Raw genomic sequence first — 72,089 nt, 5'->3', positions numbered from 1 at the left:
TACTTTAGGTTACTCTTTTTGGAAGAAAGGTAACTTACCATGAAGCAGTAGAAGCTGGAGGGACGAGCAATTTCCAGGGGGCAGTTTGCTCCCTTCTACGTTAATATCGCTGATTTCCACTATCAGTTTGCGAGTTTGCACCATTGACCTCTGTGTGAATTGGCACTTTCCTCTTGCACAGATTTTGTATACTACAAGTTGCCATGCAGCAGTTCCACTTAACATCATTAGTAAGAAGAATATATTAAGAAGGAGGGTCACATTACTTTATATAAACCACTCAAGGATTTCTTTTTTTCAACCACAATGAAGAATAATTTGAAGTTTATGAGCAAGAATTCTCCAAAAATTAACAGTTCTAACCCTTCATAAGCAATAGAAGGCACAGCAATCAGGGTTGGCAGCTTGCATGCTATATTTCAGCTGGGCAAAATTAGAAATGCCTCATATGTGGGAGTTTAGGAATTGAATTTGCCTTCAATTGGGATTGAATGCAACAATTCTGTGTACAAACACTTCTGTCCTAAGATGTTTTGAAGTCCCTCACTACCACAGATGTTTATTTCCATCTTTATAAGCTACAATGAGCTATTTTTTTGTTCAAGGCTTGTATTAATATCTTCTTACAAGATTAATTGTTCTAAAGTTTGGGGTTTTTTCTTTGCACTTCCATCTTCCATTTGGATTGGGTAAACACCTAAACTAAAAGTATCTTGCATCTCCACATATTTCCTGCTGAAAACACGGTATGCCTCTCCTAGGTACTGATGCTTATCTGACATTAACAGCAAATGGTTGCTGACACTAGTCACTGGAAGTTAGCAAAAAATGCAGGGGATCAGCTTTCACACACAAAGTCAAAGTGGTGTTTTAGAAGCATCCATACATGCATATTTCATACTTACCAAACAGAAATTGATAATACTGGTTAATAATATACAGATTTTCAGGCTTTAAATAAGCCATTACTGAAAATGGTAGGTAAAAAAAAAATTTAAACTTAATAGCAAGCAGCATTGCATTTTGAAAGAAATTAAAAGAGCTAAAACACAGTTTAGCAGTTTCAACTGTGAAACAAGTTCTTACTAGAACTGCCTGCCTCCTGTTTATGATTTCCATATTCCAAAAGTTTTTCTGCAATGAAGCCACAAAACCACGAGGCATTCATCGTATTGACTTCTCTGGAGTTCATAGATCCACCAAGTAGCGAAATCAGGAAATACGTTGTTCCCCTTTTGACATCATTAGCCTGCTTGTGTTCCCCTCAGCCTTATAAGGAAGAAGTATTTGGTCACAGCAGAATGCTTTTGCAAGTCACATTCCTTTGTCACTGCGGTCAGAGTAACATACTCTTCTGGGAACTTCTCATTCAGGACAAATTATAATACAGATGAATATACTCTGTGGAGGCACCTTCCTCAACAGTCTATCAACTGTATATCTTTGTATGGCTCCTCCTCTTACCTATGGTGCTTCACCTGGATACTCCTATGTCATGCCAAGTTTTGTCTACAACTTTCAAAGGCATGTCGCCTTTTTGTGAAAGAAGGGAAAGAGAAACTATCTCTAGGAAATTTGTTTCAAAAGGTAATCACATTCACTAAAAAAATACATCCTTAATTCTCATTTTAATTTCTTTGACCAGTTTTGAGACACTGCTGCTGTGTCTTTCTCTATCTAGAGCGATGATCTCTGTTCCTCCCCAACTTTAACCTAATTTGGGCACATCTCAGTTCCTTTTGAAATGAACCAAATGAATGATGGAGCATTTCAAATGTCTTTCTGTAAAATGTTTTCCAGTTCTAAATTTGTTTGAACATATTCTGTTTTTTTTTATTCTTCACTTCTATGCTGACCTAATATAGAATCTGATGCCAATCTTCCCAGTTTTATAGAACAACAGAATCTCACACCCCTTCCTACTGCTGCTTTTGTTGCCTGTTTATAAAAATAAAGAACTGTAGTAGCCATTAGCATCTCACTGAGTTTCAGCTTTTTCTCACTACAAGGCCATAATCCCTTTTCCTGTTTGCACCCAACAGAATTTGAGTGCTATATTGATCTTCCTACTATTTGAATCTAGCCCTTATAAAAAATAAATGACCCATTCACAGGCTCACATGGGAAAAAGCCTCACTGAAGGTTAAAAGAAAGTTTGCCACTCATGTACTGAGCTCGTTAACTATCAATTATGAAATGCAAGAATCTTGCATTTTGTCATTGCTCTGTGTAGAAGGCCAGCTTTATTTTTAGAAGGTAAATATCTAAACCAGTGCTATGAAATAAATTACTAAAACTCATAGTTTTGCATTACAGTAACATCATGTTCTAAGGCTCACCTTGTAAGTTTTATTTCACTTACTCTCTTCTAAAGATCTCCACAAAGCTTCAAATATCCTGATACCCTGATCAACTAAAAGACAAACTACAAGAATGGTGTTTAAAAAACAAACCCAAAACACTACACGGTCTCCTATTCCCTTTCTTATATTTTTTAGCAATAGGAAGAGAATTAATATCTTCTAATCAGTTCCGTATTCTGTTGCCTTGAGCAGTACAGGTGCCCAAAATGCAGATGAAGCCTAGAGTTCATACATGCTTTCAGAGGTCATGTGTTTTGGGGTTGTTCCTTTTTTCTTCTTTCTAGTAATATACAAGGCTCCTGGCTATAAATTGTTCCTTCTAGCAACCACATGCCACAATTTTGCTGGCTATTTTTATTCATTAGTACCAGCTGCTTCGCAGTGCCTGAAGGTAACAGGAAAAATATGTATATGCATTTTAACCATATGGTAAAAACTGATGAAGGCCTTTTATGTAGGATATTCCATATACCCAGGGTAAAAATCAACTCTTATGCAAAGACCAGGCTAAAAGGCCTGTTCTCCACTTGAACCTTCAAGGACCCACATCATGTTTTTGAGCTGAATTCAAATGCATACATTCGCACTGCTCCCATGAAGTCTGCAGAGCAACACCTATTACCATCAGTATGCATCTTCCAATAATTAAGCAAGCTTTTATTAGCCTTCCTTAGTAAAGGGACGGATCCTCCAATTGCTCTTAAAGCTAGAAGAGCATAGACTCCCTTCTAACAACCATTAGTCATGCTACGCTTTGGTCTGAAAAGTGTTCTCTTTCCATCACTGCTAAACAAATAAGTTTTTCTCTAGTTTTCTCTGGTTCCCAAGTTTAACGTAGACAAAAATAAAAATAGGGATGAAATAGCTGCAAAAAATAATGTATTCAAATGATGTTTTCTAATCATCTAAATTAATAAATAAAATCAAGGATGTTAGTGTTAGCATATAATCAAGTGTAGAAGGCTTTACAAAGTTATACCTGCCTGGAAAATTAATTCTCACTGAACTTCTCAGCATTATAGAGTAGAATTAATCTCATAAAATAACACCAAACCAAATTTTACCATGTGATTAAATGAAAGTTAATAGTTGACTTTTTCCTTACTATACTCTCCATGAATATCAAGCTAATTCAGACGATATTTCTAGTCTATTTATTACATAAGGAAAACAAAATAATCAAAGCTTTGCTTGAATCTAAAATGGCCTTTATGAAATCTGGAACAGTAATAAAATCTAATAGCAGTGAAAGACTTTACATTTGGCATAACAGGATACTGTTCTCAGTGATAATAACTATTCTTTCTTTGCCATTGTACATGCATCACTAAGTTAAAAAAAAAAAGTATTGCAAAACAACATTGAGTGTGCTTCTCTGAGCAGGGAGGACTCCACCTTGAATTCTAAAAAGCTTCCCTTGTATCTTATATGTGACTATGTTCTCTAATAAGGGAACAAAGAGGAGATCTAGGAGGTTTGTCTAAGCAACAAAGAACTTAAGTGCTGAAAGTGTCTAAAATAATATCCTGTATACCCCTTAACCTCCAAGGAACATTCCAGCATCGAAAAAGACACTGTTTGCTCTTCTTCACTGGTTTTCAGTATGCAAAGCTTGGTTGTATAACATAAATCTTTTTCCCAACTGCCAGCAAAGAAAGAACAACAGGATCTGAAATACCATGTATTATTTCTGCCAGAGGCTATGCATCTGTCCTGTGCAGAAAATAACCAAACTAACCAGCCACCTAACTGATTAAGCAATATGGTATCCAGCTCATTCTTCCGTATCTGTATTAGCCTGCAATCTCAACAGGGACAATTACATGGCTTTGTCACTGAAGAAAACAGATGAAACTCAATAGAAACATTTGTTGCTGTTAAGATACTTTCTCTCTTTTCACATATCTCTATCTCTCTCTATATATATACATGCATATACAAAAAAAATACATATAACTCAGCATCTCTTGAATATGAACCACACTGAAGAAAAACAATATGCCTCCCAATTGTCACTTCATTATCAATATCATTATATTAGAGACTGTTGTAGTTTATTCTTTAAAAAGCTATCTTTTAAAAAGCTCTCGTATTTCTCATTATGTGATTCGTACTAAATATCACTTAGCTCTAGAACTAATTCTGCAAGGCAGAAAGGATCCATACAAAACTCTTGATCATAAATTAGGATAAATCTCATCTAATAAACACTATCTTGTCATACTAAGTACGCCTTAGTGTACCAAGGTTCACCTATCAGGCAACTTGTCCTGTGGAAACAGGCTAGCATTTCTAGTAGACATTTCCAGCAAATGAGAAAGTAATGCAAATTTAGTTTGGGGGGCTTGTTTGAGGGAAATTGCTTCTAAAGATGGCTGAAGATTTATGTCTGGTTTTAATGTTAACTGAACTGTTGTTTAAGCCCAAGTAACACAGTTTGGTTTATGGGTGATAAGTATCATTTAGTACAAAACCAAAGAAACAAAAAAAAACCAAACCCCTAAAGTGATTGAAGTTAGATTGGGCAAGTTCTTCTGAGAAGCAATGAAAAGCCGTATCAAACAGCAGAAAGATTAATCTACACTAATTTTATGCCACTCACACTCTGATGAATATGTATTCCTTAAGATGAAACAGAACCCTATAAAACTACATATTCCAGAAATAAAAATGCAAGCTTTTCTCCTTAAGGCTTATAGTGAGAAATTAACAATTTAATTCATAATTTATGACAGAAGTAGCCTGATGTCATTACACTAAATGTAATTACACTTCTATCAGAAGAAAATGAAACAAAACCAACAAACCATCAGTGGCGAGATATCTGTTTCTTAAAAGGAGAAAATGGAGAGCAGAAAGCACGAAGTTTGAGAAGTTTCACTCAGATAAATACATACTGCACAACTCTCTGCATAAAAGAAAGCTTAAATAAGAACATAATTAAATCCTAGTTGGTTTCTGCTTTTTCATTTGGGCAACAGATCAGAGCAAATGCAAATAAGCATGTCACATATGAACAGCAAGTCTGGCTGGTATTTAGTTCTGAGGAAGACCAATACAGCCCTGTTTGTCCAGCAGAACTCTGCAAAGGGAAGACTTCTATTCTTCTACACATATTTACAGAGAACGTTCAATTTTACCAAGTAGGACAGAAGGGGAAAACAAAATCAATCAGCAACTGCTGAAGTTTTTGACAATATTCCAATCCTCCAGTTAAGTCATTCTAATATACAAGATAGCAAGGCCAGTTCAGCCGTGTCAGGAAAAGATCAAGTACTGACTCCTGCAGTGAAACCGCAGTGCCCTTTTTTTGCACTTACAAAATGACTTTTCCAGGGACAGGATTCACCTCTGAACATGAGGGCATCTGCCAGCACTGACTGCTGCAGAAAGAAGGTCCAAGTGGCTTGAAAGTCTACCAAGGCAAGAACATGCTGAGCTAGCTGTTCCCATAGCAGCCTGTTCTGACTGAAGTCTACATAATGTTTTGCTCTGCACCCATTAAATTAACCCCAGAGCATGAGCAGAAAGGGCAGATCTGTTGTTATCCCATTGGGAATGATATCTTCTAATTAGCAGAAGGTCAACAAGCCCACAGACAGGGCTCACAGATATATTAATGTGTAATAACCATCAATTCGCATATTCAGCTTTAGATTTCCAGGCTGGTACCAGAGATAAAAAAATCTAAAACATTAAGAAACTTACCACTTTCTAAGTGCACTTTTCTGCCCTCCTACAATGTAGAAGTATTATTAATTATAACAAATTTAGCAGCTCTTGGATAAAAGTCACTTTAAAAAACAAGAAATAGTTCTTTGAACAAGCTTATTTTACACAAGATTTTATTCAACCAGTTCTCTAGTAAAGAATCCTGCTTAAGATGAATATTAGTGAAAACACTGAATTCCTTTAGTATTTTCTGTGTGCCAATTTCGAGTTTCAGTGTTCCCCCATCACCTCCACTTGTTGCAGGACTGGCACTTGGAGAAGAGCAGGCTTTTCTCTTTTGCTCTTTGTTTCCAGTGAAGCCTGTAATAAATATGCCTGTTTGATTATTTCCCAATTTGTACTCCAGTATCATGGATGATGTTACCACAGTTCTGTGAACATCTTGCAAATGAAGCGCTACCAGATGCAGCTTCATTGTGTCATACTGCAAACAAGGAGTCTTTCCTCTCTACTATAATTATTTATCATTCTACCTTGAAATACTGAAGAACCACAGCCTTTATGTCAGATTAGTAGCAAACTAGGTGTTAATCTCTTTGACCCATATTGCTCATCATGGAAGCATTACAGAAAACAAAATACAGACCAATGTAGAGGTGAAGTCAAAAGATGAAGTATGCGCTATTAAAAGACATTAAGAGAAAAAGGTAGTTCAGATGTCCTCACTGTCTTAATTTCAGTTGCTTCCATGTCACTTATGCTCATACTGATTTTCCTAATTTTTGAGGTGAAATCTTTCTGGTTGTTGTACTAATGAAGTGCCATATCCTGGCAAGAATAAAAACACCTCATACAAGTAATTACAGTGCTCTGCTTCCAGATCTGGCACAAATTCTTTCAGCAGGCTTCACACTTACATTGCTGCTTAGCATTCCATAGATAGAAGTATACATGGGTAGAAATAGAAGCGTACGCAAGTACAGCAGTCACAAGCAATTGCAGTTACCTTTACTATCTCTCTGCATACATGAGAAAAGCAGCTTCTGCCCAATATGGCAAAATCTCAGGATTTCTGAAGCTGCAGCTGCTCCAGCTTTCACAGCTTTAGTTAAGAAGCAAAGGTTTATGGGTTTGGTTGGGATGGAGTTAATCTTCTTCACGGTAGCCCATACGGCACTGCATTACACATTTGTGACTAAAAGAGTTAAGAGGCGAACTAGGACACTTTGGTTCATGCTACAGTAATTTGCTTTCAGGTCCACAAAAACAACACCACCCCCCACCCCCCCCAAAACCACAGACCATACACACACATTCCAGAGATAGTAAAAATAGCAAAGCTTTCTGAAAAGCATGCTGAGGAAACCCAAAAAATCTGTCCTGTGAAAGACATCTAGCATCTGCCACATTCAGAAAGCAGCCAAGTCCAAAGAGCCCCGCAAAGACAGCTAGAGTCGAGGTCAAGACCATCAGACCCAAGACAAATAAATGCAGAACAGCCAAAGGGTTAGGACAGCAATCACACAGCAGATAATGCTTGCTTGAGGAAAAGCAAGTGGAAAGACATTAATACCCTACATGATTTTCTTCTTATACCAACAGGGTTCAACATTTATTGTACGGAGACTATTCTAGATGAACATTCTACCAGATAAAGTAGTGCTATTTGTTTCAGCTCCAACTCTGTATCTAATGTACAAGCTATTAGTCCCAAAGTTCAAGGTCTCTGTTCCTCTTTTGCTCCACTTCTTTAACTGGAAGGCAAGAGTTGTCTTTCATTCAGATGCTTGCCTTCGAAGCCTTGGTTGGTTTGGTGCTGTTGTTTTAGCTTTCACTGGGTTCTTACCTGCATTTGCAGTAATGTACAAACCCAGAAAGCAAAGCAACTTTCTTGTATGTGGTGGATGTAAAATGGTCTAAATGGGAATACGCTAACCCTTCAAATACTGTCTGCAGAATTTATAATCTTTTATTTTTTATTCTTGTTTCTTTGAATGCTTCCATACGTTGTAATTTTATGTAGACAAAAAAAATACAAACTTACTGTTATTCTAGAGCAATGGTTTTAAACTTGTGAACTGCACATCTCGGCAAGGCTCACAGACCGTCATTGAAGAAACACCAGAAGATAACCAAACAGTAACAAGATTACAGGTTTACTAAACCAAAAAAGTAACCAAAGACCCCTACACACCTGTAGTAACCTGCAAACCAAAAGAAGATTGTAGGCTCCTGTTATGCTGTCCCTGTCTGAAATCAGTAACTCCATTGTCATAGAACACAGTTTTCATGGCTGACTGATGAAACTGTAAACTCCATGAGTTCCCCCTGCAAACTGCGATGCTTCCCTTGGCACATCCAAGTCTAGAAAATTTCAGCCTGAAACAATAACAGTGTTTTATGAGAAAAGGAAGAAAAAGATACAAGAGCGAAATGTACTGTACTGTGAGCACATATTTTATTAAAATTGCACATACAGATTTAGCAGACATTGAAAATTCCATAGGAACCATGAAATGCATAATAAATTCGTACTGCGTGAAGTCCTCTTTGATGCCAGAATTCTTCATATTAGTGGTATTCTCCCTGGGGATATACACAGGCACAAATCTCTGGGTTTTAGTGAGAGCAGGCCTTCTTTAATTTGTACTGATCATTTTGTAAGCCGCATTTTTGTCTTTATTTGGCTAGTTAATATGTCTGTTCCTTTGGAAATGCCCATGCCAATGCAACCATTTAAGAAAAGAGTGACTTACCCCTTTTTCTGTCAAAATGAAAGGTTCTGTGTATTCCAAAACCCAATCACACCCTTAAAGAGAGTTAGCACACACTCTGCAGGGTCTCCATACACTCAGATTAATTTACCCACAGGCAGCCAGAACTTGTTCAAGTTCACATTGATGAATTGTGATGTCTTCCAGAGTTAACATCACAAATCAATGTGGAAAGGCACCTAATTCCTTAACGTACAGGGGAAAAAAAAAAAAAAAGAAAAAAAGCAGTTAAGTATGCCTAAATGAAAATATGAATTCTCTTGTTTGAGACTATCTAGCATAGGATTGATCCAGATAGACCACAATTTTCAGTTCACTGCCAATATTCACCAAATCCTCAAACTGAAGACAATGCTACTATTTGAATTAGAGAGAAAACTTGTTGGTGTCCCCCCCATCCAGACACATCTTTAAGTATGGAAACAGAAAGATCAGGATATTTACTTCTCATTTTTCAAGTACATTAAAAATGTGATTAAAAGGAAGCGTCCCCCATCCTCCCTGAAACCGACTGAAGGTTAATTTTTTCCTGCACATCTTTTAGACAGAACATGCTGTTTTGAATTTAAATTTATATCCCTACTATGATATATAGAAAGGGCACAATATTCTTTTGAAAGTGTGCTGGTTTTGGCTGGGATAGAGCTAATTTAATATGGGCTATATTTTGGATTTGTGCTGGAAACAGTGTTGATAATTCAGGGATGTTTTCCTTACTGATGAGCAGTGCTTACAGAGTCAAGGCCTTTTTCTACTCACAGCAACAGCTGGGGGTGCACAAGAACCTCAGAGGTGACACAGCCGGGCCAGTTGACCCTAACTGATGCAAGAGACATTCCATACTTTATCACATCATGCTCAGCATACAAAACTGGTGGAAGAAGAAGGAAGGACAGGAGACACAGAGTTACAGCATTTGATTTCCCAAGTAACTCTCACACGTGATGGAGCCCTGCTTTCCTGGAGGTGGCTGAATGCCTTGTGGCCAGTGTAGAATGAATTCCTTGTTTTGCTTTTCCTATTAAACTGTTAAAACCCACAAGTTTTCACTTTTATCCTTCCAATTCTCTCCCCCATCCCACCAGCATAGAGTGGAGTGACTGAGCAGCTCTCTGGGGCTTAGCTGCTGGTGGGGGTTAGATTGCAACAGAAAGAACTACCTATTATAAGATGTGGTCTTTTATCGTTAGTGCTTGAATAAAGCTATCCTGGATTTCTCTACCATCAACTCACCATCTTTAAATACACTTTTCTCCAGCATGCAAAGCATTTGACAAGAAATCAACATGAATGAAGGCCATTGGTGAACAAAAAGCTTGAATGAAAAGGAAGCCAACTACAGTTGTTTTAATATTTGATGAAAATTCTGTACTCAATCTCTACATAAGAATGACTTCTATGAGACCTTTTTTATTTGTACAGAGGGAAAAATTACCAAGCTGCTATAAGTAAAATGGCCAAGAATGTTTACAAAGAAAAAACTTCAATGCTCTTTGCAAAGCCATTTCATCGTGGAGCTCAGATGTATGCATGTATTTAAAAATACTCAAGAGTAAAAAATATGAAGAATCACTGCCATGCTGAATGTCTCTAACTACCAAGTAAGGCAAACAGATTTTCAGTTTTCAGACAGAAGCAGTACTTTTCCTTGAAGAAATAATGAATAAAGGCGTTATTTATAACTCTCTAATGAAGTAGTGTCAACAATACTTAGCATTTTCACTGTGCTTCTGATGTTGACTCTGATGGCATGTTTATTGCTCTGTTGTCACATAGTACGATAGGAAATTTTTGCTCATATAATTGTAACACTGGATCTTTCAGACTGTATCCTAGTTTAAATATAAACTATAATAGTGCTAAACTTTTTCCAGTGGAAAGTTATGTTTAAACATGATCTTGTCTCACGATTGTCTTCACTGTCTGGAAACAACTGAATCAAAATATTGTTTTTCACAGGTGGTAGATGAACTATAAACAGGGCAGAACTCAATGACACGTGATTTACCCTGCAAACACCCTTCTTTGGACTATATGGGTATAGTTTTCCACTCTATGGCAGGCAATCCATTTGAACCAAATGTTTAAGGGTCAAGCAGCCTCTTCTGCTTCCACTTAAGCCTTTGAGAGAAAGCTGATGATGGAATAAAATTAATTATACAAAAACCTAAATGTTTTCTCTTTCTCTGACGCACACCCCTGAAATCAGAGAAACGTTTCCCTGTCGGAGGAGCTGGTTTGTGCTCCTGAGCAAAATGTGATGTTTTGTAAAAAATAAAATGCACCAACGATGTTCAGGGAGTCTTAACACATAGATACTGGTGTCTCTCATCTGTCTCATCACAATTACTGCAACAGACTTTACTGTCAGTCATTACAGAAATAAGTGATTTAGACAAAAAAAACATTCAGATGCAGGTCATTTAGGTGGAAAGCCTGGAGATCTGCAGGTACTCAGCAAATACTGAAAAATACAGCTTAGACTGCAGGTCTTTTACTTGTAATTATAACCGCTGTTATGAAATGAAAATAATGGATATGGTCAAAAAGCTTGTATTCTTCTAATAAGATGCAATTTAGTATGAGGAGTGTAGGACTTCACAAACGAAACACCTTTGCTTGCCAATGATATAATGCAAGATTTGGGCACTATTTCCACCCCACTGAAGTTTATACTGAAACTTGAATTTTTTTCTCCTCCTTTTATACAGACAGGTAGTGTTCTGACTACAATGGCACTTCAAAGCATTTTGTAGATGAATTTTAACATGAAGGTCAGGTGAGAGCCCTTATACTGAATCCAAGATCCATGAGTTTTATGGCATATAAAATGGAGAATACAGAGATTTTAAGTTGGAGCCATTTACTGTCTAAGAACTCCAGATGTGGCTTTAAAGCAGTGTTTTCTAGCTTTCAGTGTAGTTGTCTTCCCGCCTCAACTTCAAAATGATATCAAGATGAGGTTTCTAGGGTACACAGCTCTGGAAACGTTGAAGGTATGATTCTGGCTCATGCATATATATATATATACTCCCATAAAGAAGAAAAAGGTGATTTTAATAAAGACTAAATAATGAAAAGGGATCCAGGTTAAAAAAAAAAATCCTACCAGCACAGGAGCAGGCACAGAACTTGCAAGAGACACAAAGAAAACCCTTCAATGGACACTTCAAAAGCCTAGTAAAAACCCAGCTATATTCATAACCAAAATGTTTTTTGTGAATGAGAAAGCAAACTTAAAAAGAGCCCTCAGGCTTTCTTCAAGGTAAAACAACACAACTCAGCAGAAAGCACAGTCTTCTTTTAAATCACCTGATTATCTAACACCAGTTTGGCTGCTGGCACGGAACTCTCGCATCCAACAAATAGGCCATTGAAGGCTTTAGATTTACACTTGGCAATCTTGCTTCTAAGCTCCATCTTGTAAAAAAATTCTAAACATGACAAATGGAACTAATGTCACTCTCCTCTTTAACAGAATATAAATTAGGAGTTTTGGTAAGCAAGTTTCCAGGCCAAATTCATAAAGAACAACAAAATACTAATTCTGAGCTACCAGCTGCTTTCATTCCAGCATTTAATTTGGCCAACTTGCTAGAGGCTGAAGTCCCTATTATTTTACAGGTGATGGTGAAAGATTGTGTGTCAGGTTAGAAAAGTAGAATACCGTTTGTACACATTTCTTAATAGTGTTCAAGTACCAGAGTAAATCCTGTTTCTATAGATGGATAAACAGACATACATGCAAAGTTCAATGCAGATTCAGTTTCCACCTTATTTTTTTCCTGTGGATTCGACTATATTAAGTTAAAAGGAATAGCTTCCTCTTTCCCTTTCTTTGCAGACACTGCCATGGATGCAGTAAACTTACTTTCTGACTCACAGGGAAGCAGAGATGAGAGCTTTTTTCTGTGTTCCTATAGTGTCTAGCACAAAAGGTTCATGACCAGAGATACATGGGATGACGTGTGTGTAAATACTGAAAGAGATACATACACAACACACATTTTTGAAGTTATCACTGTTTCTAGGGAAAGGGAGTAATACATTGATTAGCACCTTTAATCCATCAGGAAAAGAAAAGGATCTGGACTACTCTGTTAAGGAAATATGAAATGCAAGGGAGGTCCAAACTCAAGCCAGTTACAGTACTGGTACACACCTCATGGTAACCCTGTTCTATTTCCTCCACCACCATCACCACCACACCAAGATATCCACTCATTTCCTAACCTCTTGACTTCTACTGAATTATTCCAGATGCAGAAGCTTTGTTAGCTCCAAACTAAAAAACCCATGACCTAGTCCACATTTTCCATTTCACACCTCTATTACCAAGTTGTTAGTACTCAGAACCCCTACTGAAATTAGAATTCAGCATCCTCAGCATTCATCTACTATTTTTCTATCACAACCTGTAAATCCTTACTTGAAAAGTTACTCTGAAAATTCACGGTAGTCAAAAACAGGCATACGGGAGTTCACATAGGAAACCAGAATTTTCAGCCATGAAAACCTGCTTTCTGAATTTGCTCAAAATCAGTCATCTGGAATTAAACATTTCACCTCAGAAAGGGAGTAATTTTGTACCATTATAGAACTTCAAGGATTAGGGTTTGGTAATCCCCACCCACTTCATTCTATTTTGCAAAGCTGGACCCAGATTGTCCTTGTAACACCCATACAGACATACAGGTGTTATTACTTTCATACATCAAACACCCAATATATCAGAATGATCAGCTAAAATTGAATAATCACCCTGAGACTGTACAAAACCCACAAGATAATAGCCATAAATTATCCTGTGCAAGAGTAGCAGGTAAAGAACCATTTATAAGGTGGAGGCAAAAGGTGGGAGGCAGGAGGAACACATTTTGACTTTTTTCATCTTAATAAACAGAGCAAAACTCTTGACTATTAAAGCAAAACAATCTTTAAAAAAAAAAGGATGCACTTGGAAGCTTATTTGGCTGTTCTTCATAAGAAAAGAACATACCTATATAGCTCTTAGACTTGTGATTAATGTACGTATCAGTATTTCTCCACTAAAAAATATAACTGGTTTATGAACTGAAGAAATAAGACAATAGAGCTTTTTATTTTCCCAGCTCGAAAGTTAGGACCTGCTTGTCTTTATATCCATAACATGTTTCAAGAGTATTATTACTTTTGTATGGCATGTTCCTGTGGTCACTGTTTTTTGGTGACATGGCAGGTGTGTGAAGACACGTGCTGGGTGCAGCCACCATTACCTCATTAGCCCTGTTGCTGCCTCCTGGAAGATACCCAACTGTTGTCTCAGAAGAGCCTCAAAAATGCCGTAACACCATTACTGAAATTGAACCTACTGTTAAAAAGCAGAACCTTAAGACTGGCCAACTGAGATAACTTACTATCCACTGAGATAAGGCAAAGAAAAGCTAAAGAAAGAGAGACACTAGAAAAGAATAATTTCTGGGGTAGCCCTTTCCAGTAGGTATGATTTCCTTAAATAATGCAGCTGCAGACAAGAGATAAAAATCAAACTCTACAATGAAAACTCATATGATACAGGAAAATATTGTCATGTAGGGCAAGTCCTGTCCACAAACTGACCAGATGCTCCTGGTTTTAATCAGCATTATGCTGGGAATGCCAAGGGCATTGGCTTAAACTTAGAATAAACCCAAAAGCTTCTTTAATACAGAGACTTGCAAGGAATACTTTCCAGAAGCACTGTAACAGGGCCTCAGCATCAAACCAGCTAAGCATGAAAACTAGATCTGTTTGTTATCACTGTATTAATTTGCTTGAAGGCATTCCTGCTTCTAAATTAATTCTACAGGATGAGTCACATTCATGCTCGCCACCACCCCTTATCTTCAAGATTTCATGTAGCACACGTAGCACTTTGAAAACATTCACTTCTGTAGACCTGTGTTTGCTATACTGCCAAAATACTTTTTATTATGCTTCATCATAGCAAGCAGAAGAATCAAACCTGACAGCAAAGAGTCCAAACTCCAACTTCCGACAGCAAATCCCATTTTAGCAACTGCTAACTTCATAGTTAAAACTTGAAGTTTTGCATGAACAGCTGCACACAGATGAACTGGCTCTTTATTCTGGATTTCACACATCCTACATATTGATACAATCTAAAAAGAAAACCAAGTTTGAAGAAAATTTGTTCAGCAATTCTGAAGAAATAAACTTCACCTTACTAAAACACAGTCTCAAATTACTGTTGTGGTTCACTAATAAACGTGCCTCTTCACTTTTCCCAATTCTGCCTTGCTTTCTGCCAGTCAGAAGTTAGAATCCCATTAAAATATACTTCTTACATCTCTTCAAAGAAGCAGAGGAATAAAAGAGAAGGAAGTAATTCTCAAAGTATGTCTTAAATACTGGTTACTTTAAACAAGTAAAGAAAGATTGCAAGTAGCATTCATTCCAGTCATTACATCCTTACATCACAACCTTCCCCATGTCCAAAAAACTCTAGATGAACATATGCTTCATCCAAGCTCAGCAGCACGCCAGCATCAACATTTTAAAAACAGTTTTGAGCTGGTTCCTCCTGTTAAGAATAGAAAGGTAAGTTTCCTTGACAAGGATAGGAGATAGCTTCCAGCTAAAAGGCTAAGAGGGGTTATGAATTTTACACTGACACTGACTACCTGCAAATCTTGATTCCAATATTGATGCCAATGTTATCAATCCCAATAGGTCAATGTTACTTCACACTTGAAGCATTTTACTTTTCACTTTTTATGTTTTCCTTTAGCAGTTAACATTTCACATACTAAATTAACCAACTTCAGGATTTTCAAAGAATCCTAGGAAAAGAACATATGCTTTGTCTTTCAAGCAAGCAAAGCTGAAGCAAGAAAAGGAAGCTACTCTTTGGACACCTTGAAACACAGCCAAAAAAATAACTTCAGGAATAAACATTTGTATCACAGAATATGCCAAGATGTAAGGAATTTTTTATTTTTCTTGAAATAATTAAACATGAATTCCATATTGGTCTGACATTTTTTTTTTAAGTTCTAGTAAGCTGAACAAGTACATCTGTAATCAAAAACTGTCCAGTTATATAAAATGAAATAGAACATTCCCTACTGATCTATATGGCAACAAGCACATACATTAAAAAAAAGAATCTGGATTAGTTATCAATTCAAAGTGAAAACTAGATATTTTCTTTTATTCACTCCTTGGCCATCTTCACAGGTCCACAGCACAAAAGAATCACCAGACAGCTAAATGAGTCCCAAAACTAAATGAAGAAAGCAAAAAAAATTAAGTATGTTATATAAAAAACTCTGCTTTTTGATTACATATAGTAAGAAATTAATGTTAAGTGCTTCTGGAGATGATGATGAGATAAAGATGAGGACACTTTTATGGATGTCTTAAAACTTATTTACTTTTTCAATTTATAGATAATCTAGCCACAGTTAAGCATCTAACCATTGCATTTTCTCCTAACAAACTACTAAAACCAGACACTATCCAACAATTTAAATAACGTATGAAAAAGCTGCATCTATTTAACAGTTGCAGATGTCATAGGACAGAGACAATAAAATATAAAAAATGACAAGAGTTAAAAATCTTACTGCAAGAATATTAACTGTAATAAAAGAAGACATTAAAAACAGCAGCTAGTTAGGTGCCAGGACATAATAGAACCCATAAGGATAGGCAAATAATGATGCTAAGTTAAGCAGAAAGAGTCTGTTTGCAGAGAAGAACTTCCTGACAGACACCACAACAAAGCAACATGAACGGTGACTGTGTGGTCCCCTTCTCGTAAACAAATCAGGCGTCAAAGGTTGATCTGTGGTTAATAAGTGGCCTAAGCCTTCTCCAAGGATTTGTAGTATTCTGTCAGCACAGTCCAAGCCTTAGGAGCCATGAAGCCTTCCGGTGGGTTTTGTCCTTCTCGAGCCAACTTACGCATGCGGGTCCCCGATATAAAATCAAAGTCTTCGTGGCTGAGAGAGTAGGAGGAGGAAGTGGCGGGGGGAAAGGGAGAAGAGAAAGGGGGAAGAAAAAAAAACAAAACAAAAGAACATATTTTAAAAGCAGGCAAAGTTGCTCATATTCTTCTGCTTGCTTGACACTTTATCAGTTTTTTTCTTGAGAGTATAAATGCTTTGTAGCAACTGTCATTACCAGACTTTTGGCCAGCAATGCCAGTGAATCTCTAGAATATACACCCTCTACAATATTCAGATTAGGTAACTCCTGAGGTTTAGCAGCATGGTCCAACTGATCTCCAGGGGACTGAACCGAGACTGTGCTTCCATCTAGCCTGACTCACTCTCTTATGAAAAAACATGGAACTGCTGTTTAGAGAGAACCATCTCATCCACCCCGTCTCAGCTCTCTGCAAAGCATCAGCAGCCATCCTATTTTGCATCTTGCCCTGCCATAGCAGCAGACCAGCCCTATGTGCTGGTTGAAGGTTCCAGTTCTGGTTGAGGAAGATCATTCCAGTGCCAGCAGAAAATGTGGAAAAAACATTACACGACATCTTAGCAAAGGACTGTTTGCAGAACAGAGAAAGTAAAAGCCTCAGACTCTAGAGGTAAGCTTCACAGCTGAGCCACTGCAAGCCACTGAGCATGCATATATATATATATATATATACACATACATACTCATACACACATGCCTTCCCCTAAACATGTTTTTATTAACATGACAATCTAAATTAATATTAACTTATTGGGTATGTGGTCATAAGCAGCAAAAGCTCCACAAGTTAAACTCTTAGTCCCCAGAAGACTGAAACAGTAAAAGCAAGACAAGAATACCAGAGTTCTACCAAATGCTCCAAAGGAGAAATGGTTTATTCTTAAATTAAATATGCAATTTTGCTTATGACATTTTCCCAATTTGCAATATGCATGCATTACACATTCTTTACTTGTCTGCCTCAAATAAAACCCAAATATTTATCTCAGATGTACATGCCTTTTACAGAAATAAGAGCCAAGTGTGTGCATCAGAGGTTAGAACTTGGCTGTAAATGCAGAGCTATGCTCAGTAGGGTATGGAAGTTAGCACATTGCAGAAAGCATTTCACAGTTCCCTTCAAAAAAATCACTAGCCCCATGACTTGAATTGGATTGTATACATTTACACAGCATCACTGCCATAAATGCTCTTTTCTTATTGCTCTCAATTCAGGACTGTGAGTTCCTGAAGTGTCATAGCGCAAAAACACCCTACTGTGCTTCAATTCTGCTAAATATAAATTACATCAAAATGAAAATTTAAAGTTGATGTAATCCCATGGCAGAAAAAGTTATGTCACTTATTTGTAATAGCTGCAAATCTTGTTCTTTGGCAGAGAGATGCCTACTGTTCACCTGGTCACTAACAGTGCTTGAAGGTAACTTGCATGCTTTGCAAAGAACTATTTCTATAAAACATATGTGGGAAAGTGATAAGTCTGGTTAATTCTAGGGGGGGTACTAAGGTACTAAGACAATAAATTTATACATGCCATATAAGTCAATAAAACCCCCAATTCCTCTAGCTGCTTATCCCTAGATGCATGAAAAGCAGCTCTAGGCACTGGAGATATCAACAGAGAGAAAACCACAAAAAGCAGCTAGAATATTTATAAAAACTGTAAGAAAAGGAAAGAAAAACATGAGAAAGGATCATTAAAGAAACACTACCTTCAGTATCACATAACATTTCTAAAACTGTTTCAAAAATTCTATTAAATTATACAAAAGTACTAACGATGCCCTCTCATAATCCCAAACTTCTCTTTTGAGCATTTTTTTTTCTTTTAAAAAATAATTACTTTAATTAGTAATCACTAAATTTATGGTACATCACAAATAGTACTTTGACAATATATACTGCACATTGAAACAACTAATTTTGCCTTTTTTAAAATTACTGCATTTGCAATTTTATTGTTTCCAGTTTGATCTCCAGTTTCATAACTAAACCAGAGTATCTGAATAACCACTGAATACTCATTGTCTTTACTAATGGTAAAAATCAAACCTCTTGAATATCAGAAACTGAGATTTCTACTAAGCAGAAATACCTTATCAGTACTGGCACTAGCATGTTCACCTATGTGAACCTTGAGTATTTTGAAATAAAACATACCAGTATGAGTAATTTGCTTTTGTGGAAAAATGAAGCTAGAAAGAAGTGTCAAGTAACTTTGTTCAGTTATTTTTGAAGATATCAGCAGCTACTCTACATAAAATGGATTTGAACAGAACATAAGAAGGGGAAATAGTTGACCATTAAAGCTGCTATGAAATATAAACGTCAAAGCCATCCAAGTTCCATTCTTAAGTGAGATTTGGAATGACTCTCAATGAAACTTAAGCTAAGACTTTCCTAAGCATAAGATTTAAGTGCCTTTAAAATCTCCATTCAGTGTCTGCTGGAACTGGCATTGTTTAAGCCACAATCCATGTTAGTTAAATGTTTGTAATACTGATTTGACCTTTTATTATGATTTACTAAATTGAGGTTGACTGGTATTGACGTAATATTTGGTGCCAATGCAATTAAAAGCATTCTCCAAAAATAAGAAGAAAAAAAAGGCAAAAGTAAATCAACAACAATGACAACTGAAAACCAGTCTTGAAACCTATTAAATCAAGACTGGTATTTGTTCCATGGCATAGCATCCTAGACCCCTACCCACACTCAAAGTGTGGAAAAAGCCTTACATACACATGATGTGAAATCTCCTTGCTTGTGGAGGACACAGCTAGGCAGACAGAAAATACGTTAACTTTGCTGTGCTCTCATACATCTAGGAAAAAGAGAAAAGGAATCTTTTCTTACACTTCACATTGCGCCTTCCTTTCACACACACACACAGAGCTGCATGTATATACAGACACCCACAGATGCACATGATAGTATTCTGTATTTGGAAAGCAGTGATTTATTCAGAATAATAATAAAATTTTTGCTGTTAATCTTCAAAATGTTCACAATAACTGAGCATCAGACTCGAAGAATACTACAAATCATGCACAGAAGATTAAGAATTCGGACACCAGTTCTTTCTTTTCTTTCTCTTACAAAAACTAATGTTTTAATCTGTTAAATGGATTTCCCTTTTTTGTGTGCTATCAGCAGTTATTTTTTACCATAATACCACAAGTGACCTCTGCAATGACAGCTCTTTAGGCTTTATGAACTCAAGCACTCCAAGAGCAGTGTGTGAGGCAGAGTTCAAAGACCCAACGTCTTTGTTTTGTCACAAGAACTGTTATCATCAGTTTGCAAGAGGGAAACAACTGCATGAAGATGCCCACAGTCCCACAAGGAAACCTCTGCTGCATCTCTGAGATGTCAGTACAGTACCTTAAAGTGACTGAGGATATTTTTTTCCATTTCAACAACTATTCCCTACAGGTTTAATCCAAGTATAAAATATATTACAAAATTGTTTTTTCCCTTGGGAATGCCAACCTTCTGCTAGGGTATCTGGTACTGTGCAAATGACCTCTTGAAATTCCCATTCTCTGTGGAGGGCAACTTCTGGTGCCCTCAAGATCTTAAGAAATTACTTTTAAATACAAGACTCATGATAAAAGCACAGACCACTCATTCATGGGTTTGCCTATTTATAAAAATAAGGGGCTTGGAAACAAGTGTATGGAAATAAAACAATAACATGACTTATTCACCCTAATAAGTGAATAAGTCTGGCTTCAAAATGTCTGCCATGTTCTACTCAGCTGGTAGACTTCACATCCGATTAATTGGTAGGAAAATACATAGCCTCCTTATCTGGGGTTCAGTCACAGAATCATAGAATAGTTAGGGTTGGAAAGGACCTTAAGACCACCAAGTTCCAACCCCCTGCCATGGGCAGCGACACCTCACCCTAGATCACGTTGCCTAATGCTCTGTCCCACCTGGCCTTGGACGCTGCCAGGGATGGAGCATTCACCACTTTGGGCAAGCTGTTTCAGTGCCTCACCACCCTTTAACAGGTCCTTTAACAATTCTCTTCTCCAGCTTCATGCTTCCTGAGCAGGATCTGTCATGAGGTGAAGTTTAACCTTACAACCCTTTTCAGAAGGATTTTCACCGATTTTAAATTTGCCTTTGCAGCATGAAGTCACTACATGCACCATAGCTCCTACAGGAACAGAATGCTGACCCTTACAATATCAAGTCTTTCGTTATGTCAGTCTATGTTATGCTTTGGGAACTCCTCATGATACTGAATGAACTGGCTAGTATCAGCTAGGTACAAAACCTAACTGGCCATAAACAAACTCTCTGTGAAAGTAGAACATAACAACACGATTAATTAATAATTAACATATGCAAAGAAAATCCTTTACTTGCTATGAATGAAATTCTGATTGCATGAGTGTTTAAGTCTTCTGAGTTGCTGTAGTGTTTCAATGTATCCTAAGTTATGCACTAATGTTAACTGACAAACTGTATTTCACGTAGCTAAGTTAGTACATGTGCTTATCTCGGCCTTCTATTATCATTTTAAAAATCAGGTAGCACGCCAAACAAATCTGGGAACAGCATGTACTTAGCTGGAACAGCTGTTCTGTAAGTATGATTTGATAGTATTAAAGCAGTCATGACAACCATATTAAAGGTCCTGGGAATAAACTATATAAAGTTTACATCTCTCCTTTTCACAGATACCCATGCTTCATTCACATTATACAGAAAGAATGAAGAGGCTGCTCCAGTAACCCTACCTATGAGTTTCTTTTAGCCAAAATGATCTCATCAGTTTTCTTTCAGGGGAGGAAAAAAAAAAAAAAAAAGGAAAGTAATCCATTTTTCCAGACACTACTGTGGCTTGTTTAATTGCCAGACAAATTTCCTTTCTTAATTGAGTTTTTTCTCAGCAGCAGTCTGTGGCTGCATTTTATAGGACTGATCTTCTGTAAAGAATTGGGAATCTGCTCACCCAAACAGCTACTATTATTAAGCCACCAATCCCAAATTACACTTGTCTGTGGTAACTGAGAGGCCTTTTTGGCTGAAGAAACACACCAAGTTTTTCTGAAGGGATTTCAGCATTGGGTAGGGTTAGGTTTGGGGTTTTCTGGGGGAGTGAGGGAGCTGTTTTTATTGCTTGGTTGGTTCTTTGGTTGTTTGTCCTTTACACTTCAGTTTAATAGTGGTTCACAAGCCAGACACTCATTTTTCATTTCTCCATTATAACTAGAATTCTCCCCATAAACTTTTCCAGAACACGCTTGGACATATTCAATTATTAATCAAAAAAATCTGTGAATTCTAAATGGATAAAAACAATAAGCAAAAGACTTATCTGTATTGTTTCTTCAGAAGTGTATTCAAGTGGAAATGCTCAGGGCTTCCCACAGAAACACAGATTAGGTTTGTTATCTGACTTCAGAAACAATACAAAGGATTTTTATTTTTTTTTTAATATCCCCATTTTGACAAAGGGAAAATAAAACAAAATCAGCTCTACCTGTGCTGCTATGCATCACTTCAAATGCATTCCTTAAATCCCTTTCCTAAATCTTAGTTTTAGACACATCTTTTTCAAAACTATGTTTTAAGACTGTAATTTCAAGAGGAGCTAAACTTATTCTAAAATGTCCAAGAAACAAACTAAAAATTGTGCTGGCTTCTTGAGGAAAAATACAAATATAGTTCCAAGTCATTGATTGTTTATAAGTCTTATTATTTTAAAGGGTAACTTTAGTCAATTTATACACATTAAACTTTGTGCACCACTTTGCAGCTACAATTGCTGGCAGACAGACTTCAGCTCCAACACAGTACCACAGCAGCTCAACACTGCCAAACAACAGCACAAGCTCCTGACACCCAACAGTCATGTTCTTCAGTCTGCTCCCAAGCAGAGACAGGCTCTACTGAAGCTCTGAGGGCACCAAACATTCTGGAAGATACTAATAGAAGTGAGAAACAAACTTCTTTCCCATAAAAGCAGAGCATGAGTGTCTAGAGATATCACAAGCAAAGCAAATCTCTGCCACTGCTAATGCTGCAGCCCCAACTTGTCAGACATCCTTCTGGCAGTTGCATCAAGCTTTTAGAAGCCTCTCACCGCTAGCCAAAGATTCATCCCCCTCTGCCCCCATGGCTTCGGATTGCCTTCAGAAGCACAAAGATAATTCACTAATACCAGCAAAGAACCCAACTGCAATAACCTCTGCATGCCTTTACTGCCAAGTCTGGTGTGGATCCCAATCTGCCAAATTAAAAGACATCCAAGATGGCAGATGGTGTTCATTACAGTTTCTCACAAGCACCTTCCCAAACACAGGAGTCTAGGAGGCCTGAAAGTGTAGGAGATGAGTACTCAGGGAAAGAACAACTACTTCCAGCAGCCCAGAAACACAGCTGATCTATAGCTTAGTCCAAGAGAAAGCCTCTTGCCATAACTTTCTGTGCATCCATTAGTGATGTAAATTCTTGAATTGCCTAGTTGGCTGCCAAGTCTTCAAGCCTCAAAAAACTCAGAAAGGTGCAATAAAAATCAAGTTGCCCATTTCTAAAGCAAGTCACAGCAATGTGTCTATGCATACAGTGCTCTTCCCCACATTTACCTGCAGTGTTTTTCACCAGGTAAGTGGTAAGCTCTGGAAAGATTTCCATGAACATCACGATTTCCTACCCAACGGTCTTCCATCAGTACTGATCCTCTAATATTTCCAGACAATCCTCTATTCCTTGCCATGCTCCTTACAGTCAAACACCACATGGTCCGGGAGTTTGCCACATTTCCAGCATTACACAGACTATCTTGAAATGCAGCCAGCTGCACCCACCCAAGCTCTAACTCTCTCTGGAGCCTACCACAGTACTCTGCCTGACAAGAAGGAGCTGTAATGGCTCTCTCTTCAGGGAGTCTACATGTGTCTGCATTGCCACCTAGAGGATTGCTGCCACACTCCAGTCCACCCTGCGGTTTACAAACAGTACCGAGGGAAGGACAGGACAAATAATCCCTTACATTCTGAAAGCAGAAGGGCAGAACTGCACACTAGTAGTACAAGAACAGGAAAAAAAAAAGCCTCATACCAAAGGGTCCCTACAGACATGATGAAAAGATAACAGGGGAGCATAATGCAGTGTGTGACAAAAGGCAAATCTTACTACCACAGAGCGTTTGGTTGTTGGGTTTTATCATCATTTGCATTGGCTAACGACAGAGGTACAATTTTACTCCCCTTGATCTAAATCATATCTATCCCACTAAGAGTACAGTATCAATAATCGCAGAATCACTATTCTTCTACAAAGATTTTCTGTTACATGAAATGGAAACTCTGGCCTCTCACACTCCCCTTCTATTCTAAATTAAGAAGTGGTATCTTGGGGTGTTTATCATCTAAAATTGCTGAATTATGTGGACAACAAACAGAACAAATACCCGCAGTATCTACAACAACACCCTTGTGAACCTTCAATGTTACAATGTATACAGGTTTGCAAAAAAAATAGATGTATTTACATCACAATCTAGTTATTGTGCACACCCCTGAGGACTTCAAAATACCCTTCAAATAGTGAAAGGCATAAAGGCAGTGAAGTGCTCAACAGCTAGCTAAGAGGCAATATATTCAGAAAGATTTTCATATCACATACACTAGGAGCATCTGATTTTACTCCTCCTAATGAAAATACTGCATGCATGTGGCCATAGGTCTCTAATCTGATGACAGTGTCCATAGTCTCACTTGAGAAAAAAAAAAAAACAAAAAAAAAACACAAAAAAACCTGCTGCAATGCCATCCAGAGATAAGCTTTACAGCTCTAAGGAAAACTTTACACTGGAATGCTGCCTATATGGGAGGGAGGAGGAAGGAAGAACATCAGTAAACTACAGCTGCTAAATAAGCCTCCCTGATTAGCTTCAATTTTAAAACATCTGCAGTTTAGCCAGCCATCAAATTTCTAAACACATATGGATGCTGTACAGTAATATACAGTGAAACTATTTTAATTCTTGTCAGGTTTCAACAGATTTGCCTTTATCATGCTGCTTATGATTTCCAAACAACAGAAAAACATACCATAAAGTTATATCTAGTTATCTAAGAGAGAATAATACTTTGCTGCTTTCCAAAATAAAAGCAGACTAGTTCAGGTGCTTGGAATTTACTGCTGAAATATAAAGCAGTTAAATAACTTACAATCAAGGTTAAGCACACTTTCTACGAATAAACATAATTCATGGTAAGAAAGACAAGCTACTGAATAAAACCTGTTGGTTGATTGTGGCAGGCCACAGTAACATTCTTGGAGACATTTATACTCAGCGTAACTGCAGCATAAGCAGCTGAAGAACAAATGATGCGTTCAGTTTTACAGATCAATCCATCCCATGCTGATTTCATGCTTTCAAAGATGAAGTATGGCGTACAGACATACTTACTCAGTTAGAAGCAGTAGGAAATAGAATATAAAAAAGTTGGGTTTTCCTTTTAAAAAAAAAAACAAACAAAAAATCCATCTTGCTTGACAGATTACCTTTCAGTATTAACTTCAACTGCACTTTGATGCAATAAAAAAGTATGGTTCAATAATGTGAATAAAGAGGTGTAAACTAAAGTGACAAATCACCTTCCGTCCCATTCATTTGGCACCACAGCAGCACATACAGTGAGTTTTGGAACGAGTGCCACATGAGTGAAATGTAATACTGGAACATGCAGAAGGTAGAATTACTTGTCATGTAACTGGATCAAAGCCTACCAAACAAACAAACAAAAAAAAAAAGAAAGGCTGAAAACCCTGGCCCAGTTTACAACAGAGCAAATAATAATTTGTCATCCTCTCTCGTCCACAATCACCTTCCTGCTACACTCTCTTACTGCTTCTCTCCAATCATATCTGATGCATACCTGACACCTGAGAAGTATATTTAGAAAGATAAACCAGAGGAAAGCTAATCTTACCATTAAAATAAAGAGTGGTATTTTTCTATGGATTTAGCACTCTGTGCCAATATGTTCCAGAATTAGAGAAACTCCAGTGGCAGCTTAAGTTGGATCAGTTTAGCTGTGCTGTGAAACTGCACCCAAATCATGCTGAAGTCAAGTTGCATTTGTGATCTAAGGCCACATCTAAACACTGCCATCTTTGAACAGTATGAATTTAATTTAAAACTGTATTTCTTTTATGTGGGTGGGGGAGTAAAAGGCAGCTATTGCTCAAAAAGTCTTAACACAAAAATACAACTTACTGATCAGAGTCATAATAATCCATGCACTTCTTTTTCTTATTATAGGCTGCAACTCTGAAGGGTACAATTTCCAGTGCTCGAAGGCCTGGAGCCATTGTCAACACTTTTGCACCATGGGTTGGTTCATACAGATCTTTCCCAGTGTCAGGGTGTGGCATCCCTGCTGGATCTCGTCCTACAATGTAGAAATTAGCTCCTGCAACCATCCGTGATCTACAGTGCCACTGAACCTAGAACAGACACAGGGAAAAACAGTTAACAAGAAAATGGTCAAAATACAACCCTTAAAATGTACATACATTGTATAATTACAACTTTTTCCCTAATCACAGTTAGGCAGCTGCCAAACATCTCAACGGAAGAAAGACAAGATAGGCTACTTAAACACAGTGCTCATGAGTGATCTAGCCAACCTCTCTACACATTAAAAATGAAAAATTCCCTATGGTCTGCATTTTTACCTGGTGCATGTGGCAAGGATGTTGTCCAAGGAAGGGCTTCGACACTTAATCTGTGTCAGTATTAACATCCAGAGGACATAAGAACTAGGTACATACCGCACATAAATGCTTAGAACAGGCTTTCAGACCACTAAGACTGCCTACTCATACCACAAACTTCTAAGATGAAAAATGATAAGGCAACTCCACCTTTAGTAAATATTTAGTCTGTTTTCCCTGACTGTTTTGAAATAACTTGTTTCTAACACCTCTGTATGAAATGGGGAAGAACCAATGTCAAAATCAGAAACTTTTGCTGAACTTTTGCTTGGATGCACCAACTCCCTCCCACCTAGTATTTGAAGTATTGTAAATACTGACAAACAGCTTTTCCACATTACCCACTGCACATTTCAAAATGAGTGGTTTCATAACTAACAACTTGATTTTTACTCCCCCCCCCCCCCATATCTCTGTTACTACTGAAGGTAAAAAATGAAAAAAAAAAAATATGCTTCAAAGGAAATTCTGCAGACTATTCAATCATCCACACCCTACAAAGAATACTTTCAATTATTTAGAAATGCATCTTTTCTGAAATATGGCTAGATGATTTTTCTCTCTCAAGGTCTTTTTGTAGTATTTACTAGACCCTAGACCATTAGGTAGGTCACACTTATGACAGCTTCTAGACTTACTATGCTACAGGACTGTTGGTGAACTTTTTTATATTCATTTTGATATATGTAATATTTTGTATAGAAAAAAAATACCTGCACAGTACAGGAAAAATAAAATAACTATTACATTACTTTAGGAAACAAAGGCATGCCACTTCAGGAAATGTCAGTTTGTTCTCATCTCATACTGGGAAGCATTCCCTATAAGAATTGTCATACCATCTATATAGCTTAGTATCTGCCAAAGGATACTCAGATAAGAGTTTAAAGAATCAACAAGTACGGAACAGTAGTTTCTTCTATGTTCCAGCCTTCCTTTCACACAAAACTAAAAGGCCTACCCAGTAACTGCGTGGTGTTACATAGCTTCCCAAATTGAAAGGTAACAAACATCTGTCGAGGGGAAAAAAAAAAAATTAAGAAGGGGAGGCAGAAGGGAAAAACCCCACAAATCACAGGATAAAAGTTGCTGCCACTACCTTGTAGTAAATAGACAATGTGATGAATAAATTTTCTTTCCATTACAAATAAAAACAAAAAAAAAAAACAAAAAACCCAACAAAAACCCACACAAAAAAAATTTGCATCTGCCTACTGCAAATCTTTACATAAAACATTTTAGTCACTGTGCCTGCTGTTCTATGTTAACAAGCTTTAGGCAACAGGCTCAAAAGTGATTTTACAAGTAGTAACTATTAGCTCTACATTAGTTCTATAACCATTTTAGGAACCATCAAGGAGGAAGTTTTGTAGTCAATACGGACAGAGTCCTGTAAATCAAATAATGAAATTTGGAACCAGTCAGGAGTTATAAAGGTACTACTGGTATCAGTTTTCATCTTGACCACAGACAGACATTACCCACTACACTGCTATTCAAGCATATAGGGTGGTAAGGAAGCGTCTATATTATGCTAATAATTTTAATATTTATAAGTACAGAGTGGACCATACACAGTAAATTCCAGCATATCACAGCAGCTAGCAGCATATTTCCTGAAACAATGCTAGCATAGTTAAGAAATTTAAGTTTCAGTTTGGATAACAGCAAGTAAGAACTTCATTTTTGAGTAAGTTAAGCTATTTGACTAAGACAATTTATAACAATGTAAACCACATGTCTGAGACCTAAAAGTAGCAGCTCTTGTCCCATTTCTACATATGCATATTACTTCAGAACATATTTACTTTCCTAAGCAGGTGAATTTACTGCATTTTGACACAGAATTTTCTCTCAGAGAACTTTCTTTTCTTCCAAGTAACTACAAGGAATGTTAAAAATACAAAAATGCTAAACTGATGCTTATGAAACATATCCATTAAAATCTTCACAGACTGGAAGGCCTCACTCATCCTGTAGATAACCACACTAACAACTGCTTGCTGTTCTTTAGAGACTTGTGCTACAGAAACAAACTCGGCAAGAATGTCTTTTAAATGACCCACGGAAAATTTTTAAAGGAAGAATATCTTATATTACTTGGCTACAAACATTATTGTCAGGCTGTACTCTGAAGTTACTGGAAATGATGTATAGCTTAGGAGGAAACTTTTACTCTCTTTAGAATAAAGACTGTGGATTTTGTTCCTCCTCATACGCTCATGAACAGAAGACTGAAGTAGAAGACTTCTTTTACTTTCCACAAAAAGTCTATGTGGAACATACAAGATTCCCCACAGTAATTCACTCAACATGCCTCAGCTAGCTTTGGACTACAGTTTTTGCTCTGGACTGAAAGGCAGTGCAAGCTCTGTTTGGCCAGACACCTGCCTAAAATTTCATTCCAGTGGTGAGATCTTGTACCAAAAAGCTACCACAAAGTTAACCTCTTGAGCCTGGTCAGAATTTGAACTTCCTGTGACTCATAGAGAGGGGTGGTGGGAGGGAAAAAAAAAAGAAAAAAGGAAAAAGAAAAAAAAAGTAAGTAATGACGTGGAGACCAAATATCCCCTAAAGGAATTGCCCTCACATGAGAGCATTTATTCTCTCTACTGCTTCCCACAAACCTCTAGGGATTCCAACCCCAGACCTGGCTTCAAAATAAAGTGTTGCCAAAAAATTATTTCATATAAAAGCCTTGAAACAATTCTCTCTGAATTAAGTTTGCCAAAAAATAAACAAAGCTCACTCTTTTTTTCTAGTTTGTGTATAGCCCCCCAACATACAAACTTTTTGTTTAACAGTCATAAAACTTAAGTATTTAACATTCAGAACAACTACTTTGTATGTCAACAGATCTCACAATTCCTTCTGAAAAGGACTGTAAAAAAGGAGGAAGAATTAAATCATTATCATACCCTTATAATTGTAAAGAAAGGAACACATAAACCCTGTATTGTCTCCTACCACTTCCAGCAACATCCTACAATATGCATGTTTCTTCACAGAAAAATATTTTGTTGATGACAGAGGTAGCTTTGACAGTCTGGTTTCCCAAGGAAAATTAACCTCCTCACTCCATTAAAAAACCCACAATGCACAATCATCAGGCATAACATTAACTACTTTAGTGCACTATCAAAGGGGTTTGCTTTTGTTTTAAACTCTTGATGTATTTACCTCAGTTGGTCCAGCATACATCATGGGGGAAGGGAATATAGCCACCACTGTTGTTTCTGGATTCAAGATTCCCTCTTCCAGTACTGCAGCATGTTGCTTCATGCGCCACATGAGGGGAACATCATCCTCCTTTGTCCAGCCTCCAAGTGGATGCAAAAGTAAAACTGGGCGCCGGTAGCCACGTTCCAAAAGTTGCTTATGAGTATCCTGCATTAAAAGAGCATGCCCATTGTGCACCGGGTTGCGTAACTGGAATGCAAAGACAGCATCTACAGAGAAAAACAAACAGACAAAGATATAAGAAAAGCAAGTTATTTTAGCAGGAGTTGTGCAATCATTGAAATATCTTCAAATGGTACTATCTTTCCTCTGAAATAGCAGTAGTCACAGGCCATTAAAGGATTATGAATTATTACAGAATCATTATGCTCAATAAGCAAAACTAAAAAAGCTACCATACAAAAACACCCCTATACATCAGCTTCCTTCATTTTGAGATTTCATCAGAATTCCTCTAGTTTCTCCAATGGCTATAATCTGCTTTTTGGATTTTTCACTTGCATGAGCATATACTCTATGTTAAATTCTAAGAGGAAATCAAACTATGCTACCTGTCTTAAAGGCTCAAGGTATGATCGGGAGAACAAATTGACATGTCGGCAACAAAATAAATAAATGGGGATTTAATGCACCTTAGTAAGCTTCCTTCACCTAAACAGCTTCGTACAGTTTACACACAGTAAGAACAAAGCAAGGCTAACTACTATTCCAAAGTACTACAAACCCCTTCATGAAAAACCCTGACACAACTGGGATTTCGCCCTTCTGCAAATAAAGATGAACTAAGGTTCCCTGCAAGACAGCAAAATCACCATAACTGAGAGCTTTTCCAAAAAGAAACTAACAGCATTCAGAGAACAGGGTTTTCTGGTTGGTTGTTTGTTGTTTTTTTTTTCAGGTATCAAATGTATTTATTTAGGGGATAGCTAAGTATCACAAACTGGCAGATCCTAGAAATACTGACCACACTGAAAGAAGACAGGAGCTCAGGACCAATCTCAGCCTGCATTCTTGATGTTAATCTCTTTCCTTACACTTAAGAAGTGCTTATCAGCCGCCAGCCAATTGCTGTCACAATGAAGATGATATGTGTGATTGTGCTCTGCTTTGTAATATTACTCAGCCTCTTATTTATCTAACACAACTCTTTAGTGAGAAAAGCTGTTGTTTCTTCTGCAATATAAATTAGTGGTTAACTTAAAGTTTTTAACTGTGACACATTCCACTTTGCACCGGTCTACTTGCATTGCTGTCATAAGCTTTGCTCCCCAGGAGTAACGTGGAACAGACTTAAAAATAGAAGAGCATGAAAGCTCAGCACTCAACCATACCCCTACAGTTTTAGCCAAATCTGATAATTTTTAAATCCCATTCTACCGCATTTTGAAATTATCTTTTCTTGCATTAGTAACATGTCTAGCGCACATGAAAAGATAAAATTCAGGATCTCAGGCATTACCAGCTTCTCTTGTGTATTTAGGCAATGAAATGTCTGAGAACATAAAAATCAATACCAGTAAAAGGCAAAGAATGCCTCCTAAGAGAGCATTCAAAATCTTCATCCTTGAAACAATGCTAGCCCCTGAGGCAGTAGACATTTGGATAAATCTCTGCAGGAAGAAACAGAACAAGAAAAATTTACTCACCGGCATTCATTTCCTTGAATTTCTGCCTTAGTTCAGTTGGAGTGAGACGGTATTGATCAAGTCCATCATTCCAATAAATACGATCAAGGACCTGCAGATCTCCACCTACAAGCCAGTTCCCTTGCTCCATAACCATCTAAGAAAAGAAAGGAAAATCCTTGTTATGATAGGTTCTCAGCTTCTCCTGAGCATCTACGGCATTCCAATGGGGACATATATTTACCAAGGGAAGAGTTGTGGGTTAATTTTATTTGACAGTCTCAAGTCAAGTGTCAATATATATTAATAAATAAATAAGAAATCACTGGAACATAGCCCAGATATATTACGGGGCAGGAGAGATGCACAAATCTTCAGTAGGTATATGCCTTTCTTTCAAAAGAAAGAATTTTCTAATATATAGAAATACAAGTAGGCAGCATTCTTTACCAACATTATTACATGACAGAAAGAGAAAATGGCTGGAAAGCCTAATATATTAAGTACAATGAAGTTGAACACTTTACAGTAGTTGACCAAAGCAAATGCAGTTTCAGTATGGCCTCACAGACAAGATTCTGGTCAGCAATAAAAGTAACAAATAAAACAGTTCTGATTAACTACTCACCCACTTGAAAAATAAAATCAGAAGTAGGATAGCTTTTGGCTTTATTTCACAGTAGCACTTCACAAGGCAACATATATTGTACATTCACTAGAATTCTTCAGAACAGAAGTTTTCTTGCTTTCTCAATGCATATACTTGCTGATTAAGGAGCTTTGATAGTCCATCCAGCTACACAGAGGAATTTTTTCTAGGCAAACTAGAGGGCAAAGTTCCTTCTTCTGTAGCAGATTCTACAGTACATTCTGAATTCATTTCATGTGTGCATACTGACATTAGATTTTCACACTGAGTGCAGATTATACATCAGCTACATAGAGTAAAAAAGTCACCTCTGTTTCTGCTCAAATGTTTTAATAGGTTCTCAAAGTAGTTCTGCTGTTGAAATACACTGGTCACAGACATCACCTTCACTCACTTTGCAATCCCACAAACATTACAGCTAATACAATTAGATCCTCAACTTTTAAACACACACCTTGATATAGGGATGCTCCTTGCATGTCGTTCCCCATTGCCTAGCACAGCGTTCCTCTTTCCTGTGCTCATAAAACTCAGGATTACGGAGAATGGCCACACGGCGACCTTCATACACTAGTGCAATTGCTGTACACCCGTCCAGTCTTCCTTTGTCTTCTTGAGTAGCTGTTAGCACTATAGGCACTGACAGATTAATAACCCCCCCTACAGAGCGAAGAAGAAGAAAAAAACAAAAAAGCCTTCATCCTTAGTAACAGTGATCAACAATACTATGAAAATTTACCTTCCTAGCAAGTTACAGTGTAAGCTGTATCACACAACAGACAGTTCAAGCACTTATTTTAACAGGGGTTACAAGCAAATTTCAGAAAGAAGTCTTGCATAGGATATGTGAGCTATAAAAAATGTACAGACACTGAGATCTGATAAGGTACTGAATATAGGAAGTATAAAGTACTGAAAATAGGAAGTACTTACAGCTGCACACTATTTTGACTGAGGATATTTATTTTTGGGGATATCAAATTATCTTGTTCAAGCTATATAGTAAGCAGAAATACACAACTGACATCTTTAAACAGATCATCTAAAGTATTAGGCAAGATTGTTACAGGACTGGATAATGAGTAAAAACGAAATACCATTCTCAGTAGCCATACTTTTGGTCCATAAGAAAAGTTCAATGCAGTAAAAGCAGCCAAATCTACTAGTTAGCATACGTAATTCAACTATTTCAAAAGGTGACTTTTGGTGTTTACTTAAAACTATGTTTGGATTCAAGCACAAGTATTTCAGAAAAAAAAACCTGTTTGGTGAGACAGACATTTCACACAGTTTTTTTAGCTGAAAGCTTACCAGCTACTTCTAAAGCTAAACCAGTGTTTCTGAATTTTAAGGTTATGTGTGGTCCTCATTTTTTAATGTTAGATGCTGGAAGTCTTGTTTTTCTTGTCTACAGGAGAGTGAGATTTGAGAAACCCAGTGGAGTAAATACTGCGAGTCTCATACAAAGGCTTGAATTCTAATGAGCATATACTTGCTGAAAGATTGCAAAACCTTTGGGTGGTCTCCAGGAGAAAGGCAATGAGCCCCCCGACGTTAATGGGAGGTTTGCCATTGGCTTAATGAGGCCAATACTCCAAGCAAGTAAGGCTGATCTCCCTGTTATTTGAACAATACATTTTTTGTAACTTTCTGTCAATTTTACTTTGAGGAACTTGGTAGGAAGTTAAAAATTATGAAGTTGGATGAAAAGTTTAAGAGAAAAGTAGGTCCCCTTCCTTCATTGTGCAAAATGAAAAGCATGCTGCACATTTCCTCCTAAGCTCAGTTTTGTACTTGCTCAGAATTACTTTTAAACTACTTCTTAAGATTAAGCTTGGCAACACTCACAGGGAAGGTGATTTGCCACTACATCTTGATAACTTAAAAAATCCTTTTGCTTTGCAAACAAGTAAATAAATATTTAAAACTGTGAAGACATCTCAGGCCTCTTGATAATTCAAATTTTGTCAGTGACCAATAGCCAATATATAGTATCTTTGACATTTGTCTTCAGACACCGCACAAATGAGAAACTGAGGCAAAGTAGTGGAGTGAGTTTGGTAAATCACACATGAGCACAGTGTCAGCTTAAGACTATTTCAGATAACTTAAGCTTTAAAGTCAGAGTGTCAACACACCTGCACTGACCTCCATAATGAAGAAGTCAGTCAGTATGAACATTCCATTTAGAGCCCAAAGGAAGAGATACATTGTAGGTATTAAACAATTTCACCCTCTTCAAAAATCAAAACCTTGGAAAAATGAGAATCTAGCAGGGAGGAAACTTTCACGATGTTGTTTTGACTTAACAGTTGTCACTGCTTCAAGTAGCAAAGCAGCTTTAAGGCAATCACATTTTTCCAAAAAGGTTCTCATTGATAAATGTTGCAGTAGATATCTAAGAGGAGGAAATATAGTAGTGTGTAGAGAAATATGACTGTTCTATTGAAGCTTAGGACTGAATTTTTTTTCCATCAGTAAGTTATTATTTTTCATTACTCAAATTTTTTGCTGCATTCATGAAGTACTAAAAACAACTGCAAGAGCAGTTTAAAAACTTGTAATATTGCCATATCTGAAAAAGTCACCTATATAAGGTCTTAGAAGCCTTATAAAAATTCTGATTTACAGAAGACTACAGAGCAGAATAAGGAGCTATAAGCTATTTTAGCAGCTGAATGCAAAGCATGCCATGTGCACAATACATTTTACCTGGGTAGACACAGAGAAGGCAAAAGAAATGAAAACAAACCTAGCAGTCCAAAACAGTAACTTTAGATAACAGGATGTCATTACGTTGCCTACGATAGTATCCAAAAGATTTACAGAGAAGGGAACTAGAAAATACAAGGACAACAGATACCTGGATCACACAACTGAAAGACAAATGAGGTTTTTTTCTGCTGTTTGGTGTCCAGCAGAAAAGTAATGCAAAACAAAGTGGGGAAACAGGAATTTTTCCTACCCCTCTTTGATACAGAGAGTGGAAAAAAACCTTAAAATGCTTGAGTAAAACAGCCTTCAAAAAGGAATAAATGAAAAATTACAAAGGATCACCATCAAGCTCCAAAACCCAAGGATGCTATCACTTGACTACCTTAACTAAAGCTTGCTCTTAACTAATGCTTGCTCTTAGCCAGTTGGTAATGCAAAATAAAATATATTCATTTAAATTATCACAGGATAATTACTAAGTCATAATAATTCAATTACATGTGTGTCTTGGGTTTAGCAGTAGCAGTCAATTTTTCTCCTTCTTGGTAGCTGGTGCAGCCCTGTGTTTTGACTTTCAGCCTGGGAACAGTGCTGACAACACCGATATTTTCAGTTGTTGCTAAGTAATGTTTACCCTGACTAAGGACTTCGCGAGTCTCATGCTCTGCCACAGAGGGTAGCTGGAGTAGTTGCGCTGACTGTTGCTTTGCCCTCAGATCCAGGGACATTTTTTTCCTTTTGAAGGTGCTGGATAGTGTTGAACAAGGCCCTGTAAGCATAGGCCAAGCCCCAGCACGGTGCCATGATTTGTCCACCTCTGGTATGGCCAGAATGACCACACACCTCATATAAGTGTTTTACTAATTCTTCTGGATTTTGCAGTTGTTCGGTGGTGAAATTCCAAAGTACTGGAGGGGCCCACTGACCTAGATACTTGCCGATACTATCCCACACACCCTGCCACTCATGACTGTCCAGCCTCAGGGAAAATCTCCTGGTCCTCCTATATCTTCGTTTAACCCTAGACAAGACCCAAACCTGGCTCAATTAACTTTTGAAATCAGACGAAATGGTCGTGGGAAAATACACTCTGTATACGTGCCAACATGGTGATCCCCATCACAATCAGCAAACAAGTCTCAACAGCATTAAAAGGCCATTCAAAAACTTCAAAACTCTCAAACGATGCTGTAAATGGTCGGGGGGGGGAGGGGGGGACGACGGGGACACGGGACGACATGACGACATGGTCTGGGAGGGTAAAAGAATGTCTCCTTCACAGGTTGACCACCTGAGAAGGAGAAAAAAGATGTGTAATTGCTAAGCACTTTTATTATATTCCTCCCAAAGTATAAAGGTGGTGACCACACTGGGAACATAAGCCAGATCAGTTTCATGATCAATGATTCTATTGTATTACAAGTCATTACCATAAAGTACAATGAGACAAAAACCTTAGCCCAAGCCTCACACTTGAAAAACACTAATACAGCAAATACTGGCTCGAAGTAAGGTACGATATACTGAAACTGTGAGATCAAGAGGAACAACCTTGAGAGCCAATAAATCAGCATTGTGATGAGTGACTATTAATTTGGACAGATCTGCTGTTATCTCGACCCTTCGTGCCCCACGTTGGGCTCCAAAAAAGAACTGTTGTGATTTAAACCCAGCCAGCCAGACTGTTTACTCACTCCTCCCTCCTTTTCCTCCCTCTTTCTTTCCTTCACCCCCCACCCCCCCCTTCCCTGCTCCCAGAGGTATGGGGAGGAGAATCAAGAGGATGCAACTCCCACGGGTTGAGACAAGAACAGCCCAGCAACCAATGTACAACACAAATCACTGCTACCACCACCGACAACAATCATAAGAGAAAATAACAAGGGAAGAGAATACGATACCATCCGCCAAAAAACGAGCCCGACGCAGAAGCCCGTGTCCTTCCGGGTAACTCCCAGTTACCCCCCCAGGCATGATGTGCTGTGGTATGGAATACCTCTTTGTCTAGCTTGGGTCAGGTGTCCTGTCTATGCTTCCTCCCGGCTTCCCCTCCTCCCTGGCAGAGCATGAGACTCACAAAGTCCTTGGTCAGCGTAAACATTACTGAGCAGCAACTGAAAACATCGGTATCACCAGCACTGTTCCCAGGCTGAAAGTCAAAACACAGCGCTGCACCAGCTACCAAGAAAGAGAAAAATTGACTGCTACTGCTAAACCCAGGACAATGTGACAATTGTCCATGCTCAAGTCCCCTCCTCAGATTCTGATTTCATATTTGCAATAGCTCCAGCCCTCAAGTCAGTTTGCTGTCCTTCCCTTCATTACTGCTGTGGAACAAATCTTTTGGTACACAAATCTAAACAGCAATTAAACTCAATTCTAAATTCTAAAATCAATTTCTTCAAAACAAATTATAAACATGGATTTTAATGTTTTTCAAAAATTAAAATATTTGAAAAATAATTTGTAAAGGCAAAAAGGCAAGACATTCAAACTCTAACACAATGACAGGTATAGAAAACAAAAAAAAATCAAGTTTTAAATGGACGGTTGCTCTTATTCCTTTACCCCATGTTGTGCACAAGCATGACAACATGTTACCACATCACCATTAAGCAGCAAAGCATCAACAACATTTCAAAAGTAGGATTATCTTGCTCAGTTTTACAAATGGTAACTTTTACCCTACCATCGAGGAGACAGTCAAAGTGAAGGCACTGTAGGTATTCTCTCTCTCTCATAAAGCCATTTAGGGGTGTTGCCCAGCCTTCTGCCAGCACTTGCACCCACTGCATATCCACCTTGTAAAGAAATGGAGAAATAGACTTACAGCAAACAAAAGCTGTTGCTCGCTGATTTATATCAGGTCTTATGGTTAATCATAATAGATCATAATTTACCCATAAAACACAGATGGTATAAATTTCTCAGTATTACAGTTTTTAATCACAAAGAATTCAAAGTGTCCACAATTAAGAAAAAAGCTTTGTTCCTCACTGTTCATATTTCTGGCTATTTTACAGTCCTTACACTAGATCAAATGTCCATGTGTTAAAAAACAAGCCAACAAAAACACAATAAACTTTATTCGTAAATGTTTGATAAAGTTCAACTTAACAGAATTAGGAAGTCCCACCTGCATTTAATTTTTTAACAAAGCATGATAACTAAAAGGTTTAAAGAAAAAAACAAACCAACATATACAATTACCACCAAAAAAAAAAAAATCAGAATTATTAGGTTGAATATTAACAGGTCTCATCTTAAAACAGATTGGAAAAACAATTTTTATTACAGAAACTAGTGAGACAATCCAGAAGTAAAATTCTCTTGGGACTAGTACTTAGTTTAGTTTAAGAGGTATCAGCTCACAGGGAATTTCCTTCCTTAGCATTTAAGCAGTCACACTATGACTTACCGCGTGGCCTCTATTATTGCTGCATGTGCATTACTAAGACCTGGTCAAGTCTTTGACAAGGACAGGCTTTGCTTCTGCAAGTCTCTTTCAAAGAGCATGACAAATTTTATTACACTCTTTAATTTATGCTGATACAAGTACAACACACGTTCTCTTGCCAAGTTTATGTTATACACTTGCTTGATATTTAACAAACCACTAGTTGGGGGTGCATGGGGAAAGGATTCGCTAGATTTTCTAGGTTGCAGGGGGAGCAATTTAGAATGGGACACTAAGGAAATTTAATCATGATCTTAAATATTTACTCCCCATCAAAGCAATAGTTTTATAAACACATATGTGAATCTAGTAAGATGCAGTTGAAGCAAGTATTAAAATTTATTAGTAGTAGAAGGCTAGGCAAACTTTAAGGCTATTTACTGGAGTACTTAGTATGTTGTCTCAGTCCTTCAAAGTCAAGTTACTCACTGCAGAGGCTGAACTCTGAGCTCAGTCAGCTCCTAGACCAAATGCTTAGCTTTAAATTCTAGTAATACTGTCAAAAAGCCAGAGAAAAAACTCATGCATTGGATGTGTGTTTAGACATAACTCTTTCAAAAAGATGATGAGGTAGAACAGAAACAGCCAGAAGCACCTTTGTCCAATTTATTTCAGTTGGAACATAGTGCATTTGACCAAAATAAGAACAGAGTTGGTAAGTTGATCCATGCTTTTCCACATTTTCTCTGCTGGAAGCCAGAAAAGTAGCATGAACATGTTCTAATGGGGGAAGAAAGAGGGAGAAAAAAAACACAAAAAAAACCAACACAATATCAACCACAAAACAATAAAGTGGATATGATCATTTCTCTGTAGACTTAAATTTACAGCTGTTTGAGCCTGGTGTATATATAAAGGTCACTATCTTTCAGCTGAAGGTTACCAACAAGAATAATCAAGAAGCAGTAATTGATTTCCTTTGTATTTCTAGGTCATTACAATTCAAAATAAAATAAAATAAATAAATAAAGTAAAAATAAAACAAAAAAAAATCATTGCTGCTATTCTAGAAATAACTAATCCTACAAGACATGCCAGGCACGGTTTACACCACGGACTGGGGGAGAGGGGTAGGTCTGTGGGAGGAAAGAACTGTAAATTTAATCTCCAGGCTTAGGATAAACTAAATAACATTATAGCAGACATAATGTATTAAAATACAAAGATTCAATTGTTATCTCTAGTAATTGATTAAAGAAAACACAGATGCTGTGATTTCTCTCAAGAAGGCGGGGGGGGGCGGAAGTATATCAAGATAAATTCTGTGAGCAGTACAGGTATTTTGATTTTATCTCCTTCCACTGGGCAACAGATTGTATTTCAACTTAATCAGCGAGATAACTGAACACACAATACCTTATTTATTTCCAAGGTTAACAGAGACTCAGCATCAGTTTTGGCCAACTGTAGCTTGTTTTCTGGCACATAAAGCTCTTTTACCTCGTAAGAGGCATCCACTGGTACAATATCCTGTATAAAAGGAACAAACAGAACTCAGTTTGTTCAGAATGCTTCTTGGATTCTGAACACATGGTCAAGAAGCAAAATTCTAATGTTGCACTACTCTGTAGCAAGAGTTTATTCATTGTTTTACTCATTTAAAAGTCAGCACTGTTCCAAGATTATGATATATTGCTAGCCAAGCTGCTAGCTTTAATAATTCAAGTGAAACATTCTAACACGTGATCTTTTTCTACATCTTTAGTACCCCATGTAACATTTTCCTAGAAAATATTTTACCTATTGAACTAAATGCAGTTTTTATGACTTACTAATGCCTACAATATCTACAGCAGAAAGGAAGACTACACTTTTATACTTGCTAAAGAAGTAAAAAGATGTTTTAGACATGGGGCATTTGTAAATTTGAGCCATTTACTATACGATATGCATTAGAAGTGGTAACATGGAGTACAAAAAAACCTCTCAAATAAAAGTGATTGATACAGAAGTACAAATTAAATGTATTACCTACAGCTAATGATATAAAACCAGTGTCCTAATCTACATACTAACAGAACATTTAAATGAGAACCCATCTGTATATATACATGCAATTAACTGAAATCTAGTCCTATAACCAGAAGCCCACAGAATATAGATTTTTCTTAATTTGGAAAAATTGTTGCTTTTGTTTTGTGCATGGGTTTGATAAAATGACTGCAGGCGTAAAAAGACATGGTGAGTCTCACTGGCTGTTACATAATTCATACCTCCAAAGGCAAACAAAAGGAAAACAAATTAAACTAGCACTTTCGCAATTGTGTTTTATAAGCTCAGTCCATTACATATCAGATGTCATTTGGGAAGCTGATTTTATTAGGTAGTAAGCTAGGGAAAACCTGCCTTCTTTTTTCTCTGCCAGAGCAGCAGCACTACAGCCCAGGAGAGCTGCAGCAGACTCTCAGACTCCTCAAATGAAGGCATTGCCTGCTGTAAAGAACAGCAGACCTTACAAGTATGATGACTGAGTACACATTATACTGCTTCACTGAAGATTCCCCTCTGGAAAGTAGCTCATTACCATGCTAGAACGTCCTAATTTTACAAACCATCAAAAGCTGAAAATATATGTGCCTATTAAAAAGGTCTACTCAAATATCATTCTGGTTTTAGTGTTACACTAATGGACAAAACAATAGAGAAAAAGGTTTCATAATGCAGTTTCTGCCAACAACCTACCTCATTATAAGGATGTAAATAGCCTGAAGATAGTTCTAGCAACACTGAGTCAGACATGCAGAGAATTTGTAGGACTACTAAACCTAGAATCCTTTGCAGACATAAAAAAAGTCATTTAAAACAACATCTTAGATTTTTAAAAAAGAGGAATCCATAGGTCTTTAAACTGCATGAATTTTAAGAAAATTCTAGGCTAGCAAGCCATCTAGTGACCACTTTAAGGTAGTAACTTCTCAGAAGTCCATTCTATCAAAAGACAAGTTATACAACATTCCTCAACATTTATTATTTCTCAACACGTTCATATCAAAACCAGCAAAATAATAAATAACCTAGATATGCTTTATGGGAATTTGCCTCCTTAGACTGCTATGGTAGGTTCTTTGCTAGTGCTGTCAAACATCCTCAACATACTGTAAAGAAAGGGCCTCCAGGCCAGTTTCCAGCAGATGGGAATCCACAAGTGAAATCCAATTTATACTACTGAATTACTAGTCTTACAAATTCATATTAATTAAGGTGTTAGGCCACTGAATTATTTATATACTGAAAAAACAGATGTATTTCTGTGACTATAATAATTACTGCTTTGGTACCTACAGCTTGCAGGCAAATTTGTGAGTACCTTATGTACAGGGCAAACTGAAAAATGCAGTAACAGCTGTATCTTAAAAGAGAGGGGTACAATTTTCTGGACTGAAACCCTCTGCCCATTATGCTATGTTCTATCATTTCTTAAATTCACTTAAGCCATAGAAAAACTACTCCTCTTGTGCCAACAAGAGGAATTCCTGACCACAAGCATTCACTGCTGTTTCTCCCGAATGTGTAAAGACATCTTTACACATTTATTTTGGTCAAAATAAGTCATGTTTAGCTTACACAGTACATCTGTATCAACCTACATCATTTTGAATGAAAACATCTATGAAATACTCATACAAACCTATCAGTCAACAGAACTACCTGGATGACTGTTGCCCAGTCTCTGCGATTAACAGTGACTCTAAACCAAAACCTTGTCTGCGCCCTGCCCCAGAAGTTAAAAACAAGAGAAGAAAGAATAGATAACAAAAACAACACCATCACAGTATTTAATGATTACACAACTCAGTGTAACTGGAGCTTGTTCTTTTAATAACAACTCCAAAATTATACATGCCTTTTTGGGTTTTTTTGTTTACCAAGTTGAGCTACTGAAATCTATAACATTCAGTAGTGTATTTTCAGAAGAAAGCAATCACAACCAAGGCAGACATATTTCATAAATAGGAATTCCATAACTTAAAATACAGAAGTTCTACATACTTTCCTAAGCATAAGAAGAAATCAATGTTTCATTAATGTGGGAAGCACAAAAGTTAAGTACTAAGGTGTGGGGTTTTTTTGAATTATGCTTAGAAGCTTATACTGCTCACTCTCTGGCTTACATCCTTCTTGTTAAGTGTTTAAATCTTCAGTGCAATAGTATAAAACTAATAGTATAATCTTGCACATAATTTACACAGAGTGGGTTTTTTTCCCCCCTCAGCTTCTCACACAAAGTAACTATGTGAAAATTATGGAGAAGCCTGCAAAGGTCATCTGGTCCTGCCTCCTGCTCAAAACTGGATCCAGTACAGCAGGCTGCTCAGGACATGGCCAATCAAGTTTTGAATATCTGAATGGATGGCACATCCACAAACTCTCAGGGAAACTTGTTCTAATATTTGATCACCTTTACAGTAAAAAGGTATTATTCCCCTATGCCTAGCTTGAATTTCCTATGTTTCATCTCATGCCTGTTGCCCCTCATCCTACCCTTGTGCACCTCTGACAAAAGCCTTCGTCTTTTTTTATACTCTCCCACTGCAGTGCTAAAACCAGCAAAAAGATCTCCTTTAGCCTTCTCTTCTCCAGGCTTAACAAGTCCAGTTCCCCTCCACCTTTCTTTTACAGCAATATGCGCCAGTCCCTGATCACCCTGGTGGCTTCCCACCCAACTCACTCGCGTCTTATGAAAACCAGTTTGTCTCACCCATTTCTATGTATTTTCCAAGACCTACCAAAGTTTGCATCTTAAGGGAAAAAAACAACAGAGACTGACTTCCAAGCACCAGCCTTAGCTTCTACTGTGTTCCTAATTCTGACCATTCCAAAGCACAGAATTTAAATACAATTGCAGGGCACTGTGTGAACAGAGCTAGGAAACCAGTACTGTGTAACCATGAGGAGCACCTTCCCAAACACCAGCGTAATGCCAAGCTTAGATAGGAAATTGTCTGTAACTCCTGGGGGACGGGTGGGAGACAGAAGAAGGGACACAATGTTTATACACACCCAATGGATTGATCTAAACAGTAGAAGAAGGGTGTGATCAAATTCCAATTTAGGGGATGGTATTTGCAGAGCTGCCATAAACTGACATCTGTAAGTGCGGGACTTTTACAAAAAGTTAAAAGTTCAAAGTTTCAAGTTACCTACTGGAAATTCAACTCTTTCCTTGTACAATTTCGCACTTCCTTAACAGGAAAGGTGGCATTTCTGAACTATGACTTCTTCAGAAAATAGTTTCCAGGCTAAATAATGAATTTACTCTATAGGTAGGAAATACAAACTTCGTGCAGTGGGCTAGATCAGCTATATTTGTTGACAGGAAAAACAAGAACAAAACCAATTAAATCCTTATAGCCAAACACCTGCACTAGGCTTGTCTGCCTCCACTAGAAAATGTCAGCAGATTTGAAGTCAAATTTATCAAGCTCAAAAGCCACAAAAGTCTTTTGGGGGGGGGGAAATAAAAAAAAAAGAAAAAAGAAAAGAAGCATGTATAGTACTGAAAGCAGCTGGGCATGACACTTGGTAGCTGTAGGAGATATACATCAGTAGCTTGAACTCTAGGTCCCTAAGAAGAGCTTTCAAGTGTCTACTGCATTTACGTGCAAAGAAACCAAGCCAGATGACCCTGAAAACCAAGTTATACCACACAAGAACTTTCCAGGTTCAATATCTGCTTATAACTCCTTTTTCTTCCATAAATGACTGAACACAGTTTTGGAAAAGTCCTGCTAAATTTGCTTCAGAGTTCATTTCAAATAAGATGAAAAATTCTAAAAAACAAATAATTCTACTACCTACAAAACAACTGTGTTTCAAATTCTTGGTTAATAAACTTCTGTATGTATATCTATCTCTGCCACAATATAGCACTTATACAGTTCCAATTGTCTTCTCTCTTCTGCCACTTTTGTCTGAACTAGTATCACTGTTGTCTGAACTAGAATCCATGAAACTCAAGGATTACCAACACTTTGAGTGGATTGTTTCCCAAACTTTTATACAGCTACTGAAACAAAACAAACATCACAAATTATTTTTAATACTGCTTGCCTATGGTCTTTTTTCTTTATAAATCACAATGGATTATTCAAGAACACCACAGACACAGCTTGTTCCAACTAAAGGAAACCTACAGAAGTTATACTCTCAAGGTATCACTGAATTAAGATGGCGTGAGAACAGGACATGCCTGTTCAGCCATGCCTTGGTTTCATTGTCTTTCACTGAAGTAAGCAACCACTAAGATATCTTGGCATTCATGAGACTGTTGTCTACAAAGAAAGAAAAATCTGTGCTAAGATGTGCCTTAAGCAAAGGACAGAGCTAAGCTGACTGGGCTAGAAGCCAGCATTCAGAACTGTCAACCAATCATGCTAACGCAAGACTTTGGGAATCACCATCTCGGCACACACAACATTGGTTTCGACAATTATGAAACTTAGTGAATTGTTCTTCTGAGCAGGAGGCACATGGCCTCCCACAATCAGGAACTGTAACCTCCCATACACAGGACTCTGATACAGCACTTTTTTTTTTTTCCCAAAAAACATTCACATGAGCATTAGGGTAAAAATCATAGACACACACAGAACCTTTTGGGTTGGAAGGGAGCTTTACTCAAGCTACACCCTAAATTTCCAGAACATCCACATCACAAAAATAAACAAACCCACCACAAAACACATGAATAATGTCTGCTGGAGTATCAAAATTAAAATAATTGTTTGAAATGTCATCTGCTCATTACCCACTGACTATAGATAAGAATGTACGGAGACATTTCTTCTACATGAAGATTAGCAAATTCTGGCGATCTGGTTTCAAGAGGCCATCTTATGGCTGCCTTCACTTTTAGTAAGGTTTGGGGGTTTGGTTTTTTGTTGTTTTGGTTTTTTTTGGGGGGGGGGGGTTGGTCTGTTTTTTTGTGGGTGGTTTGGGGGGTTTTGGTTGGTTGGTTTTTTGCCTTTGTTGTTGCTTTTGTTTTGTTTTGTGCGTGGGTTTGATTTTTGTTTTTTTGTTTGTTTTTTTTGGGGGGTGGAGGTGTGGCTGTTGAGGTTTTTTTCTTTGTTTCGGGGTTTTTATGTTGGGTTTGTTTTGCTTTGATTGGTTGTTTTTTTTTAGGTTGGTTAATGAACTGAATCACTCAGCAGACAATGGGAGGAAGCCCAGAGGCTTGAAAAGGGATGGTGTAGACTGCAGGCATGAACAAGGAGAGGCTTACCTTTTCAGAAGCTATGAACCATTACCTCAACTCAGGCATGTAAAGAACAGCTTCCTGAACAATCCCTTACTCAATTGCAGGACCACTTTTACCAGCGCAGGAAAAACAGTGGAAACCAGGGAAACTAGACACAACCACAGCACCCCTAAGCCAGCTCAAAGTACTGTGTGAGTGCAACCCTGGCTCTTGCTATCTGCAGTATATATTAACTTGTACAATATAGAGACAAAGTAAAAAATTTCAGAATCTTTAAAATTGGTTGCTATCATTTGCTAAGTCAGCATTCATCACTGCTTCTGTAACAACTGACACAGCCTTCTCTCCCTTCCAGTTATCAGTTATGATAATTAATATATCTTGATTTTCCACTTGTCCAATTTTTTTTCAACTTGGAGACCAAAGCTGTTGCAATGTTTAGGTTTAAAAATGAAGCACACATTAGGACAAGCTTAAAAGCTAGAATTTAAAGATGAATAAGCCTGTCTTTGCTTTTCCTAGAACATACATTCAGACTACAGGCACAAATGCTTTGAAAAAAGTTACTAAGATATATCAGCATTTCTGCTCACCCTTTCTTGAAGAAGTTCCACAACTTGCTGTACACAGTCATTTACATCACAGGAATCAGTTTTAAGCACAAGCTCTGGGGCTTCTGGCTTTTCGTACTCCGAGTCAATCCCAGTAAAACCTACAGAATGTAAGACAAAAATCTTAAGCAACTATTCCAAAAGGATTACTCCATTTTAACAATGTTCTTAGACAGTTTTCTAGATATAAACCAACACAACAGGCAAGAGCACAGGGTTTTAGCTTTCTTAAAAGAGCATTTCTTAGGGAAATCAACATTTTTCTTAATCATACCATCTGCTAATCCTGCTACATGACTGCATCAAACTTTAGCATTCTGCAGCACATACATAGCTCATTTTTGTTGGTGAGTTACTTGATTTTTCCTGTGAAGAAAGAAAGAAGCAATGGCAGTAGAACTGTGCACATCAACCCAGAGTTAGCCATCCATCAGCTGTCCTTCATTGTTAGCTGTGATGCTGTGGGTTTGAACACAAAGCATGATGTCCAACAACCAGTATATAGGTGAATTTACACTCATGACACCAGGCAGTACTCGGAAGAGTAGGAAATTCCAACATCTATTACCTTAGTTCAGCCAATATATCCATTTTAAGATAGCTGTTAATATGAAGTAGATGTGTGTGTTTGCTATAGTTGTAACAACTACTGCCACAGGCACTACAAGCTACAGTGAACTTGTTCTGGCCTACTTAGCCAACAGTCTGATTTGAAGAGGAGATTCTGACTGACCATACATAAACAAGGAGGAGAAAAAAATCAAAGCTAAAGGCAAAGCATGTAAGGTTTACAAGTCAGATCTGCAGCAGAAATACCAGTTGAGCTACAGCCACTGAACATCTGCATCCTGCACAACTACAAACATTAAAACTGAATTTTTCACTTCAGTCTTTAATACTCTGAAAATTAGTAGCCTAATTCCCCACCTAAGAAAAAGGATTGCTCCAGTACCTCACGTGATAAGTAAAACCCAATATCTGTACCAAAACCTGTATACTTTATCTGATTTTAGGAGCAGTAGGAACAGGGGACAAAGTGTCTCATTACCACAGCCAGAGAAAAAGGTGGTGACAGTTGCTCACTTCTGTGAACAGACAAGTTCATTTAATTTTCATCCTTCATATATCAGATGGGTTTTAAGATACAGCCAGTGCTAGACCCACTTGTAACTGACTCAGCCACTGTATACCTCCCTACCACTTTTAAAGTAACACAATTCCATTATGGAGCTTGTAAAATTCACGAAGTATTAAGGAAGTTCTACAGCACAAATTCAGATTCTGTACAGACATGGTATTCCTGAGGTAACAGTTGGATTTGATCATCTTGAAGGTCTTTTCCAACCTATTTGATTCTATGATTTGTATCATGCCATCTCAAGCCACCTTGCTATGATTCTGAGCAAACCTCAGGTCAGCCTTATTTATTGCTGGTCTTCACAGGACATATTTGGTAGCATTAGAAGTATCAATCAATCATGCGCAATGTCTTAGATTTCCTGATTTTTTTATAACCCTTTTGATAAATGCTGAGTTCAACATTACAGCATCAGTAAACTCAGCTGAGGAAAACGGTTACTTTAAAAATTGCTATCATCAGCCTCTGCAAACTATAATATAGCACAGAGTAAAGAAGCATTTGAAACAATATTTGCAATGAGTGATCACGTATTTAGGCTTTTCTTTTATTACAGGCTTTAGTTACATCTTGATCTGAGGCTGGGGATATGAAGTCATTTTCACGGGCACTAGCACAGAACCCTAATTTCAAAAAATCTCTTCAGAAGTGCTCTTAATGGCATTTACAGAAAGACAGAGATCACGTTTTGCCTTCTGGAAGAAGTAACTCTTGTTAATGCAATTCTTTATAAAGAGTCAGGCTCTTTTTTAACTAGTCAATGGACACACAAAGGACAGACTAATCCTCAATTGTAAGAGCTTGCAATAGCTGGTACAATTTGCTGCTCAGTCCTGTCCCCAGTCCACACTGCTTTTAAGGGTGGCACAGACTCGAGCACATCCACCTATGTGGAGTCACATTACACCAACGCTTCAGGTATGAAAGGATGTGACTACACCTAGGCTCACCTTTAATTTCTCCAGCCCTGGCTTTCTTGTAGAGTCCTTTAACATCTCTCTGCTCACAGACATGCAATGGAGCATCCACAAATACTTCAAAAAAAGGCAAACTTGCCCCTTCATGAATTCGTCTGGCATTATTACGATCCTGACAGAAAACAGGAAAAAAAATAAATAAAAGATTGCACCCACATACTGTGACTGTCTTTCTGCTTTCAAAGTTCTTTTTAAAGAAGCTGTCAGTAAAATGTAAGCAAGTTTCAAAGTCTGAAAAAAAGAAACATGATTTGGTCAACTGATGTCCTGCAAGCTACACCAGTCTGACTATAGTTCATCACATGGCAAAAGCTGACATGAAAATTCGAGGTATTTTACATTAACCTGATTTATTAAAAGAAAAGTAAACAAAAAACACCCAACACCCAACCCAGGCATACACTGCAGAATTTTCTGTACCTGCCCCTATCTTTAAGTACATCCCTAACTTTTACATCTGCTTAACTCAGAGGAGTTATTACCTGCTACTCCTGATACAACCACCTTCTCTCCAGAGCACCAGATTTCTCTACATTCATTCATCTGACAAGACTTCTATACTTCAAATGTTATTTTGTTTCAGTGCTTGATCAAGCCATGCATTTGGTGAATTTCAGTTAGAGAACAAAACACTTTCAAAAATCCACTCTACATAATCTCTCATTAAACATTATTATTATTAGTCTTACATCTAAAGACCTGTATTTTACTGCAAGATTCTGAGTTCCCCAATTTATCATCGCAAAAACTGTTTGTACCACTATAACCCAAGAAGTAACATTTTCTCATGCTGTGAAACATGTAAGCTACAGCCCCAGGCAGCTTACAAGATACTTGTAAGTATCTTCAAGATACTTGGTGTTCACTTTGTCTCCCCCATCCAAGTTCTCACAGATAAGCAAAAAAAATAAGTTCACAAAACAATGTAAACATGGATTTGGGTTAATTTTCAGTATACCGAACGTTATGTTGGACACACAGCATGAAATAAAATAATTATGGGCAATTACACATTTTTTCCCTTAAGCCATTTGGTAAAATACAGCTCACACCATTCATTCACTAGAGGAAAAAATGCTTTTAAAAAATTTAAGCGAGTCTTCAGGTTAAGTGTATACCTGTTCTTTATAAAGTACTGGAATCTACATGGATCAAACAAGACATTGTAATTTTGAGACTCTTTCTTGGACTATCATTTGCATTTGTTCCTTGTATTAGATTAGTAAATTCTGTCTAACAGACTGAAGGACAGTTCCCGTTACAAGACTAATGCAAACTTTTTTTTATATTTAAAGATTAATGTTTCCTATTTAAATAATGAATAATAATTAAATTTGAATAATGAACAATTAAATTTGAATAATCATCTCTAGAAAGCACAAATGTCATTAAAAAAAAGACAAAAAGTCAAGCAAGTATTTGGTCCTGGCTAAGTTCAGTGAAGGATTCCTGTCACTGAGTTACATTTTGTGTTTTCCCTATACTTTATCTAGAGGGTTTTCATATTTACCTGAGTATAAGGAGAGATGAAGGAAGTGATGCACACCAAACCAGCATCTGCAAAAAGTTTAGCAACCTCTGCAATACGACGGACATTTTCTTCTCTATCTTCTGGTGTGAAACCCAGATTCTTATTAAGGCCTTGGCGAATATTATCACCATCCAATGTGTAGCACGGAATGCCATGGCATACTAAATACTCTTCTACTGCCATGCTCACTGTAGTCTTCCCAGCACCAGACAGACCTAGAATATTCAATAATATAACTACATAAGCACAGAAACAAGTTAGGGCAAACTATATTACATTTACCACTGCTAGTGTGAAAAACCCAAAGTGACAGGCATCAGCAGCAATGCCTTTCAGAGTTGCTTACCTGTAATACCCACCAAGTGCCTTTTACACAGACAATAGGTATAGGGACAGTAAGGCACAAAGCTAAGTGTGACATAAGAAGCAGAGAACACTGTGGCCTTGAGAGTTGCTGCCACTTACAGAGGTTGTACACATTCTCCAGTGCTGCTGCTGGCAGTTGATACTAGCTGAATAAGCTAAACTTGGAAACCAAACTCAGTTAAGATGTTACGTTTCTATCAGAAGAAGAAGATCTCACTCTGAAGTGAATTCCAGTCAACATAAGAAATGGGACGAGACTACACTGTTCTTACTCCTTGCAGAATAACAGCACTGAATTAGACACCACAGACGCAATAAAACTTGCCTACTCAAAACTCACACAGAGCATTCGTGTTCTACTAACTGGAATGTGTTAGCAACAAGCAAAGACAATTTTCATACTAAACTTTAGCCCAGTTCAGTATCTTAGGCAACAAACCTTTAAACAATTCAGAAGTCTTTCTAGTACTTGAAAGTTTACTGTTTGCTTTAAGTTGCAAATGTGTTTAAATAATTTTCCAGACTAGATTTCAGGAATTTATCTGGAGCACATGCTTCTGCTTATACTGAGCCATCAGCTGCTAAATGGAACACAAACGCAAATCTTCATAAGATAAACAAATCCTTTGAGTAAGTAAAATTGTAAAAAAATAAGGGTAATGGCAGTCTAAATAAACTTGCACACTAGTGAGTGAAGAAAAATGTTTTGATCTGTATTAGCAGCGGTTAAGATTCATTCTAGACAAAGCAGACAAGAAAAAATAAAACTCCATCAGTTTGGTATTACTTCTAAGACCTTTGCAACTCTATTACTTCAACACCTCTGGTGCCCCTTAGCCAACTCAGTTTGCTCATCTTCTTCCCTCCCCTACTCCCCACTTTTTTTCCATTTTTTGTGCATGGGAGGAGGCTGTGTTAAGTTCACCGATTTAGTTTTAGGTTGAATCAGCTCAAGGCTGGGTTGGGCAAGCACCACAGCTTGTGCAAGGCGAGAAAGGAAAACAAGGCTGGAAACAGAACAGTCTTCTTTTGGCAGCAATTACACACACCCCCTTCCTAGAAAGTATTCATGGCAGTCCAAATTAGGATTTCAGCAACTTCATAATTTAATTCTCATTGATGCAGTCTTTGATTTGCAGTTTTTGTCCCCACATCTAGCATGCTATTCACCCAAATGCTCCAGCACGTATCACTTGGTCTCCAGTGTCTAATGAAATGCAAAATGTAATGTTATATAATAATGAATTTTAAAACTAGCTTTTGTGCTGAGAAGTCTTTAGAATAACTTACACTCTAAAATTGTCTATTATGTTACACGTTAAAGTAATGCCTTCCTATTTTTTATACATTCTTTTTTTTTTTACGTTATTTTTCATTTTTACTAGGACCCCCTGACTCAACACCACAAGACATTTACTACAATTTAACTCTCAAATAAACCTGAGTTTAAAAATTAAAAATAAAATTGAAAATAAAAAATGAAAACCTCTGAAATAACTTTCAGTACACTCCCACTCCAGGAACGCTGGTGACGTGAGAGAATCTTGAAGGGAGTATACCACTGTTTCAGCTTTTATTCTAAAACCTAGCAGGGTTTTGAAGACCCATTTCGAAGACTCATTGCACAGTTCTAGAATGGGTAGTATTGCTTACTTCAATACCTACAGTCCATTTCATTCCCTAACATCAGTGCTCAAACATCAACAATCCAGCTTCCCTGACACACTCTTCTTAACACCTTACAGCCTTCCTACTTTTCTGTATTCTACCACCAACTTTCTTCCTCCTGACAAAAAAGGAAATTGGGCATTATCCTGGTTTCAGCCAGGATAGAGTTAATTTACTTCTTAGTAGCTGGTGCAGTGCTGTGCTTTGGCTTTAGTCTGAGAACAATGCTGATAGCACACTCACGTTTTAGTTATTGCTAAGTAGTGCTCACCCTAAGTCAAGTACTCCTCAGTCTCTCATGCTCTGCCAGTGAGGAGGGGCGTGAGAAGCTGGAAGAGAGCAGAAACAGGACACCTGACCCAAACGGCCAAAGGGGTATTCCCATACCACAGCACTTCATGCCCAAACTGGGCAGAGTTGACCTGAGAGAGGGTGGTTACTGCTCAGGGACAGGCTGGGCATCAGTCAGCTGGTGGTGAGCAATTGTATTGTGCACCGTTTTTCTTTCCTTTGGTTTTATTCCCTTCTTTCTCCCCTTTTCATTACAATCATTGTTATTGCATTTTACTTTATTTCAATTATTAAACTGTTTTTAACTCATGGATTTTACCTTTTTTCTCCTGACTCTGCTCCTCATCCCATCAAGGTGGGGAGAGTGAACAATTAACTATGTGGTACTTAGTTGCTAGCTGGGATTTAAACAAATGTAATCTTAATGCCTGTCATGTTTTAAAAGAATGATGACTGGAAAATGCTGCTGTGTAGATAAACTGAGAAAACATTTTTATCATGACCTTTTTCAAAAGGATATTAATGAATTACCAGGAGAAACAGAGAGGCAGCCTACCAGATAATTGAAGCATTGAGACATGCTGGAGCTATGTGACAGATATAGCGAGACAAAGTGCTCCATTCTTTTACCAAAGAAATACATGACAGCAAGCTCCTGTATCAATTCTGTTTGGAGTGGCTCTCTGCAATTTGTTATCAACTACTACTTTACCTTTCCCACATGTTCATTAACGCTAGTGGAAACAAATTTTACTTTGTGCAGTAAGTTTCTCTAATATTTTGCGAAGATCTTTTGTATCGCAATACAACAGTGCTCTAAATGGTTTACAAAATAATAAAACAACACATGGCTATATTTATTTTTTTCTTTTCCATTTGAACTGGAAAAAAAAAAGCCTCCAAAGGACATACGTTGAAGCTTCAAGGAACTTTGAAAGACAGAACAAAAAAATCCCCTCAGTTATGAAACAAAGGTGTCTTCTAGAATTTGTTTACCCCTCTTTTTTACAACCAAAACAATTCAGTGAAAAAAATACAGTGCTGACTTCAAAAATAACTCCCAGTATGCATTGCCTGAACACACCATTGCTGTTCAAGGCATAGGTTTTATGTTGAATCATTATTTCAACTGAAAAAGACAAGATCATTCTAAAGAGAAAAGACCCTTACAGAAAAGATTCAGGAACACAGTCTTGGGGAATGGGGAAGACAAGTTAGGTTTCATTTGTTAATAGGGTAAATGGACAGTAAGAAGAGTCAGAATTGGTTAAACCACACAAAATCCCCATGCACTTCAAAACTCAACCATAATTAAGCAATAGACAGTGCCAAAAAAAAAAACAAAACATGCTCCTAGAGCACTGAACAAGATGCATTCTCAAATTACTATCTGTCCCAGAGCAATTTCTTCCTAGTCTACCTAAAAAATAGTAATAAAATTGCATCAGCATCTCAGATTCTACAAACACTCAACTTTGCAGGAAAAAGAAGGAGCTAAGTAACTTTTCAGAAGAATAACTAAAACAAAAAGATCCTCAGAAATCCGTGACTGTACCTGTTAACCAGACTGTGCATCCACGAAAACCACTTCTTGTTCCCACCACTTGGCCTCTCTTATTTCTGCTGACATGATGAGCTTGGTAGGTAACATTGGTTGCCCTCTGCATTCCCTGTAAAAGAAGCAGCTGATTAGGTCTTTAATGTCTGACAGGGTGAGCTGGCAAACCATACTGAAACTTCTTCACAGGCACAGAGAAAGACTTGAAGACAGATCAATGGAAGTAAAAACAATACCAAATCCATCAGCTGCAGCATAGATCAAAGGACACAAAGGAAATTAGAAAAGCCACCCATAGCAAACCACATCCCTTGTGCTCCTTCAGTGAAACTTGAGATTGCCAGGTTAGGCAATTACTACTTTCAAATACAACTTAAGAAAAATCAACTGTACAAAAAGAGATGAGCTGCTAGGCGCTACTTCTGTTCAAGTCATTTAAAGGTAAGATCAAATGGACTCTTCCTCTCTGAGCTAAAGGTTTCCGTCATAAAACAGCGAAACATTGGCTCATTTTTAACTCTTAAGAGGCCTTTTCATTGCAAACTACTCATGTCTGGTTCAACTTTCAGTTCAGCAGGCACACCTCCAAACCACTCTGCCTTTATCTGTATCTTCAGTCTCCAGAACTAAGCCAGTTACATATTCTGAGTGCTTAAATAAAGTACTATTTCTAAGTGATTTACTAAAGAATTTACTTTTAAAGATGGGATTTTCGTAATATAATCTTAATTACAACAAAGCTGGTTAAAGATTTTCTTAAAACAATTTATTCCTCATAATAAGGTGCTGTATGAGTATCTTAAGAAAAATTACACTGCTGTCAAACACATTTCACAGTTTAAGGTAAGGGAACCTACCACAGGAAGATCAGCCTCAGCATTCCCTTAAGCTTTAACGGCATCAGGTAACATGAACTTTGTTCATAAAAGATCAAGACCTTAGACAACCAAAGCATGAACAATCAAACAGAAAGAGAATGCTAAAAAATAAAATAAAAAAAAAATAAAAAACAGAGGTGGGGTGGAATTAATGGTGTATGTAATGCTGCTTTGACTTCTCTTGCTTACAAACATATTCTAAGATATTCACACTGTCTTCTCTTTCATCATTTTATCAGCACTAGCTGGAAAGAAAAGCACGTATAACATCTAATAAAAACAAAAGAAGGGAGGATATTCAGAGGATTACAGAGTACTAGCAGAGAGCTGTTCATAGTTTTTGAGGGAAATACCACAAAGTAGTGTTAACAGAAAAATTGTATCTACTTGTGGCTTCAAGAGCTGCTGCTACAGCATTCTTCTGCAGAAAAACACTTTAAAGTTTATCTAAAACCTAAGTGGAAGTTATGAATTTGCGTGATTGTACATCCCCACCTCTATACACAGCTGGGCGCATAGTTAACACAGAAACAAGGTAAAAACAGATGTTCAAGTTTTTAGACACGACTCCGTAATTCAGTGGCGACAGTCCAGCATCTAAAATTAGATGAAGACTGAATACCAACCCATAAGAAACCACCATCTGCAAAGAGTTTATAACCATACAAAAATGAAGTTGTATTTGCTGATCATGCTACCTTCAAATAATTTATCTCCAAAACCAAATCTGTTTTGTACATGAAATTACTACAATACAGATAACTAAAACCAGAAGTCAAAAAGTAAAAAAAAAAAAAAAGAAAAATTCTTTCTTCCTCTAGTAGAAACAAATATGCACTACATAAAATTGGAGATATCAGCAAGCAAATGGACAGACTGTGGAATTAAAAACAACAAAACGAATTTAAGTACTTGGCCTTCAATTAAAAGAAAGATATACTGTTCATATACTGTACATAGCAATTCAAACTAATACATTAATAGCAACATTCTTTCTCAATAATTCCAGTTGTACTGTATTTTACTAGGCACTGGAAAAACACAAGCCAGTCTCAAAGCACAGCTTCCTTGCCACTGTCTCTTTCACAATAAAATGTAAAAACACACATACTTTGCTGTTGACTCCTAGTGATCAGTATGCTATCACACTCAAACACTTTGGAGGTCAAAGGCCTCATCCAAGGAGACTTCTTCCAGACTGTATTCAGTAAGCTGCATCAGTTTTCTTTGTTCTCCAGAACTAGCAAAGCAGCAATGCAACTGATCAGGGTATTGCACTAAGCTTACAAAACACATGAAAGCAGGCAAGAGGGATTCTTAAAATGATGAAAAAAAGACAACTTTAAAAAAGAAGAAACAAAAAAGTATCAAGCAACAAATGAGCATTGATGACACAGCAACAGGAAGGCCAACGGACTGCAGGAATACAAGGCACACAAGTGCAACAGAGCAGCCAGCAAGCTCAGGGGTGGGACAATAATCCTTCAGAAGCAGGCATCCAAGACTAAAGGTTAAAGTGCTCAAACTGTGTGAATCCTTTCAAAACCACACCTATCCCCAGCAGCCCCACCTTCTGTTTATATATGTATGCACACAAGACAGCTCAGTACTACTCCTGGACAAAGTAGCAAAATCTTCCTTACCTTCCAACAGAGAACAGGTTTTTATAGAAGTGCTTTGAAGAGTTAATAATTTAGCAAGTCATTCTCTCTTGCTGAAAAAAAAACTGACAACCTAGTAATGTTTCCTAATCCTGTTCACTTTCCTACTAGATGATTCACTAGCACCACTGAGCAACAAAAGCCGAAAGCTGCATCCTCAAAATCGTATGTTTTTAATTACTATCCCGGACATATATATTTACTACAAATATTGATGTGGTACAGAGAAATACTCAGAAGCAGAATCAGTGGCTTACATTGGTTGCTCTCTTAAATTATTTTGCCAGTCTTCAAATTCCTGTATGCAAAATTTTATGACTATCAACTGATGAAATTAAATGGCCATCCAAAATGATAGCAGAAATGAAGAACAGTCATTTCCTTTTACACTGCGTCAAAGCATTGCTAGCCTTGGAGATCCATATTATCAATGTTAAAAGAAATGAAACAGAGAAAATGAGTAACAGGAAAACTCAATATGATGAAGAAGTACTGTTTAAAAAAGCTATTTTAAACTTCTTAGCCTAATTTCATTCACTATAATAGTCACTCTACTGAAACAACACACTAAATTTCTGAAAAGGGGCTAATGAAAAAAAGGGCATTAATCTCAAAGGTCTTTTTATCTGCCTTTTTTTACAACCACTGGAAATTTCCTCTCTAACTTGGCTACAAAAATATTTCTTGCACCCCATGTTACATATTAAGTGCTTCTGCGCTACTTATACAAACACTGCATTTTAATGTTTTCCCTCCTGCATGTTAAAAAATGCTCTGGTCCACTGTGTTTCTCTATAACAGTAACGTCAGCTGAGAATTCTGACATATCTTTCCTTTCTTCTCCCCCATTATGCCAGTTTGTGTCTCACATGAAATCTGAAGTGCTGCAATATAACAACAATATCTTTGTACTGAAGATAAAAAAATTGGAGTAATAAGCCTTTCACTTTAGATGTGCACTGAAAAGGTGTAATAACACAGCAACAAAGGATGACTCCACAGCTTACTTTTTTTTTGTCATAAAGGTAGCTTTTCACTTCGCAGGTAGTTGACCAGGAAAATGAGTACAGACATCTAAGAACTATGGAAACAGAAGAAAGAAAGAAGATGTGGACCAAAAGGAAATATAACTCTGTCAATTTATCTGTATAAATATTTGTTGAGGGAGACCTGACCCGCATTTATTTTCTTATCTTATTCTTGATGTTTTGCCCAGTTGCAACTATTTATTTTTTTTTTTGCCAAAGCCAAATCTGACTATCAGTAACAAACACCTTTGAGGTAAGAACTCCAATCAGACATCCAGATAAAGGAGAGCAAACCCAAGTTGCAACACCAAGATCAAAAGGCAGCAGAAAAGATTATTGCTCGTTTCATAATTAACAGCCAGATCATTACACTGGCATAAACTGAACTTATTCTTCACTACTTCAGAGCAACAATGAAACATTGTGCTTCTACAGTCACTTGACATCAAATTTTAACTTATCACAAAGCAAGACCCCTGGGGTAGGAAGTAAAGCTTTCAGTGGCAAGCAGAGACTCCCCATGCCACAGCACTTCCTTGAGGCAGCTTTGACGTTGGAAGCATCAGGAAAGGACTGTGTAAAGCGCAGGCACTGTTTCTATACAAACCATATATACCCAAGAAACTGTGACTAAATCTATAGTCTTCTGCTGTAAGATAACAGCACCGATTCCCCAAGCGAACAACACCCATAAGCTAACAATAGCAACAGATCCAGCATCACCTCTGAAATGCAGTCTTATCTTTAATGCCTTTCCCATTTCCCAAACACCTCAGATGCATTTCTAAGCCATTTGCTAACTTGCTCACTATGTGCCTCTTATAAGATAGGCTATCTCAATAACGCATTTTTATGACATTTATTCTTCAGCAACGACAACTCAACCAAGTGATAGGTTTCTTTTTCCAACCAAACTGCTCTCCTCAGTAGCAAAACAGCAACTCCAGCAGACTGAACATTACCCATTTCCTTTGTCTACAAACACAAGCAAGGAGAACTGACATAATTCCAATACAAAAATTCAGATGCTAAAACAATGGCATTTCACCCAAAAGTCTACTCCGTACATAGATAAGCCTTCAGGACCTGTTCACCAAAATACCTGCAAGGAATACCTTCCAATAGCCACTTTCTCAAATTCTGATTTGAAATTCATGCTTTGATTTGGACAACCGTGCTTGGAAAAGGAGGGCAAGCCCAGAAATGGTATCTGAACAATAAGATGTTCTGTAGAGATTAAAAAGCTAACAATTCTCTAATCCATATTCTACCATAGTCTACAGCATTAAATTTCCTCACACTTAGAACAAAAACTCTTATCTTTATCCTCACAACTGCCCTTCAGAACAATTTGCCACAGTGATACTGATTCAACAGGGAATCTAAATACCTTTGTGTGAAGCATCACCCAACTTGACAAATGCATGCTCTCCTGCCGCTGTCACAAAGGATTTGTTATAAAGTTGGGACAGTTTCAAAAATCACGGCAGCAGAAAGAAACCAGAATATTGTACAGTACTCGTTGATAACCATACTATAAGGAACATATCTTCACTTGCCACCTGCCGCAGTAACAGCATGACCAAAACCAGAGATAGCTTATTCACCAGTGACAGAGTGGAGTCATTAGCTGGCATCAAAAGCCATGGATAAAAACAAAGCCAGAGATGCCTCTGCTGAATACACTCTCTAAAACAAGAACTGGAGCAAGCTCTCTTGAGGAGTTACCTGCAAAATGATGCAACACCTCCATCGTGTTAGGAATTAGAGCTACAATAAAGAAAGCATTTCACAAATATCCCTATCAAGCTAGTGTAATTGTGGTATTTGAGGCTAAGTTGTGCGCTGCTCTGTAACTTGGAGGTGTCTGTGCTCAGAGGTGGGCTTGGCAACGGGATTTCCACAGACAGAGGTGTATTTTGGATAGTGCTGGATGCCCAGAGAAAGTCTGGAAGACAAGGCTCTGCCTACTCTCCTAGGGGCTGCCAATTCCAACAGGGTATAATGGTTTGCTTTGACTTTGCTCTCAGCTGAACAGACACAGAGTCAGAAGTGCCAGAACATTTTGTGTGTGGAGCATGTGAATCAGCAGCACTTTTTTTCCCTGGTGAAGCTTACTGGGTTATAAAGAGCAATTCAGCCAAGGTCTGATGAAGAAAAAAGGAGAAGTAGACATCTTCCTCTGCTTGCCACGTAACACAGAGGGGATTGCTAACCTCAACTGAACTCACTGAACAGTTGATGCCACTTAACTTTCTGTTAATTTCAGTTAATGTCAGTCAATGTCAGTTAATACTCCTTGGGTTTTGCCATAACATTTCCTTTGTTTGGTCAAATCCATCTTGTCTTTGTTCCTGACAAATTAAATGATGCTGAATAACTTTTGAATACACTTTGTTACTGCCACCCAGACATGATCTATTTCACTATCTTTGTAACATCTGATTTTGCCTTTTCCTCACAGAAATCAAAAGAATGTAACTTACCAATTACTCTCCTATGCAAACAAGTTTTAACTTGTACACAGTGGAAGAGGCTTGGACAGGCACAACATTTACTGAACTTTTTTAGTACAGTATCAACTTTCCCATTTTCAGATAACCATGAGACTCTTCTTTAACGTATTTGTCATTTCAATAACAGTACTGCGGCTTGTACTACTCACAGTAACACTTCAAAGACTGGTTTACACTGTTACTTCTGTATCACATGTTTTCTGTATCTTATCCCTCATCTGTTTCAGCTCTGTTTTATAGTCTCAAAAAAAACATACTACTTTTCACTTGTCTTGCATCATCAAAAGTATCAAATGTTCTCAAAGGCCTGCAGTGTATCTTCTGACTAGCTGTGTTTTGGTCTTCACTGTAAATTGATCTTCCCCCATCTTTATGGCTAAGAATGAAGGCTTTAGTTAGATTTTTTTAAACCCTGTCTCGACAGTTTTCCACGTAACACCCACCATACAAAGAACCTCAGTCTTTGGCCAACCCAGGTTTATGAATGGCCACATTGTACATCGCATTCTTAAGTTTTCCTCCCTCCAGCGGGCTAGAAACTGAGGGCTCACGACAGAAGAGGCACGGACGAAACCCCCAGCCCGCCGGTTCCCTCCGGAGGGGCTTCCTGCCCTTCCCCACAAGCTACCCCCTCGTTCCCGAGGACACCGGCACGGGCCGCCGCCGCCGTGCTCCATGGCGACACTCCTCCCAGGGAGCCCGCACGGCCGCTCCGTTAACCGGCTCGGCTCACGCCGCCCGCGCGCTCCCTCCGGCCCGCATCCCTTCCCTCCCCGCCGCAGGCGGGTGGGCGGCAGCCAGCGGGGCAGGAAGCCCCCATCCCGGCTGCCGCCCACTGCCACATCACCACGGCGCTCGACCGTGTCTTCCTTCCCTCCCTCCTCCGCCCCGAACGCCCCGCTCGCCCACCTGCCCACGGGTACACCGCTCTCCGCACACCCGCTCACCCAGTTCGGCATCCTGTTGCTCAGCTTGACTTTCTTGCACTGGCTCTCGGGCAGCTCCATGGCCGCGGGGGTACAGCGACGGAAGGAGGGGAGGAGGAGAGGAGAACGCTCCTTCCCCACCGATGCTAAGTACGGGTGCAGCCGCAGCAGCCGAGGCGCCGTGCCGTGTGCGCGTCCCCGCCCGCGGCTCGGCCAAAGGTGGTGCAGGGCGGAGCTGCGTACCGGCACGGGGAGGGGGAGCACAGGAGTGTCCACGCGCGTGCGCCGAGCCGTGACGCGCGGCAGGGTGGGCGGTAGCTGCGGCCCGCAGACACTTCCGGGGCTGGTGGCCTGTGGCGCCCGGGGCTGCCCCTGCCGGGGGGTGGGTGCTGACCCGGGGTGCTGCGGGCCCCCGTCACCCAGGGCCTCTCAGCTCCTGGGAGGAAGGCCGTGACACCCCTCAGGAACAGCTGGGGAGCCGGCTGCCTCATTTTTATGTGACAGGGACAAGCTAAAGACATCGCCTGAGCAGAGCACCCTCTCCCCTGTCTTTGTGGAGAGACAGGGCTTCGCTGCAAAGCCTTACCTTGAAGGTGATGAAACGCTGAGAAACAACAGTGTAGTCAGGAGTGACCTGGAAGGCAAGGATTGCTTTAATTAAATCTCCCACCTCACAAGGAGCCCAACAAAGCTAATTCTGTGCTGCGTTCTAGGAAATCTCTTACCGTGAATTTGGAACAAGAAGTTCTTGGATTCTAACTTGTAGACAGGAACTGCTTTAGCAATCAGGTGCTAATCTTAAGGTGGAGATGGTGCTATACTAACAGGAGTTACATTTGCTGTATAAATATTAGTCCATTTATATCAGTTCCAGAAAGTAATTGCTTTAGCACTTAAGTGCTAATCTTAAGGTGGAAATGGTGCTGCACTAACAACAAGTTGCATTTACTGTAAAAATATGACCCTGTTTACAGTCTGTCTGTAGATTGTTTGTTCTCTGACAGTTTACACAGGAAATAAAAAGGTCTTCTTTGTGGTTGAATGTTTACTCCTGCTATATCAGAAGTACATTCTTCCAAGGATACTAAGGTGTTGGTTTTAAAGCATATCTTGAAATTCAGATTAAAAGCTTATCATCCTTATGCAAGGTAGATGACCTCCCTGAAATCAAGAAAAATAATTAGAAACGCTGCCAGGCAATTTGAAGGTCAGATAGAATTTATACAACCATTGCAGTTACTTATTTAGGCTTGACTCAAATGACAAAGTTGTAAAGCATGCAGCCCGGCAAGTAACTGAACCGGCAGTGCCTGGCTGCATTCTGACCATGGCAACCAGTGGCAGAAGCAGGGCCTGGATTTTACTGAGCAGAACCTCTCACACAATGTTCTCCCAAGCGTGGAAGGAGACCTAGTATACTGCCCTGCAACAGGGAGCTGAGAGCTTTCCCTGTTCACTATTCAGTTATGCCTAAAGCACACTTGGTTAACTGCATGTTGTGCAACATTGCTTTACGCAGCTTGGGTCACTCTAAGTGTTATTTGCAATCACAATCCTTTTAAATTCTACTGTTACTTATCCTAACTATGCTGATACAGATTGCTGCTCGTGCAGCCTCCTTGGAACTTAATCTGGCAAGTCGGGTCAAGGACAATAGAAAGGGCTTCTTCAAATACATTGCGAATAAAACTAACACAAGAAGCAGTATAGGCCCACTGCTGAATGAGGTGGGTGCCCTGGAGACAGAGGATATAAAGAAGGCAGAGGTGTTGAATGCCTTCTTTGCCTCTGTCTTTACTCCTGCAGACTCTCCCCGGGGGACCCAGATTCCTATAGCCCCGGAAGGAGTCAGGATAAAGGAGGAGTTTGCTTTGGTAGATGAGGATTGGGTTAGGGATCAGTTAAGCAATCTGGACATCTATAAATCGATGGGTCCAGATGGAATACTCCCACGGGTGCTGAGGGAGCTGGCGGAGGTCATTGCTGAGCCACTCTCCATCATCTCTGGTAAGTCGTGGGAAACAGGTGAGGTGCCTGAGGATTGGAGGATGGCGAATGTCACGCCGGTCTATAAGAAGGGCAAGAAGGAGGACCCGGGTAATTATAGACCGGTCAGCCTTACCTCCATCCCTGGAAAGGTGATGGAACAACTTATTCTTGACACCATCTCTAGGCATATCAAGGATTGAGGGGGTCATTAAGAGCAGCCAACATGGCTTTACCAAGGGGGAGTCATGTTTGACCAACCTTATAGCCGCCTATGAGCAAGTAACTAGGATGGATGATGGTAGAGCGGTAGATGTGGTTTTTCTTGATTTCAGTAAGGCATTTCACAGTATCACAGTATCACAGTATGCTAGAGATTGGAAGGGACCTCAAAAGATCATCTAGTCCAATCCCCCTGCCAGAGCAGGAACACCTAGATAATGTTACACAGGAACGTGTCCAGGCGGGTTTTGAATGTCTCCAGGGAAGGAGACTCCACAACCTCCCTGGGCAGCCTGTTCCAGTGTTCCGTCACCCTCACTGAGAAGAAGTTCCTTCTCAAGTTTAAGTGGAACCTCTTGTGTTCCAGTTTGCACCCATTACCCCTTGTCCTATCATTGTTTGCTACTGAGTAGAGCCCAGCTCCATCCTCGTGACATTCCCCCTTTATATATTTATAGACACTAATAAGGTTACCCCTCAGTCTCCTCCAAACTATAGAGACCCAGCTCCCTCAGTCTTTCCTCATAAGGGAGATGCTCCACTCCCTTAATCATCTTGGTTGCCCTGCGCTGGACTCTCTCCAGCAGCTCCCTGTCCTTCTTGAACTGAGGGGCCCAGAACTGGACACAATATTCCAGATGCGGCCTCACCAAGGCAGAGTAGAGGGGAAGGAGAACCTCTCTCGACCTACTAACCACCCCCCTTCTAATACACCCCAGGATGCCATTGGCCTTCTTAGCCACAAGGGCACAGTGTTGGCTCATGGTCATCCTGTCGTCCACTAGGACCCCCAGGTCCCTCTCCCCTACACTGCTCTCTAGCAGGTCGTTCCCCAACCTATACTGGAACCTGGGGTTGTTCCTGCCCAGATGCAGGACTCTACACTTTCCCTTGTTATATTTCATCCCGTTATTCCCTGCCCAACTCTCCAGCCTGTCCAGGTCTCGCTGGATGGCAGCACAGCCTTCTGGCGTGTCAGCCACTCCTCCCAGCTTAGTGTCATCAGCAAACTTGCTGATAGTACACTCAATTCCCTCATCTAAATCGTTGATGAATATATTAAATAATACCGGTCCCAGTACTGACCCTTGAGGCACTCCACTAGTTACAGGCCTCCAACTAGACTCCGCCCCATAGACTACAACTCTCTGGCTTCTCTCCTTCAGCCAGTTCGCAGTCCACCTCACTACCTGATCATCCAGTCCACACTTCCTCAATTTAGCCGTGAGGATGCTGTGGGAGACTGTGTCAAATGCTTTGCTGAAGTCAAGGCAGACCACATCCACCGCTCTGCCATCATCCATGCACCGTGTTATTTCCTCATAAAAGGCTAAGAGATTGGTCAAACATGATTTCCCCCTGGTGAAGCCATGTTGACTGCCCCTCATAACCCTCTTATCCTTGATATGCCTTAAGATGGCACCAAGGACAAGGTGTTCCATCACTTTCCCAGGGATGGAGGTGAGGCTGACCGGTCTATAGTTACCCGGGTCTTCCTTCTTGCCCTTTTTGAAGACCGGAGTGACATTTGCTTTCCTCCAGTCCTCAGGCACCTCTCCCGTTTCCCAAGACTTGGTAAAGATGATGGCGAGTGGTCTAGCAATGACTTCTGCCAGTTCCCTCAGCACCCGCGGGTGCATCCCATCTGGACCCATGGATTTATGGATGTCCAGATTGCTCAACTGATCTCTAACCCATTCCTCATCGACTAAGGCAAACCGTTCCGTCGACCTGACTTCATCTAAGGTCTCCGGGGTATAGGGCTCTTCAGGACTGCCTGCAGCAGAGTAGACAGAGACAAAGAAGGCATTCAGTAACTCTGCCATCTCTGCATCTTCTGTCACCAGGGCACCCATCCCGTTCATCAGTGGGCCTACATTGCCTCTGGTGTTAGTTTTGTCTGCCATGTACTTGAAAAAGCTCTTTTTGCTGTCCTTGACCCTTCTTGCCAGGTTTAATTCTAAGGATGCCTTAGTCCTCCTAGCTGCCTTGCTACATCCCCTAGCAGCAGCCTTATATTCCTCCCAAGTGGCCAGCCCCTCCTTCCATGACCTGTAAACTCTCCTCTTCCACTTGAGCATACCCAGCAATTCCCTATTTAGCCACACAGGGCTCTTGGCCCTCTTCCTTGACTTCCTACGTGTCGGGATGCTCCGATCTTGAGCACAGAAAAAGCAGTCCTTGAATGTCAACCAACTATCTTGGGCCCCTTTTCCTTCAAGCAGCCTTGCCCATTGGATTTCCCCTAGCAATTGCTTGAAAAGGCCAAAGTTTGCCCTGCTAAAGTCCAGGGTTGCAATTCTACTTGCTATTCTACTAGTCCTACCACACAAGATCCTGAACTTCACCATCTCGTGGTCGCTGCAACCAAGGCAGCCCTCAACCCTTACTGCTTCAACCAGACCCTCCTTGTTAGTGAGGATGAGATCCAGCAGCGCTCCTCTCCTGGTCGGCTCATCCAACATTTGCAGGAGGAAGTTATCATCCACACACTGGAGGAACCTCCTGGACTGTGGCTGGGTTGCCGAGTGGTCCTTCCAGCAAACATCAGGGAAGTTAAAATCCCCCACGACGACCACGGCCTGTGACTGTGAGGCCGCTCTCAGCTGCCTGTAGAAGGCCTCGTCAACTTCCTCACCCTGATCTGGTGGTCTGTAACAGACACCTACAACAGTATCGCCCCTGCCAGCCTGCCCCTTAATTCTCACCCACAGACTCTCAACTCGCTCATCATCTGTCCTTGGACAGAACTCGGTGCATTGTAGTTCCTCCCGCACAGCATTTGATACCGTCTCCCACAGCATCCTCATAGATAAGCTAAGGAAGTGTGGGCTTGATGATCAGGTAGTGAGGTGGATCAAGAACTGGTTGGAAGGAAGAAGGCAGAGAGTTGTGGTCAGTGGGGCAGAATCTAGCTGGAGGTCTGTGAGTAGTGGAGTCCCTCAGGGGTCGGTGCTGGGACCAGTGCTGTTTAATATTTTCATCAACGACCTGGATGAGGGAACTGAATGTACCCTCAGCAAGTTTGCTGATGATACTAAACTGGGAGGAGTGGCTGACACACCACAGGGCTGTGTTGCCATTCAGCGAGACCTGGACAGGTTGGAGAGTTGGGCGAAGAGGAACTTGATGAAATTCAACAAGGGCAAGTGTAGAGTCTTGCATCTGGGGAAGAACAACCCCATGTACCAGTACAGGTTGGGGGCTGACCTGCTGGACAGTAGTGAAGGGGAAAGGGACCTGGGGGTCCTGGTGGATAGGATGACCATGAGCCAGCAATGTGCCCTTGTGGCCAAGAAGGCCAATGGCATCCTAGGGTGCATTAGAAAGGGTGTGGTTAGTAGGTCAAGAGAGGTTCTCCTCCCCCTCTACTCTGCCTTGGTGAGGCCGCATCTGGAATATTGTGTCCAGTTCTGGGCCCCACAGTTCAAGAAGGGCAGGGAATTGCTTGAAAGAGTCCAGTGCAGAGCTACAAAGATGATTAAGGGAATGGAACATCTCTCTTATGAGGAGAGGCTGAGGGAGCTGGGACTCTTTAGCTTGGAGGAGACTGAGGGGTGACCTCATCAATGTTTACAAATATGTAAAGGGTGAGTGTCAGGATGATGGAGCTAGGTTTTTTTCAGTGATGTCCAGTGATAGGACAAGGGGCAGTGGGTGTAAACTGGAGCATAGGAGGTTCCATGTGAACATCAGGAAAAATGTCTTTACTGTGAGAGTGACAGATCACTGGAACAGGTTGCCCAGGGGCGTTGTGGAGTCTCCTATGTTGGAGATATTCAAGGCCCGCCTGGACAAGTTCCTGTGTGATGTACTCTAGGTTACCCTGCTCTTGCAAGGGGGTTGGACTAGATGATCTTTTGAGGTCCCTTCCAACCCTTGGGATTCTGTGATACTTCACTTGTAATGCACCTTGGGTTCCAGACAAGATATGCTCATCTGCACACAAAATATGCAAATGCAGGAAGACCTGTATAACTCCCATATTTGAGAAAGATGGGAATAGAGGAGGTATTTCAGGGAACTCATTCTCTGCCTTTCACCAAAGCTTTTTTAAATTATTTAATATTTGGACTGATACCTATGTCCAGCAGAACAATCTGGCCTAGGTGCTCAAAGAAGCCACAGATCAGCAGAAATGCTAATAGAAACCTTAGGTGATGAGAATACCATTTGTTTTCTGACTTCTGAATGTTCAACTCAGATTTCTTTTCATGTCCCACAATACTGAGGATTAAAGCTCTCTTCCCAATTATATTGCAATTACTACATCTGCTGAGTTTGCTCTTTAGACATATAAACTCACTCCATGTGCCGTCAATGTTCAGAATGAAGTGATCTATTTTGGCCAGCAGTGAAAGTTGATGGTTGGTGGCTAGTTCCAGGTAATACACTGATGTTACGAGAAGCTGAACAGATGTCCTACAGGCAGCAGGATACCCAGCCATGCTGTGTTGGCTGATGGAAGGTTGTCTTTGACAAAGTACAAGAGAGGTAGATTGAGAAAGGTACTGGCTAGCAAAGGTAGACAGCAGGGGGCAGTGGTGATACTAGAACGTTGGCTTAAAATTCCCGCTGAGTTCACGGGATGCTTATTTTGCAAAGTTAAGTAAAATATGATTTTAATAGTGACAGGGGTAGAGCAAAAGCGCATAGTGCGCAATTTTGAAAAAGCTGATCCTCATGCTTCACATTTTGCAATGCACACCTCTTAGAATGTTCTGACTGCTGCCATTTCAACTGCTGCAAAAGCTGTGGTTACCACTAGAGGTCAGTCAGTGAATAAGAAATAACGCAGGCTTTCAGTTAGGCGATTCTCTGATTTGGAGTTTGTCTTACTTTGTCATTAACAACAAAAACAGTTAACTTTACAGGAGAGCTAAGTACTAGATATCTGAAGATAATCGACTATCCCTGTAGTCTATAGGCACGCAGTGGCTGCAGGTAGTCCTGGGTGACTGCTGACATTTTCAGGAGTGCTACTTAATTTGGGAACTAGACATACACCTAGAAACCCGAATACTTTGCTGTGTGCTTCTCTGTGTCTTTAGGTTACTAACACCCTTAAAAAATCTGGTCCTAATTCCAGTGTTTAAAACTTCAAAACTATTTATCTATATGACAGATGTCTATTTTTGATATAAATTTGTCTATTTTAAATTTAGGTATTATATAATTTCACTTGTTTTTTGGCAGATACAAGGAAGTACAGTGTATTGTTTATTCAAACATAAGGAGCAAGAATAAGAATCTTTAGACAGAGGGATCTCTAGTGAAGCAAAATGAAAGGATAGTTTTATAGGTGTTTTCTCTATTCCTGTTAAAGTCTTTGTTCAACATTTGAAGAAAACTACCTTTTTTCCTTTCTTTTTCCACATCTCAGGAGTGACATTATGTGGAAAAAAAAACCCTTGTGGCAAACCTGGTGGGTCTCTGGGATCATGAATGGAACAGAAGAAGGTTATCAGGCAGGAAGATAGGAAGATGCTCACAGAAGAAAACTAGAACAAGGATGAGCAGTTACAGCTTCTCTCGGGTGAGCAAGAGATGAAGAAGAGATATGCAACAGTTCTTACCATAAAGCTAGAGAAGAACCAGCTCTTCTTAGCTATGATCCTAGTAGGAGAGACAAGCTGAGAAAAAAAGTGAATGTGAACTAACATATTGTTTTCTTAGGGATGAGGACACACAGGTGACTTTCACACTTGTCAACAATCCCAGGACATAATGTCCCTAGGGCTGTTTTTGTCAAATCACAACTGTTGAAAAGGAAGTTCCTTCCAAGAGCATATGGTTTTCAACTGAAGTAAATATACTGTATATAAAGATTTGCAAAGTAATTTCTAATGTCACTGTGCTGTTGAATTCCTTTCTCACCAGCTACAAGTATTTTACCACTTAGTTTGCTACCCACTACATACATCATTTAGCTTCATAATAGTTCTTGTCATTAGAATACAAACAATTTTTCTTTAATGAGGAAAGCTCTTTTTCAGAAATAACTTGAAATACATTTTCTTCTTCAGTCATTTGTTTTGTTGGAAATGGAAAGTGAGCCATTAGAGTGCTTTTCAATAATTTATTGTTCTCAACATGCAGTCCCACCTCCTGAGTACAACACATTTAGGAGAAAAATATCTACCTCATCTTGGAAAAGGTTTTTGAACTGCTAAATAGAGGACTGTATCATAAGCCTGCCTGCCTGTTAGAAATAACTGTAGTAGCCTGACTTACCTGTTTGCCAATGCAACCGTGGCAAATTTTGAAAATCTAACTAGTTAATGTTAAGCCCAGGAATTACTTGTTCTAAAGAAAATTTTGGAAAAGTTATTTTACGGTTTTTCAGCAGTTTCAGCCAATGCACATAATTTCGATCTCTGTTTTTTTTTCTAAATGGAACTAGCAAGTTCCAAGATAATTCAGAAATAGAATGTTGCTCATTTTTCTAAGATGGAAAAACATATTCTGTATGAAAGCATTAGAAGTGTTGTATACATGGATACTAAAAGATAAATTGGTGAGTTTTCACAGAATCACTAAACTCTTATGAACGTAGCTTCGTAAGAATCACCTCTGAAAAAGTACATTAAAGGTTTCCAGAAGAGCATGGTCTGCTTGTTCAAAAACAGGACAAAGATCATGACATGCATAGTGGAAGGGGAATGGAGGTATACATTATACCTCCATTATTTTTTGTTTAATATCAGACCTTTTGACGTAAGTTTTGGAGGACTACCCAAAACTACTAAAGCCCTAAAACCATGTAGATGGTAACCATCCTTGAAAAATGGGTACTTTAAATAGGTCTGCAAAATCAGTACTTGACTGTAAAGATTTTTGGCTGATCATTCTGTATTATTATATATAATTTCCCATTCTGTATTATATGAATAATCATTCTTTTTACTGGAGCTATTTAATTTGAGGAGCTTAATTGCTTTAAATAAAGTTATTCTACCATGGTGGCATTTACTAGTATAGAATTATAAAATGGGTTTTGGTGGAGAACACCCAAGGGCCAAAGCTAGCAGAGTCTCAAAACACATTTATACTTCAGTTCATAAGGTGCTTAAATCTAGCAACTCAAGACCAGGGAAAACTCTCCTCTAATCTGAAATATTTATTCAAATGACAGACATTTTCCTAAAGGTTAAAAATCTGTAATTATTTGCCAGATGTGAAGGTCTGAAGCAGCCTTAACTGAAAGACTTTCTTCAAGATATCTCTGAGGAACTTAGAATTCATGTTTTCTTAGAATAACTCTTTCAATCCCCAGTGGGATGCAATACCAACCAGAGTTATAAGCAAAGCTGTCTTGGTGGTACCTCACACCCAGAGTTGGTCACTTCCTGCATCCCCTCTTGTTATTGAAGGTGGTAGCAGCATAAGTTGGTTGATTGGTTCAGTAACTAACAGCTGACTTGATTCCCAACTATTGATTTCTCACCTCTGTGCCTCAGACAGATGCTCTTCTCAGCCTGACTCTACTGTGGCTTTGGTCAGAGCAATACAGAGAACAGCCTGTGAAGTGTTTGTATCCAGATCTCTCAGGGACTTAAGTTAGAACAGATGATTAGTGTGCTTAATCAAATCAAAAGGAGCTGAAGGTTTTAGCCCTTTTTAAGAGGCTTTCAGCCCAGTAGCTAACAGGATCAGTCTGTAAATGCTAGAGTAGTAATTTATTTCCTTTTATTCCTTTTGATGTCTGAGAACAATACTCTTCACTATGCTGATAAACACAGCAGCAAAATTGAAATATGAGAAAAGCAACAAGAACAACAACTGCTGGCAGTTTAACTGTTCTTTCCCGTGGGTACAGTCAGTTTTGGTCAGACCCATTTACGCAGTCACTTTGACTCCTCTCTGTCTCCTCAAAAGTCTCTCTTATGATAATAAACAATGTAAAAATATGGGGGGAGGGTTTTATAAAGGTCTCCAAAACATAGACCTTTCAAACCTTTTCAACTTTGCAAACTCATTGAAGAGATCTTTTGAGTCGCTACAGGTCCCTAACCATAAAGATCATAAGGGGCACCCCTGGAAAAAGGGCTGGAATTATTGTTGCTTTCTGAAAAAGACTGTGGAATCTCTTAGGCAAACTTTTTAGTGAGCAGACTAGATGGGACTGCGTCCAGAATCTGACATTCCATTCAGCAACAGCAGGTAATGCTTCCAAGCTGGTAGCTGTCTGTTCAGCAAAGCTTCAATTTTGAACTGGGGAAAAGAAATCCTGAATAAAAAACAGCCCCAAGAATAATGCCATGGAGGCATTCAGAACAGGACATACTGAGGTGGAGAATGAATAAAAAAGAGCTCCTTTCATCATCCTGTGAAGAACAGAGAGAGAAAATGAGGCAAGGAAACTAGGAGAAAAGCTGTATGTATATGTAAAAATAATATTTTTATATTATTATATTTTAAAAAGGGGGGAGACTTTTTCTGAAACAGCAGCCTGTAAAATCTCTCAGTAGGAATGAATCATTACTTCATGAACACTATAAACGTGTCTTTATCATGAATCTTTGTAATCGTATCTGCCATAAACAGTTCTAATCGTATCAGGTTTCCTTCCCAATGTCATATGGTTCATTTAATGTAGAATCCAATCAGATAAACTGGATGACTGCTAAACATTGTTATGAATATACTGTGTCTATGTGGAACATAGTTGTACTCATGTACCTATTACAAGGATTTGAGTAATCTGATTATGAACTGTGTTTACCTCGGACTCAAAACATTGACTGTAAGCCCATATGTCACTACTTTGCCTGCATTTTGAAGCAGAATTCCAAGCGAAGTTGATATAAGATCATAACATTTTGGCTATTATCTTCTGGACAAGGATATGCTTGTATTGCAACACACTCTTTCTGGTCTGTAGCAGATGAAAAGGATGGAGCATTTAAGCTACAAATCACCTGGTTGCATAAGATGATGACAAAGATAAAGCAGTCTTATGGAAGAGGGGCTGATAACAAAAAATAATAAGAACTAACCTACATGTGCATTTTTACCCAAAGTAGGTAAAGCAAATGCAGGAAGAAGTCCTGTCACATTGAAAGACAGACTTTTAATAATTGGAAAGAAAAAAATGCATTGCATTTAGAAACTATTTTCTAGTCAATAAATCTGCTATCTTATAAGTAAAGACAGATCATATTTTAGTTCTTTTTCTGTTTACTAAGTCTTTGCCTTCACGTCTGTGTGTGCCCAAAGAACTAAACACAGCCCATACAAATTGAATTCGTCTTGAAAGTGTGCTTAACAATGAGCCTCGAGAGTCAACAGTGGGCACAGAAGTCAGTTTGTTGAACTGTA

At 38.8% G+C, this 72,089-nt stretch overlaps 1 protein-coding gene across 4 annotated transcripts; it reads right to left on the bottom strand.

Moving 5' to 3' along the window:
- Positions 1 to 15,760: 15,760 nt before the first annotated feature.
- Positions 15,761 to 71,562, bottom strand: PAPSS1 (3'-phosphoadenosine 5'-phosphosulfate synthase 1). 4 transcript variants are annotated; one of them, XM_062636665.1, is made up of 12 exons: positions 71,540 to 71,562; positions 53,549 to 53,663; positions 49,648 to 49,883; positions 48,111 to 48,249; positions 46,005 to 46,123; positions 39,570 to 39,683; positions 37,446 to 37,557; positions 32,496 to 32,701; positions 31,414 to 31,549; positions 29,708 to 29,976; positions 26,028 to 26,257; positions 15,761 to 16,794 (listed from the first exon to the last, which is right to left on the bottom strand). In XM_062636665.1, exons 1-12 carry the CDS (start codon positions 71,543 to 71,545, stop codon positions 16,656 to 16,658), a joined length of 1,821 nt encoding a protein of 606 aa, XP_062492649.1. In that variant the 5' UTR covers positions 71,546 to 71,562; the 3' UTR covers positions 15,761 to 16,655. The 4 variants fall into 4 exon arrangements, with proteins under 4 accessions (XP_062492649.1, XP_062492648.1, XP_062492647.1 ...); XM_062636664.1 differs by lacking the exon at positions 71,540 to 71,562 and adding an exon at positions 60,582 to 60,798; XM_062636663.1 differs by lacking the exon at positions 71,540 to 71,562 and adding an exon at positions 60,078 to 60,326.
- Positions 71,563 to 72,089: the final 527 nt, after the last annotated feature.

Source organism: Pezoporus occidentalis, unplaced genomic scaffold, assembly GCF_034315485.1.
Source record: "Pezoporus occidentalis ecotype Australia unplaced genomic scaffold, CSIRO_AGI_Poc_V1 ctg49, whole genome shotgun sequence".
NCBI classification, from domain to species: Eukaryota; Metazoa; Chordata; class Aves; order Psittaciformes; family Psittacidae; genus Pezoporus; species Pezoporus occidentalis.
This window is presented reverse-complemented; position numbering and strand designations above follow the sequence as displayed.

Bases quoted from the DNA above. Each gene is read 5' to 3' on its own strand.
- PAPSS1 (XM_062636663.1), bottom strand. From the start codon at position 60,311: ATGGAGCACGGCGGCGGCGGCCCGTGCCGGTGTCCTCGGGAACGAGGG. The intron at 46,124-48,110 runs GTGAGCCTAGGT...TACATTCTGTAG, and splicing joins CAGGGCTGGAGAAATTAAAG to GTTTTACTGGGATTGACTCG. The intron at 37,558-39,569 runs GTATTGTGTGTT...TTTCTTTACAAG, and splicing joins TAACCTTGGAAATAAATAAG to GTGGATATGCAGTGGGTGCA.